General features: G+C 36.9%; 1 protein-coding gene across 1 annotated transcript; it reads left to right on the top strand.

Annotated features, from left to right (window-relative positions):
• The first annotated feature begins 9315 nt into the window (after positions 1-9315).
• On the top strand, positions 9316-49752 carry hs3st3b1b (heparan sulfate (glucosamine) 3-O-sulfotransferase 3B1b). Its single transcript, XM_030122354.1, has 2 exons — positions 9316-10194; positions 46502-49752. Exons 1-2 carry the CDS (start codon positions 9590-9592, stop codon positions 47118-47120), a joined length of 1224 nt encoding a protein of 407 aa, XP_029978214.1. The 5' UTR covers positions 9316-9589; the 3' UTR covers positions 47121-49752.
• Positions 49753-66387: the final 16635 nt, after the last annotated feature.

Here is a 66387-nt window from a genome sequence, read left to right as displayed (position 1 = left end):
CAGGGTTAAAGGGAATGTAGCCTTGTATTTAACAAAATTAAAGACTATTTTAATACTTTTTTTTGTCATTTCCAGGTTAAAATTCTTGTGGAGTTTGGTTATTTATACACTGAGGGCATGATAAAAGTGAATCAATACATCTATAAAAAGTTGTGTAAAATTCAAAGTAGTGTTTTTAAGTCTAAATGATGAAGACTTAAATATATAAATCAATCAATTTTATTACAAAATTATTGCAAACAGTTTAGATCAACAATTCATTTACAAGATACATTTTGTAACAGAAGCAGTCCTCAGCTTATAAATGGGGCTCCTTAAGCATGTGATTAGAGACCCAATTTACATTATAATCTTTATATATAATCTTATATAATCTAAATAACTACAAACATGTTTTAAAATATTTGCCTATCTACCTAAAGATGATTCATTTCCTTTTCCTGAGTCCTGTTGTAGTCAGCATATTCCAGTATTCTCAGATAATTTAATAGTCAAACATGAGGCTGTATCCCATCAACCCATTTGTTATAACTATGGCTTTTAGAGACCAAATATGGGTTCTTCTATGAAACTGGTCCCTAAAAACCGGACATGGGGACTAAAAATTCAAAACCAGATGTAGACTAATGTTATGAAGCAAGTTTGGAAGCACTTTGGGTCTGTTTTAAAAATAAATATTTCCTGAGATAAAAGAGAAACTATTTTTCAGATAAAACATTATATTTAATACAAAAATCTGCATGTAACGGTAAAAAGGACACGAAAATTATGCAATACTAATTTTTTTTAATATCTCTTTATTCTCTCACAGGTACGTTTGGGGAATTTAACTAATTATGCAAGGGAGAGTTTCACAAAAATTACCGCTGTTGCAAAAGTATTCGCGATTTATATGCATTTAAATGGGCAGGTTCTGTATGTAACGCAAGTGGACACGATGGGTTACACACAAAACCTGGTATGAGACAGAGATTCATGAAAAACCCGCATGTCTGGATTAGAAAAACCACAAGGATCATCAAATTTAACACAGTGTCTTTATTTACAGCTCTATTTAAGACCATTTACAGCCATGTTTTCTAGATCAAATGCACTGACACTTAGGTTGATTTTTCATGTCCCAATTTTAGTCCCAATATTTGATTAAAAATTCATTAATTATGGGATGGCTCAGAGCAAGAGTATAATTTTTTTTGCATTTATCTGATGTCATCATTAGGTACATCCTGGGGGGAAATATGTCTACATTTCTCTTTTATTATTGGGTCTAAATTTCCAGGTACCAAAATTAACCCAGTTCCATAGAAGTACCCATATCCTCTGAGACTCAGTAATGAATTTTTGTTCTCTGTCGGGGACACGAGTTTCACAGCTTTAATGAAAAAAAAAAAAAAAAACCCTATCCACTGCAAAGGACATTCCATAAAAATGTTTAAAATGCATCTGAAAAAACTGTTGCATTGTGCTGTTTCTAATAAAAGCAATTATTTAATGTTAAAAAAAAAAAAAAAAAAGCCAAAACTTGTACATACCTACTTTGGATATATAAGAATAAGAACAACCTTAGTTATAAATGGTCCATGGGTGACTGTATACTTAATGTAGCCTCACTTTGACCAAACTACACCTCATTAGACGACAGAAACGTTATATGCAGTGAAATTTCAATTACAGTCTTGGAGGTTCTGTTCACTTTTAGTCCAAACCAGCGTGCGTCCAATAAGCTCTATTTAGCGGCCCACCTCTGCACCTGTCAGTCAACATGTGTTCCCTTTCCGCCCTTTCCTCCTAGTTTTGGTATTTGGTTACATTTCCATCACCACACTCATAGAAACAAGCGGCCCTTCCCCACACAAGCCATAAAAGGGGCTGTGGGATTTGTCCCAAGGCCGGCAGACCTGAGGCGGCTCGACCACGTCCTCGTAAAGTGTCTGACCGGATAGAGAGTTTCATATCAGAGGACAGGCGTGGGGGGGGGGGAAGCCAGCTGTTACAGGAAAAGAAGGGAGAAAACACACACATACATGCTGAGCTGACCTGTGTGTGTGTGTGTGTATTAAATGTCTTCTCCAGCCTCAAAGCCTTGAACCTGATGGTCCGTCCTGGTGACAGTAGTGTTTGTCGTGTCCCGTCAGCCGTGGAAACAGACCCACAGGGCACAAATCCACCTCCTTTTTTTTTTAAATTATTTTTATTTTTAGGTATATTTCCACTTCTCGTTCTGACAGTTTCAGAGCGTATTCCAGTGTTTGTCAACCTTGGGGTCGGGATCCCATGTGGGGTCACCTGAAATTTCTAGTAATTGATAAAAATAAAAACTTATTGATAAAAAATATATGGTGAGTTGAGAGACAATCCCAATCCATATAAGACATGACAAAGTCTGAAGCTGAAACTGAAGCACTGTGGTACTGTTTCTCTTTCAAATGTTCATTGTGGTCGGTTTCAGATGCTGCAGCTCTTTCATAATTCATAGTTTGAGTTATTGTTTGTTCAGTATTAACCCTTTCATGCGTAGGTCACTCCAGTGGACAGTTCTTCTGCAGCTGTTCTCTTGTATATTCATGGGTTTTGATGTTTTAGTTCCATATCATTCAACACAGTGAACACTTACGCACCATCCCATACACTGACATTCAGACCGTTACTGTAACTTTGCTGTTCTTGATAAACCTGGTCTGCACTGACATGTTTAAGTGTAAAATCAATTGTTATTTGTTAGACAAGAAGGTTTTTTTTGCATATTATCCCCATGAAGTGAGTAATTACTGGCATTAGAATATGTTAAAATGTGAGAAGACGTCAGATTAGCAGCATTAAAAATGTTATTTCATTGTTTTCATATCACTTTCTGATATTGGGTTTTGAACACATTTCTTTACTTCAAAAATTAAATGTATGGATATTTTTGTAACTCTATAGAAAAAAAAAAAAAATCAATTACATTGTTTTTTTCATGCCTAAGGAGGAATAAAAACACTGGAGAAAAAAATCTTGACTAAGGTTCTCACAATTCATGCATGAAAGGGTTAATTGTCAGCCTTGTAAATCCAAGCTGGACTGACTGTACATATCCTGACCAAGGAAAATAAAATTCTCACTTTGTGCAGTAATCTACACCAAGGTTGTAATAGTTTGGGATTTTTCATTATAGTTTAGTTTTATTTAGTTTTGACTTTTTTTTTCTCCAATTCAGTTAGTTTTAATTCGTTTTAAGAGCAGGTTTGCTAGTTTTTATTAATTTTTGTTATTTTCTAAAAGCTTAGTTTTAGGTTTTTTTATATATATATATTTTCTCTTCTTCTCTGTCGTATTCAAATAAACCCCAGACAGGACTCTGCTGCTTTCTCCCAACTTTAGTCTCCATGTTTCCAGGTAGAGTGGGGACCAGAAGACGACTGGAAACCACAAGTGACCACAAGTGATGGACCGTTAAATATGATATGGTGCCAGCAGATAAAATTGTTTGAGGGAAATAAATCGATTTCATATCAATCTGACATTGACAAAGACAAAAACGAAGGGAATTTTATCCGTAATTTTTATCGGTTTTAGTTAGTTTTGTAAGCACACAATACAGTTTCAGTTAGTTATCGTTTTTTTCTTTTAATTATAGTTTTTATTTATTTCAGTTAACGAAAATGCTCTTTCAATTCTAGTTTTAGTCATTTAGTTTGTTTTCGTTAATGATAATAACCTTGATCTACACCTGGCTTTTCTGTTTCTGTCCATACTTATATATATTATATAGACTAAATGTTGTCTAAAATTAATGTTTATTTGCAACATAGTATAGCAAACTATTACATGATCAAAAATAATTTAATTTTATACAAAAAAAAAGTCTCTGTTTGAATGTCTGTGATGTTAAAATGGGGTCATGAGCCAAAAAAGGTAGGGAACCACTGGCATATTTACTATATTAGAGCTTTGGAACTGAGCTGTCTCATGTCTGAAACCATGATGCACACGGTCTGTGAGATTAAGCAGCAAAGATGTTTCTGAGCTGATGTTAGAACCCTCAAAGAGCCAAACAGCCGACGATGACCAATAAGCATCCACTCATATAAAATGGATAACTTTTCAATCATTAATCCTATCAATGCAGTTAAATAATTCAGATAAAATGCCGTTTTCCAGCTTTTCACTAGTATCAAACTGTCCTTTTTGGACTTTGAGAGACTCCATAGTTAACCTCCAAACACCGTCATCTTCTCCAGCATTAATTAAACCCATGTAGTTTGATAAGTGGCAACAAGTTCATAATATTTTTTTGTAAAACTATATCTAAAATAATTAAAATACTCAAGATTAAATGCAGTTTCTTCACTTTTCTGTGTCTTTTTTGGATTTCCAGAAACTCCGTAGTTAACCTCCAGACACCATCATCACCTCCAACATTGATTCACCAGTGGCAGTAGTTATATCTACTTATTTTTATGCTCAGTTAATGACATATTTAGCTAAAATCAGTCTTAAATGAGTCTTTATGAACATCTTCATGATTAGTCAATTAGATATTGGAAAATACCAGATTTTCACTGAAAAAATGCAAAATGCAGGGAATAATATGATCATAAATGGTGATAAATTGCTTTGTAATGTTGTAAAATGGAGAGTAAAATTAATTAGCAGACTTAACCATGACATGAAGCTTTTTTCTTACGTTTTTTGCCACAGGTTGTATAAAAACTTACAAAAAAACAACAACACATGACTACTAAATCATAAGCTTCTAAACCATTAATCCTATCAATATAGTAAAATAAGTCTGATTAAATGCAGTTTCTTCACTTTTCTGAAGCATCACGTGTCTTTTTTTGAACATTTAGAAACCCCATAATTAACCTCGAAACACTGTCATCTTCTCCAACATTGATTCACCAGTAAAACCCATGGAGTTTAACATGTGGCAGCACGTATAAATACTTGTTTTTATGTTTAGTTAATGATATATTTTGCTAAAACGAGTCACTTTTGCTTATTTTTTCCTCTATTTTTACATGATATCCTTAGAATTTACTCTGAGTCTTTATGAACATCTACATGATCAGTAATTAAATATTGGAAAATACCAGATTTTCACAGAAAAAATCCAAAATGCAGAGAATAATAATATAATAAAAGGTGATAAATTGCTTTGTATATTGTAAAATGAGTAAAATTAATTTGCAGACTTAACCATGACAGGAGGGTTTTTTTCTTATGTTTTTTGCCACGAGTTGTATAAAAACTAAATTGTATAAGCTTCTAAACCACTAATCCTATCAATGTAGTAAAATAATTCTGATTAAATGCAGGTTCTTCACTTTTCTGCAGCATCACATGTCTTTTTCAGACTTCCAGAGACTCCGTAGCTAACCTCCAAACACCGTCACCTTCTCAAACATTGATTCACCAGTGAAACCCATGGAATTTGACAAGTGGCAGCAGTTATAGATAAGTCTGTTTATGCTCAGTTAATGATATATTTTGCTAAAACAAGTCACTTTTTCTTACTTTTTCTCTGTTCTTACATGATAACATTAGAATTTACTCTTAAAATTTATGAACATCTACATGATCAGTAAATTAAATATCAGAAAATACCAAATTTTCACTAAAAAAATGCAAAATGCAGAGGTAAATGGTGATAAATTGCTTAGTAATATTGTAAAATGAAGAGTAAAATTAATTTGCAGACTTAACCATGATATGAAGGTTTTTTTCTTACATTTTTTGCCGCAAGTTGTATAAAAACTAAATTGTATGAGCTTCTAAACCACTAATCCTGTCAATATCGTAAAATAATTCAGATTAAATGCAGTTTATTCCCTTTTCTGCAGCATCATATGTCTTTTTTGGACTTTCAGAGACTCCATAGTCAACCTCCAAACACCGTCATCTTCTCCTACATTGATTCACCAGTGAAACTCATCGAGTTTGACAAATGGCGGCAGTTATGTCTACGTCTTTTTTGTTCAGTTAATGATATATTTTGCTAAAACAAACCACTTTTGCTTACTTTTTCTCTGTTTTTACATGACAACATTAGAAATCACTCTTAAAATTTATGAACATCTACATGATCATTAAATTAAATATAGGAAAATACCAGATTTTCACTGAAAAAATGCAAAATGCAGTGATAAACAGTGATAAATTGCTTAGTAATATTGTAAAATGGAGTTAAAATTAATTTGCAGACTTAACCATGACATGCAAGCTTTGTTTTACATTTTTTGCTATGAGTTGTATAAAAACTTAAAGAAAAAAACACACGACTCCTATATTATAAGCTTCTAAACCACTAATCCTGTCAATATAGTAAAATAATTCAGATTAAATGCAGTTTCTTCCCTTTTCTGCAGTATCACATGTCTTTTTCAGACTTTCAGAGACTCCATAGTTAACCTCCAAACACCATCATCTTCTCCAACATTGATTCACCAGTGAAACCCATGGAGTTTGACAAGTGGCAGCTCTAATAAATACTTGTTTTTATATTCAGTTAATGATATATTTTGCTAAAACAAGCCACTTTAGGTTATTTTTTCTTTCTTTTTACATGATAACATTCGAATTTACTCTGAGACTTTATGAACATCTACACGATGAGTTAATCAAATATTGGAAAATACCAGATTTTCACTGAAAAAATGCAAAATGCAGTGATAAACGGTGATAAATTGCTTAGTAATATTGTAAAATGGAGAGTAAAATAAATTTGCAGACTTAACCTTGACATGCAAGTTTTCTCTTACATTTTTTGCCAGGAGTTGTATAAAAACTTAAAAAAAACCCAACGTGACTCCTAAATTATAACCTTCTAAACCACTAAAACTGTCAATATAGTAAAATAATTCTGATTAAATGCAGTTTCTTCACTTTTCCGCAGCATCACGTGTCTTTTTCAGACTTCCAAAGACTCCGTAGTTAACCTCCAAACACCATCATCTTCTCCTACATTGATTCACCAGTGAAACCCATGTGGTTTGACAAGTGGCAGCACTTATAAATAACTGTTTTTGTTTTCAGTTAATGATATATTTTGCTAAAACGAGTCACTTTTGCTTATTTTTTCTTAGTTTTTACATGATGACATTAGAATTTACTCTGAGCTTTTATGAACATCAATATGGTTAGTAAATTAAATGTAATAAAATGTGAAATTTTCTCTAAAAAAAAATGCCAAATGCAGAAAATAATATAATTATAAATGGTGATAAATTGCTTAATAGTGTAAAATGTAGACGGAAATTAATTTGAAATTGTAAGGTCATACTTAACCATGACATACAAGTTTTTTCTTACATTTTTTTTGCAATGACTTGTATAAAAACTTCAAATAAGACCGTCTGACTCCTAAATTATAAGCTATTTCCCATGTATGATTTCTCCCATTTAGTTTTATGTAGAAATAATAAAAAACCCACACAGCCTTTGACTTATTATTTCATAAACTAACAATATTTATGAGCACTTCTTCCTCATTTTTCACTCCTTTTCATGCATAAAAATGGGTCTTTTCTCCCTTTTTTTCCCCTCCCCACTGCTGATATCAGACATTAAATCATTCACATTATTTGCGTCTTCAGTGTGAGTCTCAGCTCCAACGCCAGAACCAACAAAGTGAAGAGTAAAACTATGCATCTGTACACACCAGAGGGTCCCCAAACAGGCGCTGCTGCCTTGGGTTTTTATTCATAACAGCTCAGGTTCCAGTTCAGTCAAATCTCAGAATGACACATGACCTTTGGCCTTTTGCTTTAGAGTGGTCGTTGTTGCAAAAATACTGTATCCAAAAGAGTTTTAGTAATCCTAAGGCAATATTTAGACTGAAACAATACTGTAAAACTATCCCTTTAATGCCTTTTTAATGCAAAAAAAAGTAAGAAAATCCTGCAAGATTACTCACATTGGGTCACACAAATAACACCCAAATAAAGTCTGCACGTCTATTTCCAGTTAAGACATAAGTATCTCATATAATATATTACATCTATAATATATAATGTGCACATTAAACCCACTTTATCCACTCTCCGTTGGTGCATTCGCTCCAAAAACATGAAAAATGTTCTGTCAGCCTGTTTTATTCGACTCTCAGATCCACGAGGTTTAGATTACGGATCTGTTTTGAGTCATCTCCAGTCACAGATGAGAAATATTCACTGTGACTTTTCTTCTTTTTCTTCCTCCGTTTCTCACACACAATGGAAATAGAGAACATGCTACTCCAAACTTGAGCTTAAATATTTAATTCAGATATGAAATCAAGTCAGTTTATGTAAAAGTAAGAAGCCTGTGAAGGTGTTTGGATTCATTTTACACGTGATGTTGGTTAAAGGCACCGAAGATATGATTAAGAAAACTATGAGAATAAAAGGGATGAGTTCTTATTGGAGTTTTAAAAGAAAAGGCGTAAAGAGGTTGTATGTTTTCTATGGCGCATTTAACCCCGTTGAAGTGGTTTCTAATTAATTTTCATTACAAAACAGGCTTAAAGTGCGTAAAAGTTACAAAGATAAGTTACTTTTTATCATCAAAACAAAGACAAAAAATATTATAATATTACTATTATTGTTATTATTATTATTGAACTTTTACGCGTCTTATTGTGATTACGCACTTGTTTATGTTCATTCCATTATCGGTAATTGATTGCACTCCCATAAATATAATGAATTACTCCAAAAAAAATCAGGTGAATTTTTAACTTACTATTCATTATACTTTTATTTTACACTTTAAATTGTATTAAAAGTTATGACAGAGTGACAAGAACCGACATTATAACATTTTCCTTCGATGCTCAGTCACATAAAAGCAACTCCATAAAACAAAGTCCGTCCTGTTTTACGCACGGATTCCACCAGGACGCAAGTTTGTCTTAGTGGGAAATAATTTTGCGTGATCTTATATAAATGTTTAGAGCTTTAAAAGAAGTTTAAATATACATTTCTATTTAAAAAAAGTTGTTTATTTTTGAGAAATCTGATGCGTAAAACCATGCCAGGATCGCACTTTTGGTTTATCCTTAAAACTGAGTATATTTCCACGTCGCGAGAAATAACATTTAATTGGCTTCTATGCCCAATAAGAAAGTTTTCCAAACTCTCAGCAGTGTCCCGCACACACGCTTCAATCTCCATACCCAGGATCCCACGCTTGGCACCGCCCGCGCGTCTCTTCTCATTGGTTCCTTCTCGTCAACAAACGGCTGCATATTTAAGGTTCCGCGTCCCCATTGGCTACCACCGGTGCCAATCACCCGCCTGCGTCTGTATAAGGTCTGGTGCTCGAGCAGCCGCTGGAACAAACCTGAGATGAGCGTGGATCGGGACCGCGGTGCGTCTGAAACAGCAGCTGACACTTTCCACAGCCACAAGAACTATGCGTAAAAATTCCCCCAATGCCTTTTCATTCCTGGATACTTAATTCTATCAAGGTTAGAGTTTAGTTTTTATTATTTTTTTTGAGTTTTATTTATTTATTTTTTTTTAGTTTTTAGGGTAGCATGTGCGTAATTTTGCGCGGATTGCCGAGGTGCCACCGGGAGTGAGAGGCAATATGCGCCGCTGGGATAAGATTTTTAATCGAAAGGCTTATGGAATATAGCCTGGTTTGTCCCAACCTGTATGCCTTCTGGTCTAGCCCCGTGAAGAAGAAACTAATACTGCTCAGCATCATGTTTTTAATCTGGGTATACATGCTGTACTCCTGCGTGGGCTACTGCTCCACCATGCCAAGTTTGGTGGTGGACAGTTACCGGGGCAAGGAGACCGGTTCGGCGGTGGTGGGTAAGAGGACGGAGACCAGCAGCAGTAGGTCGGACCTGGTGTCCAGATTATTATCCAAACCGCAACCGTGGGAGGATATAGAAAGCGACTACGAAGAGCCATCCATCAGAACCGCCGCGTCCAGAGACCTGCTCAATAACGAGCTGGAAACGGACCGAACCGACGACTGGGACGAGATGAGGGCGCACCAGCAGCAGCAGCAGCAGCAAAGACCCCCGGAGCCAAGCGCCATGTCCAGCTTCTCCAACGGATCCGGGAGTAAGAAGTTACCCCAGGCGATCATCATCGGGGTGAAGAAAGGAGGAACCCGGGCTCTGCTGGAGTTTCTGCGGGTTCATCCGGACATCAGAGCCGTTGGAGCGGAGCCGCACTTCTTCGACCGCAACTACGACAACGGACTAGAGTGGTACAGGTAAGCGCACAAAACAAAACAAAAAAAAAAGAGTTCAGAAAATAAAAACCAGAATGCAGTTTAGATTTTAATTTAACATTTTTACCATCAATGAGAGATTTTGAGAAAGTAATAACTATAATAAATGACTTTTACGCGTTATATTTGAACTAAAAACCCATCCGGCCTTAATTCGTTTTTGTAATGAAATGTATTAAATCATAATAGAAAATGTTTAATTTATAGAATCAATTGAGTCAGTTGTAAATTAACATATAAAACTAATTAAATCCCATGACAATAGATAAATTCACTGTGACGGTTTGGATACTCCTCTGGCTCCATCACTCATTCAACATATTTATTATTTATTTTTCTGACTTTTAAAGACTGATATGGGGATTATTTTTTTGAACATTTGCATTTTTTATATATATATATATATATACACACACACACACACACATATATATATATATATATATCTATCCAAGTGTTGGCTGGTTTCACATTATGGCTGTGGTTCCACTATGACTGTTGCGCTGTTTCTGCGATGTGCAGTGATCTCTATTGGACACAGAGGAACATTGCACCTCTATGATGAAGTATCTGTGGCGCTGTTTTTTCTAGTTTCAGCTCCAGAAAAAAAAAAAAAAAAAAAAAAAAAGAATCGTGATGTTTTGGTTTTGGTTTATTTAGCTTTTGTTGGAAATTGATGTGTAGTCTGTAAATGCATGAATCTGTGCGCAGCCATGCACCACTTTACCAAGATAATGCGCAATTTGCAGTATGCGCAAAAAAAAAAAAAAAAAAGAAGATCTATATATGCTGTTTTGAAAATGCATTTGCAGTCTGTTGGATAATCTGATCTGAGTCCTGCTGGTCATTCTTATGTGCATGAACTCTGAGGCCTAATAGCCTAAAGACGTTAGAAAGAAATAACATCTGCAAGACAAAGTGTGGGTCCATCTGAGAACAAAACCCTCTACAGAACCATTTCACATCTTTAGAGCTGGTCGAGCTAACACGATCCTCCACATTTCCATCACAAAGTGTTAATTTAATGAACAAAACAGTTGGTTACTGTTAACAAAGATCCAACCTGTTACTGTTAAGGAGACAATCACTTTAAAGCAGAGTTTTGCAAGAGAATTAAAAGAAATCACATTGTTTTCTTCCATTTATAAACTACAGTGTATGCAGTTGTTTCATTTTGAACATTTATTTCCATCAGAATAAACAGGACTTCATAATTATTTTTAATTATATCATCAATAGGACAGATTGATTATCAGATTTTTAGATCTGCATTAAAATGTGTCCATTTAAAGTGTCGTTTTTTTTTTACTTTTTATTTTTTAAAACAATAACATAGCACAAAACAACAAGGTGGTGGTGGTGGTGGTGGTGTTCCATATGCACTCATCTGCTTTTCATCAGATCTGGTGACAAGAATATAGTCCTTGAATATGGTCCATTTCTCCCATCTTCAATTAAAAGTTCCCACCTTAATCCTCAGTTGAAACGTTAATTTTTCCATTGTATACATTTAAGGTCACTAAAGTGTCTTTTTTAGGTTAAATTACAAAAAAATATCCATTAAAGAACTCCTAAATATGTCTTTGTATTGCGTGGCCCCCAGGATGAACAGATTTTGGCTCTTAATTGTTGAATGAAAGGGGCCTCAACAATGTTAGACATAATGAAAAAAACAAAAAAACAAAAAAAAAAAGAGTGAATGTGGAGCCAAGAGTAAAGACACTGTTCCGTGATGTATGCAAAGTTTCAATCTGGGCGTGCTTTGGTTCCAACAGATTTACTGCAGGTCTTTTTGGTTTAGTCTCAGCAGGAAGGCTTCCACCAATTCAAACCTGTTTCTAGAGCAGGATTACTGTGGAAAAACCGTCGTCCACTGCTGCATTTAAACCTAATGTGTTTGAATGTAAAGATGAGTCATGACTTTGTGTTGGTCCAGATAAAGCCGATCGTATGTGCTGTAAGAAGTCTGGAGCTGAGATTCAGTTTCGTCATATTTTTTCTTTCTGTTTCGAGTCCAGAAAAATAAGCTCATATTTGCGGGGCAGCCACAGTCTGCCTGTCTGCTCCTCTTACCCACTCCCACTCACAAACACATGTCCACACACACACACACACACACACACACACACACACACACTGAAAAGCAGGAAAAAAAAAAAGTTGATTTATGGGGGGGCTTTTCTGCACTATTGTAAACTCAATTATCTGCTTGTAATAGTGTCGACGTGATAACATTTTGTCTTTACTTTAGCAGAGTTGAAGCTTTTAATTGTGGTTACCAGGGCGCTTGAAAGTCTTACACTGCAAAAATCAAGTGCACTTTTCTCATTTCTAGTCCAAATATCTCATCACACTTAAAATAAGACATAATCACCTTAAGAGTAACTTTTCAGCGAGATATAAGAACTTATTTTTAGAGAATAGATCTTGAAAATCTTACTTCAAGAAATCTTACCAAAATAATTTTCATTTGTTCCATTGGAAGATTTTTTTTTTTTTTTGCTTGAAATAACCAAAAAAATCTTGAATTAAGCAAAAAAAAAAATCTGCCAATGGAACAAGTGAAAATTATCTTGGTAAGATTTCTTGTAATAAGATCTATTGTCTGAAAATAAGTTCTTATATCTCATTGAAAAGTTACTCTTTAGGTGATTATGTCTTATTTTAAGTGTGATGAGATATTTTGACTAAAAATGAGAAAAATACACTTGGTAAGATTTTGATTTTTTGCAGTGTAAAGTATGGAATTTTGAAACACTATTTTCCAGATCTTTAAAAGTTGGGAATTTTGTGTGAAAGTCTTAATAAAGTATGGAATATTGAATTTTAGAGTCTGCTCAAAGGCGCATCATCTTGTAAGATAATAAATACATGAGAAAAACATAAAAAACTGAATATGATTTCATTAACAGGTCAGTAGAGAATGATTTTAGTGAGACTTGTTTCTGTGACGTTCATGCACTTTTGTCATTTTCATATGTTTTGAAAACGTTTCTGTCTGTAAAACATAATTTATTGCAAATTATGCATTCATTCATTCATACATTTATTAAATAGACACACAACAGGTTAAGTGTCAACCAAAAAAGTAAGCACACAACTATAAAAGTGCATAAAATCAAAGCCTGGGGTAAAAAAATAGCCGTTTTGAAAATAAAGTGCAAACACCAAGGCTTACAGGATCATTTCATGTTCATTTGAGTGGAAGAAACAGCTGGTATGGAGAAAAAATCTTATTTTTTTGAGTTGATGTTGTACATTTCTGATCCTTAACACTGTCCCATTAAGACCAGATGACTTGGGAACAGTCACCTGAATGCACCGTTTCCAGAACAGAACAGAAATAGACTAAACTGTGTGGTACTGGGAAAAATATATATTCAGTGGGAACGTGATCGGCTCATTTTTGGGGTCATTTCCGAAGGCTGTTGTGTGTGTGCTTGCAGTTGAGCAATTTACCTCTCCTTGTTTGTCCATTTGCACAATCTCTTTGCCATGCACTATTGTGAGTACTTACACCATCTTTTGCGCACCCCCCCCGCCCCCCTTCCCAAATGGAGACACATTTAGATTTGGAATTCCAGCTTGAAAATGCAGCCATAGAGGGCGTAGAAAAGACTCGTGGGGGCAAAAAAAAAAAAAAAAAAAAAAAGAGAGAATGTATGAGAATGAATGGAAGTGCTGATAACAAGTCTTATTGTTGATTTCTGATGTACTTTGACAGTTTTTATTTGTGCCAAAGACAAACACATGATTCATGCTTTTGACCGAGGGGTCCTTATATCAGGAGGTACACATTTTCGCGGTGAGGTCATGCATGAACCGGCCCCAAGGAACACACACACACACACACACACACACACACACACACACACACACACACACACACAAAGAAACACAGAGGGAGAGGGAGCTCATCAGGCCACGGCTTCAGTGTGTGTTAATTTATGACATTATTTTCTATAAGGGGGTGTTATCTAATAGAAATGAATGATCTTCAGTTCATACCTTACGGAATTATTTGGTTAATTTCAACTTTTAGCTCAGAGGTGAACATTTGACCAAGTATTTACCAAGTATTTAGAACAGCAGAGATTAACCGATTATCTCTAAACTAGTAGATCAATTAGAAACTTTTTGAAAAATCGATTAATCTGCAAAAAAAATAACCAAATTCTCTGATTCAAAGCTCTCAAATGTAAATACTTTCTAGTTTCTCTGCTTCATTTTTACAATAAACTCAGTCCTTTTATGTTATGGACTGAACAGGACTTTTACTGACTTCATATTTGGACCAAACAATGTAGAAACTAATCAACCAGTAATTATATAATGAAAATAATCAGCTAACAAAATATATCCTCTATTTAAATGAGCAAATGTTTAGTTTTTACTTATATAAATTATGCAAATACTGAATTTAGGACTGTTTTAATAGCTGAAACAAAGTAAACAGAAAAAGAAATGAGAAATTGTAGAAAATGTGGGAAAATATTAACACTTCACGAGTTACTTTTGTAGTTTGTGTGACTTTTTCTACATTTAACCTGTCTGAAGTGATTTATCAGCATTTATTCTAATATTACCCGCTGCATTTTTTTAGTAAAAATCAGGTATTTTCCTAGATTGAAAGCACTGACCGTGTAGAAGTTCCTAAAAAGTCAAAGTGAACTATATCAGAACAGAGAAAACGAATGAAAAAGTGACTGTTTTCAGCTAAATGTGTCATCAACTGAACAGAAAAATAAGCGTCTAGAACCACTATCATTTGTCAAACTACATGGGTGTTAGTGGTGAATCAGTGCTGCCGAAAATGACTATGTTTCTGTGTTAATCGTGTGTCTTTTGAATGTCTAAAAGGCTCTTATTGACGGTGGAAAGCTGAGATACTGCGTTTTACTTGAATTATTCGAATATATTGATAGGATTAGTGCTTCAGACGTTATTAAACATTTTAGATCAGTAGTTGTTTTGGGTTATGAACACAACTAAACTTTATTTTTAGTAGTTTTCATGCGTAATAGCTGCTGAAACACAGTCAGATATGATCCTAAAAACAGGTGGGATTGGAAATGGTGCGTTTACTGGTTAGTTCTTGTGATATATGTTTCCTCCCTCTGTCCAACTTTTCTGCTCCTGCCTCCATAAACAGGAGGTATTTTATTTACTCCTAACTCTTGTTGACTGCAGCCCTCATCTGTGCAGCCCTGTCAGTTTGTGGTCCATGTCGCTCTCTTCATATTCCATTTAGTCCTATTGGCTATGAAGGGGCTTTGATATATAATTACTGTACTGTGGTTTTGCTGTCGTGTCGCGGGCTCCGCTCTTAGCTCCCTGTCAGGGCCCAGCGCTGTTGACGCTGTTGCTCCTCCTCCTCCCCCCTCGTCCTCCGGGTGGCTTTAGCATTAAACATGGACCTCGGAACATGTTGGAGGGAGCTTAGCTTTACCGTTTACGACCAGACGGGTGGGATCGGCAAGCAAAGTACAAATATTTCATTACCGTGCTGAAGTCAAGGTTTTAGGCATCTGTGCTTTAGCTTAATGACTATTCTTTTTTACTTTTATTTTAACATAATTATCTGTATGATCTTCAAATCAGGGTTTCGCTTTAATCAGGGTTCCTACAGGTTTCTATAAGTTAAATTTAAAGGAGTGATATTTTGCTTTTTTAAAATGGAATTATGCATTTTAAAACATTTCCCTGTGGTCTACATAAACTGTAAATGCTATGCTTGGGTCTAAATTCTTCATTAATTCAACTCCACAGGTCCATCTTCAACCCTATTTCTGAGTAATGACACCAGAAAGGTCGTTTTGAGCGCTGGCCCTTTAAATGCATATTAGCTACTTCATGCCCCGCCCCCTCCAGGTTGTTGGCTGTGCTGCTGTGTCCCGTTCAACCAACAACTGAACATTTTACATAAACCGTTTACGACCAGACGGGTGGGATCGGCAAGCAAAATACAAATATTTCATTACCGTGCTAAAGTAGAGCTTTCAGGCATCTGTGCTTTAGCTTAATGACTATTCTTTTTTACTTTTATTCCTTTTATTTTAACACAAATATCTGTATGTTCTTCAAATCAGGGTTTCGCTTTAATCAGGGTTCCTACAGGTTTCTTAGAGTTAAATTTAAAGGAGTGTTATTTTGCTTTTTTAAAATGGAATTATACATTTTAAAACATTTCCCTGTGGTCTACATAAACTGTAAATGCTATGCTTGGGTCTGAATTCTTCATTAATTCAACTCCACAGGTCCATCTTCAACCCTATTTCTGAGTAATGACACCAGAAAGGTCGTTTTGAGCGCTGGCCCTTTAAATGCATATTAGCTACTTCATGCCCCGCCCCCTCCAGGTTGTTGGCTGTGCTGCTCCGTCCCATTCAACCAACAACTGAACATTTTACATAATTGGCTCAAAGTTTGGACATATTTTCAGTGTGGACCACAACTGCTGCTGCTGATAAACAATTATGGCGTACTCGGAGAACTGTTCGTCAGAAGTCTTGATCTTATATGTACAAATGTCGTGACGTAACTCGTTATAAAATGTAACAAATTACGCAGGAATTAAAACAGGTTGTAGAAATCCACTCCATTTTTGCCAAAATGAATGTAAAGATAGCTTTGCAGCACCTGGAGGGTTCAAATTCAAACTTTATGAACTATTAGGGTCCCCAAATTAAAAATACATTAACCTCCTCAGACCCAGCTATGGGTTTTCTGTCCACATTTGTGCACAAGAGTTTCACAACTTTACACAAAAAGAAAAGAAAACTGTCCACCACAAAGGACATTCCATAAAAATTTGAAAAACTGCATCTGAAAAAACTGTTGCATCATGATGTTTCCAATATAGGCACTTATTTAATAAAACACAAAAGAAGCTTGTACTTTGCTGACATTTCCTGGGTCTTAGGAGGTTAAGATTCATGTGGGATTTGCCACAAAACCAGTACTGGGTCTTTATGGGTTAAAAATGCAGAACATGCCCCCCCCACACACACACACACACTTTTACTGCAGTACTTTTTTACTTAACCCATAAAGACCCAGCGTTGCTTTTATGTCAGCTCCCAAATGAAATTTTCTCAATATCTAACCTTTAAGTGATTTATCACCATTTATTTATAATATTCTGTGTTTTGTATTTTATCAGTATAAATTGGATATTTTCCTCTATTTAATTCACTGATCATGAAGATGTTCATAAAAGCTCAGATAAAGTTACTAGTTATTATATTAAAAACAAAGAAAACTGCAGAAAAAGTGACTTTTACAGTAAAATATATCATTAACTGAACATAAACCAAGCATTTTCATCCACTGTCATTGATCCAACTCTATGGGTTTTACTGGTGAATCAATGTTGTAGAAGATGACGGTGTTTCCACGGTAACTACAGAGCAAATGGGTCATATCTGATGACCATGAAAAGATGATAAAGTGCATTTTACACCGATTATTTACATGGATTGATAGGATTAGTGGATCAACAAGTATTAAACAGTTTATATCAGTAGATGGTTTTGGTCAGTGATGGATGTTTGGGTCTTTATGGGCTAATTTACTATTTTTGCCAGAATCTGTGGATGGATAATGACTGTGTGTATCTTTTACAACTTTAGATCTTGTTGTTTCTTGGATCTTTTATGGGTCTCGTTCGTGTATTTGCTTCTTCACTGCAAAAAATCTAAATCTCACCAAGTGTATTTTTCTCATTTCTAGTCCAAATATCTCATCACACTTAAAATAAGACATAATCACCTAAAGAGGAACTTTTCAGTGAGATATAAGAAATTAATGTTAGACAATAGATCTTGAAAACCTTATTTCAAGAAATCTTACCAAGATAATCTTCACCTTTTCCATTGGCAGATTTTTTTGCTTAATTCAACGTTTTTTTTGCTTAATTCACGATTTTTTTTTTGCTTAATTCAAGCAAAAAAATCTACCAATGGAACAAGTGAAAAGTAAGATTTTCCAGATCTGTTGTCTAAAAATAAGTTCTTATATCTCACTGAAAAGTTACTCTTTAGCTGATTATGTCTTATTTTAAGTGTGATGAGATATTTTGACTAGAAATGAGAAAAGTACACTTGGTAAGATTTAGATTTTTTGCAGAGTAAAGTATGGAATTTTGAAACGCTGTTTTCCAGATCTTTAAAAGTCTGGAATTTTGGGTGAAAGTCTTAATAAAGTATGGAATATTGAATTTTAGAGTCTGCTCAAAGGCGCATCATCTTGTAAGTTAATAAATAAATGAGGAAAACATATAAAAAACTGAATATGATTTCATCAACAGGTTAGTAGAAAATGATTTTAGTGAAACTTGTTTCTGTGATGTTCATGCACGTTTGTCACTTTCATGTTTTGAAAACGTTTCTGTCAGTAAAAAAAAATAATTTACTTGAATTATGCATTCATTCAATCATACACTTATTAAAGAGATGCACAACAGGTTCAATCTCAACCAAAAAAGTAGGCACACAAGTATAAAAGTACATAAAATCAAAGTCTGGGGTAAAAAAATAGCAGTTTTGAAAAAGCCTGAATTTTTTATTTGGATAAAGTGCAAACACCAAGGCTTACAGGATCATTTCATGTTCATTTGAGTGGAAGAAACAGCTGGTATGGAGAAAAAAATCTTGTTTTTTTGAGTTGATGTTGTACATTTCTGATCCTTAACACTGTCCCATTAAGACCAGATGACTTGGGAACCAGAGAAAAGTAAAGTAAGATTTTCAAGATCTATTGTCTAAAAATAAGTTCTTATATCTCACTGAAAAGTTACTCTTTAGGTGATTGTCTCATTTTAAGTGTGATGAGTTATTTTGACTAAAAATGAGAAGAATACACTTGGTAAAATTTAGATTTTTGCAGTGTAATAATATGATACAGAACTTTCAGTCGTGCATAGGTTGGTCGTCATTCACTGTCACAGACTGGTAGCACTAAAGCGGCGTCATCCCCAAACAGGATGTCTCTGTGGTCAACCTTTGTATCTAGTCTGTTATAAAACACAGTTGAAGTAAACAGACTACTTATAGTGTGGTGCAACAAAAGGACAAGTGAAGCATTGTTGGAAAAAAAAAAAAAAAAAAAAAGGGGAGGGGGGGCACCGGTGAAAATCACGTTCCGCTATCACACTCGGGACGCTTGCTTTGCGGAAGTCTGTGCTGTTTGAAAGGCGTTATCTAAAGGCTACTACACCCCCACTGGTAGCTCTTCACGCCAGAGTCAAACGGCTGTTCCTGGCCATGTCGGGGCCAGTTCTGGATGGGTGCATCTTCTTTTATCTGCTCGCCACAGGGGTGCTCCTATTTCCATGTAGGTGACCCGTCCGCTCTCTGCTGCCACTGACCTCGCCCTCCTTCCTTTCCTTCAATGGCCAAAAAGAGGCCACCTGGTTCCAAAAGAGCGCAAATAAAAAGAATCCGACTAAAAAAAAAACGTCCTGTGGTGATGTTTGTGTACACAGACTGCACATAATTGGGGAAAACTTGCGAAAAGTGTTATCTGGGATATATACGTAAGCATGGCGGGCTCAGCTGCGACGCCACAATTCATCTTTATCTGTAATCACAAAAGAATCAAACGCACAGACAGCCGACACAAATGTTGCCATGGTCTGGCTCCTTTGGGATAACCGGTATTGATTGGTGGAGCCCGATAGGAGGTAATGAGTAGGAATGGGTTAAGGGCCTTTGACTGAGGTCGACCCACGTCTGCTGTTTGACAGGCTCTGTGTGTGGACCATCTGCAGACCTAAAGAAACCTGCTGGAACCTACAAGCCCCAGTGGGGTGTTTACAGCGGTACCTTCTAAAAAATATACCTCTGACAGGATTTATGAGCCTGTTGAGGTAAATATACAGTAGAGCACGGGTGTCAAACATGCGGCCTGGGGGCCAAAACCAGCCCGCCAAAGGATCCAATCCGGCCCCTGGGATGAATTTGTGAAATGTAAAAATTACACTGAAGATATTAACAATCAAGGATGTTCAATCTAAAGTGGGTCAGACCAGTAAAATACTATCATAATAACCTATAAATAATGAAAAAAAGCTAATTTTTTCTTTTTGTTTTAGTGTCAAAAAAGTAAAAATACACAAATGTTTACGTGTACAAACTGGCTTTTCACAAAAAATATGAACAGCCTGAAATGTCTTAAGAAAAGTATGTAGTATTTTAACAATATTCTGCCTCTTACTAAATGTTTTGTGTCTTTGTAGATTGACTGTGATCTGTAAGTTGTGATGCACATGTATAAATGATAATCTGAGGTGTAATATTGTTAAAATTACACTTATTTTTCTTGTTTTGTTTTTTTTTAGGTTATTTACATCTTTTTTGTTAGGATAGTTTGTAAATGTGAATATGTTAAGAATTTAATGTTTTTTTTATTGCAATAAAACAGAAAAACTTGGAGTTATCATCATTTACAGGTTATTATGTATAAATGTTAAACTAAGGTGTAATATTATTAAAATTACACTTACCTTTCTTAAGAATTTTCAGGTTGTTCACATTTGTTCATGTTACGTTCAAGTACAGTTCGTAGATGTAAACATTTTACTTATGGAATTGTACTTTTTTCACTCAAAAACATAGAGAAAACTTTGGAGTTGATATTATTTCTAAGTTCTTATCCTATTATTTATATTATTTTACTGTTCCGGCCCACTTTATTTCATAGTAGGCTGTATGTGGCCCCTGAACTAAAATGAGTTTGACATCCCTGCAGTAGAGGAATGTAATATATCAACTCTGCCACATCTCAGGGGCTAATATTGACATCTTCCTAAAATAATTGTGTGACTTTTTTTTTGCCTAAATCAGGGGTGTCGAACTCATTTTAGTTCAGGGGCCACATTCAGCTAAATTTGATCTGCAGCGTGCCGAACCAGTAAAATAATAACATAATAATATAGAAATAAAGTCAACTCCAAACTTTTCTCTATGTTTTAGAGCGAAAAAAGTAAATTTACATGATGAAAAGGTTTACATCTACAAACTACCCTTTAAAAAGATGTGAATAACATGAACAAACTGAAAAAATAAGTGTAATTTTAACACTATTCTGCCTCAGTTTATCATTTACACATGTACATTATAACTTACAGATCACAGTGCATCTACAAATACACAAAACATTTAATAACAGGTGGAATATTGTTAAAATTGTACTAACTTCTCTTAAGACATTTCAGGTTGTTCACATTTTTTGTGAAATTATACTTTGTTTTAGTGTAAATACATGAAAATATTTACATTTACAAACAGAAAAAATTGGAGTTGTCATTATTTATATGTTCTTATGATAGTATTTGACTGGTCCTGCCCACTTGACATTGAATTGGTCTGAATGTGGAACCTGAACTAAAAGGATAGTTAGTATCTTAGTGTAATTTTTGCATTTCACAAATTCATCCCAAGGCTGGACTGGACCCTTTGGCGGGCCAGATTTAGCCCCCGGGCCGCATGTTTGACATCTGTGGCCTATATCATCAAATACTCAGTTTCTGGGTACGTTTTTTTGTGTTTCCTGAAAAGAAAAAATACTTCGGGAATTATTTTAGGAAGGTGATGATATTGTACCTTCTTTTGTCAAAAGTTTAAAAAATCTCTGTCGTCCTGAGCTAAATATATTCTTTAATATTACTAGCTGGAAAATGCATTGTCATAAATTCCAAAAGAGGCCTGTTTTCTGTGCTCAGGACTTTTTTTGATGGTTTTAATAGTTCTCACCGGGTAGCGACGCTACAAAAATATAAAAACTGTGCAGAATATGGCGCATTATTTTAGATTGAACTACCTAACAAACTGTAAAATAGTGCAAATGGTGTAAAAATTACACATGTACAACAGTAACACACACATTATTGCAGCAGTTACACAATAATACTGACAGGGAGGGTTTTACTACACAGTGACTACTTAGACCTTTCAAACTTAGATACAGAGTATGTTCTTAAAAGTAGTAAAATGTCCTAAATTTAATTCAATCTATTCAGGTCGATCTATAAATATTAGGCTTTAGAGGTCAGTGGTGAAGTTGTCTTTATTTTTAACCTTTCTTAAGTGATTTATCACCTTTTACTCTAATATTCTCCTCTGTATTTTGCATTTATCAGTGACAATCTGGTATTTTTTTTATATTTACTGTACTGATTATGTAGATGTTCATTAAAGGTCAGAGAAACCTGAAGAAAAAGATTATTTTTTCTGCAAAATCTATCATTAACTGAACATAAAATAAGTGTCTCCATCCACCCAACTCCGTGGGTTTTGTTGGTAAATTAATGTTGTAGAAGATGACAGTGTTTCCACGTTCACTACAGAGTCTCTGAATGTCTGAATGGGTCATATCTAATTACCATGAAAAGATGACAAACTATTTTACACCAATTATTGACATGTATTGATAGAATTACCCCATAAAGACCCAGTGCTACTTTTGTGACAGTTCCTAAATAATTTTTTCTCTGTATTTAATCTTTCTTAAGTGATTTATTCACCATTTATTATAATATTAAACTCTGTATTTTGCATTTTTTCAGTGAAAATCAGGTATTTTCCAATATTTAATTTACTGATCATGTAAATAGTCATAAAAGTTCAGATTAAAGTTGAAGGTTATTATATCAGAAACAGAGAAAAATGAATAAAAGTGACTTTTTCAGTAAAGATATTGCTAATTACATGTAAAAACAAGTGTGTCCATCCACTGTCATTGATCCAACTCCATGGGTTTTACTGGTGAATCAATGTTGTAGAAGATGACGGTGTTTCCATGGTAACTACGGAGCCTCTGAACGTCCAAATGGGTCATATCTGATGACCGTGAAAAGATGACAAACTGCATTTTACACCAATTATTTACATGTATTGAAAGGATTAGTGAATCAACAGGTGTTAAACAGTTTAGATCAGTAGATGGTTTGTGTCACCGGTGGCTCTATGGGTGTCCATGGGTTAATGGATCAACAGGTATTAAACATTTTATATAAGTGAATAATTTTGGTTGCTGGATGTTTGGTTCTTCAGGGTTAAACCTCCCACTAAACCTAATACTGCATTTTTACTTTATACTTGCTGTGTTTGATGGTAAAATAGAGATAAACCCGACTCCCTCTTCTATTGTAGATACTACCTTGGAAAAATCTAAATCTTTCAAAGTGTATTTTTCTTATTTCTAGTCAAAATATCTCATCACACTTCAAATAAGACATAATCACCTAAAGAGTAACTTTTCAGTGAGATATAAGAACTTATTTTTAGACAACTGATCTTAAAAATCTCATTTCAAGAAATCTTACCAAGATAATTTTCACTTCTTCCATTGGCAGATTTTTTTTTTTTGCTTAATTCAAGGAAAAATATCTTGTATTAATTTTTTTAAACCTGTTTTTACAGCAGCATTTTTTCCAGTGTACTTTTGTGCTTTGTACTATTATATTTTGCTGCAATGGTTGAATAAGAAAAAGAGAGTGTGCCCAAAAATCTGTCTTACCTTGAACAGTTTGTTATAAATACAAGGGGCGACTGAAAAGTTTTGAGCCTAACATGGAAAGGATTAAGATATGAAGACCAAATTTGGTCCATGAAATCTTTCACATATCTTAATCCGATCCACTAAATTTTTTGGTCATAGCAGTCTTTTTCCCTGTTTTACAGGTCCCTGAACTTTCTGTATCAAGTGTTTCCTGAAAAATGGACAAACTTGAGTATGGGGCTGTCATCAAGTACGCGTACGACCTTTGCCTTGTTTGGGGTTGGTGACATCTGATGTTTCCATTGTTTTGACTGCTCCTTGGTCTCAGGCTGATAGTGATGGACCCAAGTCTCATCCATAGTCACTAATCAGCCCCATACTCAAGTTTGTCCATTGTAAAACAGGGAAAAAGATTGCTATGACCAAAAAATTAGTGGATAGGATTAAGATATGTGAAAGATTTCATGGACCAAATTTGGTCTTCATATTTTAATCCTTTCCATGTTAGGCTCAAAACTTTTCATTCGCCCCCTTGTATCATTGACTTTACTTTGCATGCATAGAAACTTTGACTCAGTTTGTGAATGCACAGCTTTTATTAGTGTTGGACTATTTTCCCTGATGTACACTAAGTGTTATGATTTGTGATTTTCTATGCAGCTGCAGTTCAGTTGTATTCAACGCAGTGCTGAAAGATAAAGAGGATAAAACTCACTTCCAGTTTAAGGACAGTGTTGAATTTAGATGATTAGATACTTTGGCGCTCTGATTGTTTCCTGATTCCTGGAACTCCACTCCTCCTCGGGGACCCACCGGCTTGGCCAGCCAACCGTACAGCTGACAGCAGGTTCACATCCTCTGCTCAAATCCTTCCCTGTAGTGGCCAAAATAAAAACCATGCCTCTGTGTTGGCTAAATGTCCATTTAGAGCTCCCAAATGAGTGGATAATTTCTTAATGGTGCGGCCCTACCCTGTTCCCCCCTCAGTACCTCCCCCTTAGAAACATCTTTCTCAAATGCCTTCCTCATGAACCACTTTCCTCCGTTCTCCAGCTGCGTACTTGTGCTGCTGGTGTGTAGGAATAGTGTCACATGTCACGCTTTGGTTCGTCCAGTCGTGGGCGGGGCTCACTGCAGGCCTCGCTGACCACGAGCGTCTCCTATCCTGGAGAATCCTTCGTACCGAGGCGGCCTACTGCCTAAAGCGCCGCGGCCCATCTGAGAATAGAGAGTGCCAGGGGGTGGGGAAACAGAGAAAAGGCGGCTTTCATCAGCAAATTACGACTGGTTAATTGAGAAAGCGGAGACCTGTGGAGAGGGGAGTGGCGGCGCTGCACTGTGGTGGCCTTGCCCACCTCCTCCTCTTCTTCCTGGTGTCCCCATGAACACCACTTGCACCAGTGAAGACTATATGGCCGCCACAGACAGGAACCTCCTGCTGGAGCTGAGGATAAAAGCCACAGAGCCTGCCAGGATCTTGCTGTCAAACTTTCACACACTCCTTTTGTAGATGCCAGGGTGGACGACAAAAGGAGGGGGAAACGGACAGAAATAGTGAAGTTGTGACTCTGCTGCTTTGTGTGTGATTTGCATTTCCATTCTCCTTTATTCCCAATAATGAAAATGACTTATAAAGACATTTAATGAAGTAAGTCTGGAAGCACTGGAGGAGCGCAGTACAAAACCTCCTTGTGTGCTTCGTGTGAATTACCTCCTTCTTTTAACAAGGTGATAATTTGGATGTAGTAACACATGTCAGAACAAAACCAGACGTTCTTCCTCTGGAGTTAATGGTCATTCACTGCGGCTTTATAAACACACCTTAGCAGGGTGAAATGGTACCCCAGAGGCTGGTAATATGATTTAGTTAATCATTCCCTATTACGCTCAATAAAGACAGGTTGGACAAAAACTCATAGCGAAGAACCGTAAAAAGACAGTTGAAGGGAAGGTGGGAGAAGAGGTGAAAGTGATGACAGTAAACCTGTAAAGCTTCACTTGTCCCAGGTATTAAATCCCAGAGGTAGCCATTAGGGCGCTGAAGAGTGAGGCTGCCTCTGGGAGAGAGGACGCCACACACACACATGCACAGGCAGTCAGAGCGAGAGCGACCCGGGTCTCCTGAGGTTTCCATTAGCCTGGCAGTAAAAGAGCAGAGCTCATTAGAAGCCCTGAGTTGTCTCTGTGCACCATGGCTGCATGGCACTGTTCACTCTCTCCATTTAGATGTACTCCCAGAGCTGTTGGGATCTCTCTCATAAGAACACTTCAGCTCGACTCGAAAACCTGGCCAGACTCCACTCCGTTCCAATTATTTTCCATCGTCTGTAGTATTTCTCAGCCCTGAATGACTGATCAGAATCGCACAGCGCTGCAACCTGCACCCAACTGTTAGAATTCCACTTTATTTTTGCTCAGATTTTGTTGTAGATTGTAGATAGGAGCTTGTACTTCTGGACCTGTTCGGCCAAAGGAACGTTCACTAGTCCTGCAAAGGGCCTTCCTTTTACCACTTGACTGTGTCAGCACCAGTGTTGTGGAAGTTACTTCCAAACTGTAATATATTACAGATTACTTGTGACTACTTGTCATTTAAAAGTAATTTCTTACCTTATAATATTACTGTGTCAGAATTATAATGTGTTACATGCCTCCTGTATTACTTTTGAGTTAAATACACATGATATGTATGTGTAAATTTCCCTCTGGGATAAATGAAGTATCTATCTATCTATCTATCTATCTATCTATCTATCTATCTATCTATCTATCTATCTATCTATCTATCTATCTATCTATCTATCTATCTGTCTGTCTGTCTGTCTGTCTGTCTGTCTGTCTGTCTGTCTGTCTGTCTGTCTGTCTGTCTGTCTGTCTGTCTGTCTGTCTGTCTGTCTGTCTGTCTATCTAGAGTCTTTTCTTTTTGTTCATTCTGCTAATTGTTTCTTTATTTTGTCTATTTTCTGCCTATTTTGTTCATTTTTCTTCAATTTTGCTGCTTATTTTTTCTTTACTCATTTTAATGCTTGTGTTCATCCATTTTTTTTCCCTTGTTCTGGTAATTTTTTTGACTAATTTTTATTCAGTTGTGGTAATTATCCATCTTTCTTTCTTTCTTTCTTTCTTTCTTTCTTTCTTTCTTTCTTTCTTTCTATTTTGTTCATTTTCTTGTCGATTTTGTTCAGTTTTTATAAATTTTCTCTCATTTTTCATCAATTTTGCTGCTTATTTTTTTCTTTACTCATTTGATGCTTATGTTTGTCCATTTTTTCCCTTGTTTTGTACATTATTTGACTCATTTTTATTCTATTTTGGTAATTATCTATCTATCTGTCTGTCTGTCTGTCTGTCTGTCATTTCTTTTTGTTCATTCTGCTACTTGTTTCTTTATTTTAATTTTTTTTTTCTTTTTTTTTCATTTGAGTGATGAAATTATGGGCCAGAGGTGTCAAGTAACAAAGTACAAATACTTCATTACCTTACTTACGTAGAAATGTTGGTTATCTATATTTTACTGGACTAGTTATTCAGCCGACTGCTTACATTTTCATGCAATTATCTGTACTTTCTACTCCTTGTATTTATAAAAAAAAAAGCCTTGTTACTCCTATTTCATTTCGGCTTGTTTTCATTCCGCTTGTCATCGTTCAAAAAAAAAAAAAAAAACAACTATCCAGATAAATGGCACCATCCAGATCGGGTGAATTTGATTATGTTTAAATGAGAAGTATAAACATATACCATTCTGACACCTTATTGGTTTGTACATGATTCATCACACCTAACTTTTTGCACCATTCCAATACTTATATTCAACTAGTCATCATATCTTCAGCCCCATGAAACACATGTTAATGCTCAGTAGTACACATATATGGTTCTTTAATACATTTGCATTGTTCTAAAATGCGTTCATTTTCAATGGACATATATGAAACAGGTAGACTAGTGCATCCCAAATGCTTCAACATTAACATTTTAATATAACATTATAGTCATTATGGCCTTTAGAAAAATGTTTCTGGGGAGGTGGGGTAGTGCACTATAGGCCCCTGTGGTGCCGCCTAAGCTTTTGTCCTAATGGCGTTTTTTTTCCCCCTTACATTTACTTTTATACTTTAAGTAGTTTTGAAACCAGTACTTTTACACTTTTACTTAAAAAGCTTGAGTTGATACTTCAAATTCTACAGAAGTCTTTTTAAATCCTAGTATCTATACTTGTACCTGAGTAATGTATGTGATATTTTTGACACCTCTGTTAGGGGCAAAAAGTGCGTTGTAATGAACATGCACCAAGTAAAATATTACTGAAAATTGATTAATAATGCCTTACACTACAGTGTTACAGCAAAAAGTAATCTGTTACTGTAATGCATTACTTTTGTAACACATTACTCCCAATGCTGGTCAGCACTGGAAAAAAATAGCTAAATTCCTTATCAGTCTGGAATGAGTAAAAAATGTCCAAATGGGCCAAATGCGTCCCTCCAAAGGTTCCAATCCGGCCCGCGGGATGAATTTGCAAAGTGCAAGTTAGGGCATTGAACTCAAAAATTATATCATAATAACCTATAAATAATGACAACACCAATATTTCTCTTTGATTTAGTGTAAAAAAACATTAAATTCTGAAAATGTTTACATTGACAAACTATCCTTTAACAATAAAATGTGAATAACCTGAAATGCCTAATCTAAATTAAGTGCAATTTTAACACTATTCTGCCTGTTACTGAATGTTTTGTGTCTTTGTAGATCAAATCCATAATGCACATGTATAAATGATAAGTCAAGGCATAATTTTGATAAAATTGTAATCATGTTTCTTAACAAATTTCATTTTTTTCAGGTTATTTACATCCTTTTTGTTTGGATAGTTTGTAAATGTAAATATTGGCATAATTAAATGTTATTTTTTGCGCTAAAACAATTTGCAGTTGTCATTATTTATTGGCTGTCAGACTATTATTGTACTGTTCCAGCCCACTTCAGATTAAATTGGGCTGAATGTGGCCCCCGGAAGAAAATGAGTTTGACACCCCTGTGTTAGGAGGACATGTTTCCACAAATCCATGTAAATAAAATGACCCAAAGGACTATGCAGATCTCCCATAATGCAAATATTCATCAACGTGCATTTACCAGCACATAGTTATTAACTCGGAGGTTGTTGTTGTTTCACATAGCTGAGGGAATGTCTAGTGAGTCAGACTAATGTTGGCATCAGTGGTTAACAGACTCGGAATTGTTGCTGATTAAGGATTATTACTATACTTTCTTTCTTTCTTTTCTTTTTTTTTTTTTTTAGATTTATGTGTTGCTGGATTGTTGAAACATGCTATGCTTGGCACTAATTTCTCATCTCATAAACTCACAAATGGCATTTGGCACATGTATCTATAGTTATTATCTATGTTTATACATTTTATGGTGATTTAATAGCGGTTCTCTAACTCTAGACGTGAAACACAAAGGAAAATAAACAGCAGGATATTCAGTGAAAATATGAAATGACTTTATTTAGCTGTCCAAAATTGAAAACAAACAACCTCTGCGCTCGCCAAAGCCTGACATGCAGCACTTATTTGGCATTTCTCACATATCTTTTCTTGCTTTTCTGTCATATAATAGTGTCTTTTGGCACTGAGTCAAGAGCAGATCCTGTTTTTGCTCCAGACCTAGAAGTTTTACTGATAGAGATGTCATTGCGTTCCCTGACTGTTAAAAAGAATTTAATGAAGCCTTGAAACTGAACCTGGAGCTGTGCTGCTCAGCGCTTTGGCAGTGATTCACAGCAGAAACGGTTAACATGGTGCCTGTTGTTCTTAAGAGTAATTATCTTGTCTTCGGGGTGCTCGAAGATATCGTAGGAGACAACATCTAGGCTTGAATCCAAAGAAATCTGTCGGATTGCCTGTGGATTGCCGCTGCCACTCTTCCCACCTCTTATTTGTCACAACCCGTGGTGTCGTTACTCAATTTAGCTAATTCTGTGTACACTCGAAAAGGCTTTGTAAACCATTAACCTGCAAAACAGCTGCGCCATGAGTCGTAGATGCTAAATAACAGTCTCAAACACACAGGAAGATACTTTTTTTTTTTTAATGCTTATTGAGTGACATACAGTAGAAAGGAAATCCCCTCTTTCTTGCACATACACACTGTAGTTCACCTGTCTTCAAAAAGGTGTGCAGGCAGTTATGGATGACAGCCAATTCAAAGAGGATGCAAAGTAGCTCGCTGGATCCCTCTCGCCCCTTTTGTGTGTGTGTGTGTGTGTGACGGTGCGTCGAGGGAGTGGGGGTGGTGGCATGTATGTTCTTCTTGAGTCTGTTTCATCTTTTATTCATCTTTTGCTGTAGCTAGATCAAGGAGTCATGTGCCTCTTGGTGCATGTCAGGTGTCAGGAAATCAGTAGGAATGGCTGATTCTGCTTGCTGCACATGCACACACACACACACACACACACACACATATACACACACTCGTATAAGACACTAGGAACACACTCATGTATCCAAACACACACACATATACACTGAAGAGCTTCACCTCCACTGCTTCATTGTTTATTCTGTTGTTTTTTTTTTTTTTATTATTATTATTCTTTGGTGGTTCATTGGTCTATTGCGTCCGAGCTGTCAGCCAGTCGCACCCTGATACTGATGGAGTAGAGGAATGTGAGGATACGAGGTCACACACTGCCGGTTAACACCTTCGGCAAACACCCAGAGCAAACACACTGATTAGTGAGGATTACTAGCATTAAACAAATTCTGGGTAATATCAGCAAGTGGCGGAGTGTGTATGTGTGTGTGTGTGTGAGTTTGTGTGTGCCTAGGGCTGACACGATAATGGAATATTTAGTTGGCAACTAATTGTGTTACAAATAATCACGATTAATGTTTTATTTATTCTTTTTCCTTTCTGTGCTATAGAATAAGCATAGTTTATTTATACAGTGCATAATGAAGGGGTCATTTGTTGGTATTGGATAATTTAGTTTAGTTTTGTGTAGTTTATTTGCACATCACAAACACCAACATGACAATTTCCTTTTTTTTTTTTTTTTTTTTTTTTTTTTTACAGTTAGCACATTGTGTAGCAAATACCTAAATCCAAACACAGCCATCAATATAACATAAGAGGAAAAAAATGCAACTTGCATAGATAGTAAGTTGCGTTTTAGAATACCACAACACATAAAAACTGCACTTTTGTTTGTCTTTCCAGCTTTGGAAATAAAACCTCAACGATGCACATACAAGTAGCAAAGCCTATTATAAGGTAGCTCCTATCCTGAAGTGCTGGTCCCAAACAGATCCAGATGTTAGCTTGTTTTAACCCTTTATAGAGCACTCATTGAAATACCTTAGTGTGTTATAGGACATTATCCTCTACCAGCTCTTGCCTTTAAACATCTGAGCAGCACTTGCTAAAAAAGTAAACACATGCAATAAAACAACTGTTATAAGATCATAAACTGACAAAAATCACTCATATTTACTATTTACAGCTTCAAAATATCCATAAAATCTCTCTGAATCACTGTATAATGTTATAAAACCTCAATGAGGCAAAGGATTGGCCCCAAATTTAATGTTTAAGGAAATTACCAAAAATAGTCACTTGCCCGATAAAGGGTTAATGGTGTTTTGTCACTAACAGCTAACCCGTTACCATTAGCTCACTAAATGCTAGGATGACAAAATGTATCCTCGTAAGATGAAGGAGGTACACCAAGGTGATGTCATGAAGCGCATCTCCATTCGATCTGAAAACACACACACAAAAAAAAAAAAGATGTACAAGACGGTGACAGAAATAAGACATTTTTGTTATTTTCACCCAGGTGAATAGGGAAGATTAGCACGATTATGTAAATTAGCCGCAGTTAGCTCAAATAAGTGCGATAAGGCGATTAAGGAATAAATGTGACGGGTCTATTTGTGGCATGTTTGGTTGCGCCGTGCACAATACGCAGCCTGATGACTGTGGCGGTGTCAGGTAAACTCATCGCGGATCACATGTCAGACAAAGCGGTGTGATGTTGAGTTAAGTGTTACCAAAGCGATGGCATCTTTTTACCTCCTTGGCCTGAAAAAGAAGCTTTTAGGCATCGTCTTAAGAGGCTTGAATACAAGAAAGAAAAGAAGAAAAAAAAAGAATTCTGTGGGCATGCTTTTGCACATTCATGAGAATAAAGGAGGGAGGATTTCTACTTTCAACCCTCCACCATCCCTTTCACCATCTCTCCTGTTTTATTTATACCACATGGTGGGCTCCCTCGCTTCACTGCAGGGTTATTAACACTCGGTAATTCCAGTCAGCCGCCCATGGCCACAGGCTGATGTGGTTCCCGGCCTGAAAACTTTTGGCTACATGCATTCCTGCGTTGTTTCTCAAAGGTGCCAAATACCAACAAATATACTTAAAACGGATGATGATTTCAATGATTTGAGGGAGCCTTCGTGAATTCAACCACCGTGGTAGAAGTGAAGAGTATCTCAGGCTCGTTTAAGTATTTCTGGACGTGACAGAGGGCTGGTATCGAGGGCTATAATACTCAGTTGGGGTGTCTTTAGCGCTGCAGTCCTGATAATATAGTCCAAGACATTATATGTTGCGGTTAGTTCTCTGTTTATTTATTCTGCTTTCCTACTGTCTGATGTTGTCTCCAAAGCCAGGCTGGATATGAGCCCGAAACCATTCTGGATGGTCTGTAACCACAAGGCCCCCTCTCATTCTCCCTCTGTCATTCACTCTACACACCCTCAGACAAACACTCAAACTGTCAGAAAGGCTATGTAAAAAATGGCTCCTCTCTGGCCGTGCACGACTCCCTGATTTCCAGCGAAACATGATGGATGGATGGGTTGCGTCGGTCGGGGTTTTTTTTGCATGAAGGGTCAGTACATTCCCAGGCCAGTCTGACACTGTGCAACTTCTTGATGTAGTTCAGGGTCTGGGACGTTCATCTATCAACCAGACCAGATCTTCTGAACAGACTGTGGATGTCAAACTCGGGTCTGTGTACTCTGTGTACGTTGAATTTTAGTAATTTAACGGGGTTGTATGCAGAACTGACATTCCAGTCTGAGCAGCAGGGGGAAGTCGTGTGCCAGAACATACTTACAACTACCCAAACCACCAATAGACTGTATCACTCATAAAGTATAAAACTCAATGTTTGGTATAAATGACACTATCTTATCATTTTCAACATGGTTGTTCCATCCCAAATCAAAATATGGTCTTTTCAGGGGGATTTCACCCCAGACAGTAAGTTTCAGCAGTGTGGCTTGAATACCTAAGGAGATATAGCTCCTCAAAGTTGGCCGAAAAGCAAATTTGCAAAACAAAAAAACAAACAAAAAAAAACCCATTAATTTTCAAAGGGCTGTATCTCCTAAACTATTACAGATATGACATTAAAATTTTGGATGTGTGTGTTTATCTGGTAGGTGAACAAGTGGGATTTTTTTTCAGAATTTTCTGAGGGGGTCATGTGAGGACCATTGGTTGAATTGCCATGGAATGACCCAACAAAGATACAGTGAAAGCTAATATTTAACACAGTGTTTCTCAATGGAAAACCCAGGAGCATGGAGACACCGTCGGGGGGCGTTTGGAACGACAAAGCTGAGTAGGGGGCGCTAAGACCGAAATGGGGCAATGCAATTACTGGGGTGCCACTACCAATTTTGGGCTCCCTGAAACATAATCATGTTGGGCCTTTGCTACAAGAAAGTGACTGGAAACAATCTGTCGGAGCTGGGGATGGGGGGGGGGGTTGGGGTAGTGGTCCGTGATTGTCGGAGCCCCCCTTAACGTGCTAACGTGCTTAACGTGCACTGTCCGCTTACAATTATTTTTTTCAGGGGGGCATTAGGAGGGTCATGATAGTGTAAAGTGCAAGGTTATTATCGTTAACGAAAAATAACGAAATGATGAAAACTAGAATTGTAAAAACATTTTCGTTAACTGAAATAAATAAAAACTATAATTAAAAGAAAAAAAACAATAACTAACTGAAACTGTATTGTGTGCTTACAAAACTGACTAAAACGGATAAAAATTATGGATAAAATTCCCTTCGTTTTCGTCTTTGTCAATGCCAGATTGATATGAAATTGATTTATTTCCCTCAATCAATTTTAGCTGCTGGCACCATATCATATTTAACGGCCCGTCACTCATGGTCACTTGTGGTTTACAGTCGTCTTCTGGTCCCCACTCTACCTGGAAACATGAAGACTAAAGTTGGGAGAAAGCAGCAGAGTCTTGTCTGGGATTTATTTGAATACGACGGAGAAGAAGAGAAAAGCTATAAAAAAAACTAAAACTAAGCATTTAGAAAATAACGAAAACTAATAAAAACTGGCAAACGTGCTTTAAAAACGAATTAAAACTAACTGAATTAGAGAAAGAAAAAGTCAAAACTAATAAAACTAAACTATAATGAAAAATCCAAAACTATTAGAACCTTGGTAAAGTGACTCAAAAAAGGTTGAGAAAGACTGATGTAACATTCTAGCTCTGTTTTTAGACAAAAAAACTGCCACAGTAAAAGCACAAATCACCTCTCTTATCAATAGCTGCACTAAACATCTGTTTGGAATCATCCAAACAAGGAACCGCCACAGTTTAGTCTGAACCACGGATCAACAAATGGCAACTTATCAAAGATAACAGCATCACATAATAACTTTATACCTTTATAAGTCACCTGTAGTAGAAACATTACAGTTTCAGGATTAAACTCTTGCTTTTAGCTTTTATCATGTTGTCACTTTCTTTGGCTCTAAAAGTTGTTTCTTTGTGGTTCTCACCCCATGTGATTGCTTTTTTTATGCGTTCATCAAAGGCATGAGTGACTCACTACTCCCTCTAGTGGCCACATAAATCCATCGGACCATGGGTATTAATTAATTCACTTCATATCTCTACAATCCAATACACTGGCATCTTTGGCAGACCTTCAGGACTCTTTATTCTACACACGCTAATGATACTTTTTAAGTCATACTTGAATATTTTAACGTCAAAATACTAAATATAGCTCCTTTCGACTAATATAGGAACTTTTCACACCTGAATATCTGAAGAAATTCTTGCTTTTTTATCTGATCTAGTTATTTTTGGTCTCGCATAGCAAATGTACGAGACCACTAAAGAGCTGTACATGACATAACAACATGTATTGTGTTTCCTTGTACTTGACATTGATTAGTTTGTAGTCGTGTGCATCTGACCTCGGAACAGAACAGTCACTTCATTATTCATACTATTATTACATCAACGGTAACATGTGCTTTCATCTTGTTTTCTGATCTTTATGTTCAGCTCTTTGCTCTGGATGATCACTGGTGCAAAGTAAGTTTCACACTAATTTGGTTCAGATTAAACTGAAGAGTCTGGACCAGAAGAGTTATTAGTTTTCAGTTTAACCCATGAAGACCTAGTTCTACTTTTGTGGCCGTTCCTGAATGAATTTTTTGCTCTATTTAACCTTTCTTAAGTGATTTATCACCATTTATTACAATATTATCTTCTGTTTTTTGCATTCTCAGTGTAAATCAGGTATTTTCTTATATTCAATTTACTGATTATGTAGATCAGGGGTCACCAATCCTGGTCCTTGAGGGCTGGTATCCGCCATGTTTTAGATGTTGGAAGAGGGATACATCTAAAACAAGCAGGATACTGGCCCTCAAGAACCAGGATTGGTGACCCCTGATGTAGATGTTCATAAAAGTGTAGATTATAATTAGGGTTTTTATATCAGAACCAGAGAAAACTGAAGAAAAGTGACTTTTTCAGCAAAAACTATCATTAACTAACATAAACCAAGTGTGTCCATCCACAGTCATTGATCCAACTCCATGGATTTTACTGGTGAATCAATGCTGTAGAAGATGACGGTGTTTCAGCATTCACTACGGAGCCTCTGAACATCCAAATGGGCCATATCTGATGACCATGAAACTGCATTTTACACCAATTATTTACATGTATTGATAGGATTAGTGGATCAACAGATTAAAGAGTTTACATTACATTTACATTTACATTTATGCATTTGGCAGACACTTTTTTCCAAAGCGACTTACTGGGGAAAAAACAAAAATGAAATAAAATGCAACAATAGATTAAAAACATAAAACAGCTGTACAATTAAAACAGTCGTACAGAAGAATAAACAGCAAAATAATAGACTAAAATACTAGAATAGATTAAAAAGACATAAAAGCAGCTGTACACTTAAAAACAATGAAATGAAAATACGAAGTAAAAACAACAGAATAAAACTGCATTGTTCTGGAGGGAAATCAGGGAAATAATTGAAACAATTATTTCTTAACAAGTCATATTAGACCCAAAGTTATTTCTGTTTGACATATATCCAGAAAAACATAAACATACAACAAATGAACAGATTTTTATAGACTTCAATCTATTTATTGATAAAAAATGCATTTCCTTGTTTTGGAAAAGAACTCATAAACCAACTGTTAGTCAGTGGATACGGCAGATGCTTTCTACCCTTCCACTAGAAAAAAATTCCTACATTCTTAAGGGCAAACAGGAGTCATTTGAACATGTTTGGAATCCTTTCATTGTGTATGCTAAGAATCTAAATTTACTGGAGAACAATGGAAACATTTGAAAAAGTTACCACTGTGGTTTCTAAAGGTGGATGCTCAGATTTCTGTATCTTGTATAATTTTTTTTTCTTTTTTTTTTTTTTTTGGAAACATAATAATGTTTGTGTTTGTAGTCAACAGGTTGCATGGATCTGATATATGAACTGTTTGTTGTTTGTTTGTTAAAATAATAAAAATTTAAATAAAAACATTTTGGCAAAAAACAAAACAAAACAACAGAATAGACATGATAATACATTTAAAATGTAATGTTTGAAGGATGACATTAGATGGATGTTTGGGTCTTTATGGGTTAAGAGACATTTGGCAACAGTATTACCACTTATCTGGAGGACAACAGTGTCATGCAGCTTCCAGAACTTCCTCATGTCATGGTTTGATATGCACCATTATTCGCATCACCCAGCCATACAGGTCTAAGTGTGCGATACTAGACCGCTGTGCATTATTAATCCGAGCAGACAGATGATTCCAAGGGGCTTCCACCCAGCCACCTTTCAGAGTTTCCAGTGACACCATTATTCAGTGAAGCCTGTTAATTTGAAACCACAGCCATGGGAGGAACGCTGACAGGCCGACAGATGACTCTGATCAGGTTAATGAAGTTGTATCATCACTTAGAGTTCATCACGCAGAGAGAATCAGGTGTTCAGTTACCATGAAGTGTCAAAGATAATAGAGATATTAATGTTTACTCAACAGTTCACTCAATGTATGCTCACTTTTTGGCACCGATACCATACCAAGACGTATAATTTCATACGAGCCTCTTCGGCGTACTCTCCCTGGAAGATCTGAGCTTTACGCCGGAAACCCTGGGACTTCTCACTCAGGAAATGAACTGTCAAAAAGCTCTAAGTGGCCACATACTAACACCTGGACTCCACTCCAAGTTCTTGAAAGAGATACCAGATGAAGATTCTGCAGCGTAGCGACTACTTTTCCCCCTTTGCATCAAAGTAGCTCGGCTGAAAAGGCCATAAACCATCTTCTTTATTCTTTTTAATTTACAGCCAAAGCCATGCTCTGTGGTTAAACATAATGTCAGACTCCAGGCCCAGCGGAGTATATTTCAAAATGTCTGGCTTCTGTACGGTGCTTAAATGCTACTTTGAAAATATTCAGTGAGCCAGTAGAGGCATGCATGCCCGAATCAGTCGGTAGTAGCTGTAGTGTATGTGTGTATGTGTGTGTGTCGGTATGTGTGTTACATAAACATGTTGCTCACTTCAGTTCAATTTCATAGTACGTCAGCTGCCACTACTGTGAGACGAAAGCTTTAAAAGGGAACGCTGGGAATGAACGCTGCTTTTAGTGACTCATTCATACTGTCTTTTAAAACCTCAGCCATCGATCATGTTTTTCAGTGTCTCTAAAAATAAAACAAGTGATTTTTACATTTTTACACATGTATTATATTCAGAATTAAAACTATTGTTATTGTAGTTGAGGGGACTAATATCCTTAATATCCTGTCCTCACTCATGCAGATATTTTTCTGTACATTTGGGATTGTTGTCCATGTGTAAATGCAGTTTTAGATAAAAAAAAAAAAAAAGAGATATTTAAAAACTTCAGTATGTGTGTATTTGTGTGGAGGTTAGAATGTGTGTGTTAGTACTTTGTGTGATGTACCTGCTCCAGATTAAAACCTCTGCTTCTGCTAAAACCATTATTATCCACAGTTCTGTTCACAGTTTGAAGTCCAACACAAATCATGTTTTTTTTCAAGCGTTTGTAGACATTTTTATGTTGTTGTGGGGAAAGAAATATTTTCTAAAATGACAGTCCAGACTGGATTTTTTTTTTTTTTAATAAAAAAATGTGTTTATGAGTTTAGAACTAGTAAGTAATTTTATTAATGATTCAGTACAGTATGTATGCATGCACGCATGTGTATTTACATGATGTTTGTGTTGATGTGAGCTCCATTCACTCCATTTCTGAGTTAATAACGCTGATCACAGCCTGTACACTGATTTGTCCATGGAAGACTAATTTATTTCTGTGAAAATCCTCAAGCACACTCCAGGTTCCTTATTCTTTATCTCTACAATAGAAACATGTAACACAAGTTAAAGGTAACTTAAATATTATCAGCATCACAACAATGTCCTAACACCACGCAGACTCCACTATAAAGATGTTAGCACATGCATGTTGAACCTTTAACTAATACAACATAGAGCTGTGGCCAAAATCAGGAATAGTTGTTTTTAATGTCTTAATTTGCATTGTGGTTAATGGTTTTAAATAATAGAGAGCTTTATAAACAGTGGCTTTGCATCATATGTTATATTTGATGACATGCATACTTTTACTTTAAGTCTTTCCTCATAAAAAAATTTAAACTTGTCAATTTCTCAATGTGAAGTTAAAATCTGAACACTGATAAAAACTAGAAAAGCACTGGGAGAGCACAGACCTCCATTCAAATGAAAATCTAAAACCCTGTACAGAGAGGAAACCCAACAAACCCTGCAGGAACCAGCCCAAGGTGGCAGTAGGGAGGAAAAACGTCCATCTGCCATCGACCTGCTATGGTTACTGGACAGAGGAGAGAAAAAAGATAGTGTAGTGAAAGAACACCAAACAACACAGGGAAAGACTGGGCAAGTTGGGAGTCCAGAACCGGACCCAGAGATGCCTGGAGAAAGGAATAACCAGGAAACCAGGAAAATTAAAACATAACAGTCTCTAAATAATTCAAATTCCAAAGTATTTTTCTTTGTTTTGGTGCAGAAAGAGAAATTAAATGATGACTAGAAAAGCATAAAAAGAGTTCAGATCTCTGCCAATCCCCAAAATCCTTCCATAACTTTTTGAGTTCTCTTGCTAACAGACAGACAAACAAACAAACCCAGATGAAAACATAACCTCCTTGGATGGAGGTAAAAATGTTTACACTTACAAACTATCTTTTCACAAAAGATGTGAAAAACCTAAAATTTCTTAAGAATGTAAGTGCAATTTTCACAATATTATGCCTCAGCTTCTTCTTTTTAGAAGTGCATTACAAGTTGTGGATCGACAAATGCCTAAAACATGTAGTAATCTGCATAATATTGTTAAAATGTTGGAGTTTGGAATTAAAACAAAAAGTGAAATTAAATGATGACTACAAAAACAAAAAGAGTGAAGATCTCTGCCAATCCCCCCCCCCCCCCGGTCACCACCAAAATTTAATCATTTGTTCCTTGTGCCAGTGTCAACATTTGCTGAAATTTTCATCTAAATCCGTCCATAACTTTTTGAGTTATCTTGCACACAGACAGACAGACAGACAGACAGACAGACAGACAGACAGACAGACAGACAGACAGACAGACAGACAGACAGACAGACAAACAAACCAACGCCGGCAAAAACATAACCTCCTTGGCGGAGGTAATAACTAAACTGAATTAAAACCAAAAAATAAGCTGCAACTTTAAGTAAAAGTAAAAAAAAAAAACCAAAACAACAAAAAAACAAAAATCAAAACTGAAAATAGACTTAAATCCTTGTCGTCTTGTTGAAAAGATCAAATCCAGAACATCTGAACGAACAAGTGGTGCTCCAGCCCCTTATCTAGCCATGAAATAAAGCTGTTTCTTTGTATTTCCTGAAAACGCTTTACCACAGTGGTTCATGTGAAGGGCTCTGCTAAGAGGCCCTCAGAAAAGAAAGGCAGCCTTTCAGTGCTTCTTCCCTAATTTCCTCCTTGTCCTCCTTCCCACTTGTGAAGTGTCACTTCGCTATCAGACCTCGAGGGTTGAATGCGAAAGGTCGTAAGAACTGAGGGGATCAATGGAAGAAGGAGGGAGGGGTGAAAGTATTTTTACTGGAGACTGGAAAGCCAGTACTTGTACATAAGAGTGATTATTGATAATAGTTCTCTGCAGGAGTGGCTGAATTGTTTGACTTTCTCTCTTTAAACAGGTTAATGCAGTCTGTACTCGGAGCCGCACTGAGCCCTATTTACAGTACGTTATTGTGTTTGGCGGCGTTGCCTCCCACAGGGCGATAACTGTTGCTCGGGGGGTCTTCAAACCATAGAAACCTGACAGCTTTAGCTTTAAATGCCCATAAGAGCCATAGTCACACCCTTCCATCAGCGGTGGATACAAACTGCCCTCGGATTTGTCTGTATTCAAATAAACAAACCATAATTTGAGATTCAAATGCTTTCAGCGTCCGGACATGTGAGACAATTGAAAGCCTTTTGTATCAAATAGAAAATCGACAGGTCCGGGACCAAATAGCTTTCTCCTTTTGTCTATGAGCAAACTAGTCATTTTACTGGGGATGCTGTGTCATGGAGGGCTCGGTGGCAGCCCGTTATCATCAAATCAAATGTGACAGGAGGGGAGGCAGAAGCATCAGACAGAAATAACCCTTTTCCTGTCTGTGTGTTTATCTCCGCTGGGATGAGGGCTCTTTAAAACAGAGGCCAAAGGGCCACTTCGCTGGCCCCTGTTTGATGCTGTCATGTGACAAGGGCTTCTGCTTTGTGTCTTATCGCTGTTTTTGGCATGTCTTTTAACTTGGGAGTATTCTCAGAGGACAAAAGTGCAGGGCGACAAAAGAACCAGTGCGTGTATGTACGATGATATATTTTTTGTACTCAATGAGGTCAAAACTGTTATTAATGATAGTGTGATTAAACGTTGTGCGTCTTCTATATTTACTCTAACGGGACTGAACCAGTGTGAGGAGTCCATGGTCTACAGGGCAATTTCGGCACACGTTCCACTTAAGAGCTCTCCAAACAGTTCCTCTCACTCGAGGCTGAGAAGGACCAAGAAGTGCTCCACTCAGCCTCAGATAAGCACTCTCTCACCCTTCGCTCCCCCACCCTCCCCCGTTCCCTGCCCCCCATTTACCGCCCCTCTGCCCTGACCACTGCCCCGCTCACCCCTCAGCCCAGGGACAATGGCTCACTTTCAAAGAAAAGCAGGAAAAAAAGAAGAGCGCGGTGTCACAGAATTGCCTGTTTGCTGACGGAATCTTTAAAAGCAGCACCTCATAAATCAAAAAAAGAGCATAATAGGCATTGTTTCTCCAAGAGCTACTTGTCTCCTCCTAAAAAGTCTTCTTTTTTCTCCTTTCCTGCCTCTTTACCTCTTTGGCAGTCCTTTACAGAGAGACTAGGCGAAGTCAGAGGTGGGGATTTTTTATTATGGGGTGGCCTCTTCTTGCAGATTTGGCGCCTTTTTTAGAGTTTCCTCACCAATTTCTCTTTCTCCCGAGCTGTCCAACCATCCCCTTGTTTTATGCCCCTGCAACCCCCAACACTTGATTTTTAAAAAGGATTCCCTGAGCTTGGATCAGCATAATCTATCACTATGCACATTGTAACTCAGGCCCTCCTCCCTATCTGCGTGTTGCATTGTGGAGTTGAAATCGGATTAGATGGGAAGCCATTTGCCTCTTCTGTGTTGGCTCTGGACTCTTTTTGTATGTTAGCATAAGGAGCGACAAAAAAAAAAAAGCTTGCAGGCAGAGTCACCATTGTGCATCGGGGGTAATGACAAATGGCGTGCAGTTGAAGTTGAACGTGTTTGGTTTATATTCCTTGAAGACATTGAAGAGCACTGCATAAACAGTTTAAGTTGCGGTACAGAATATTAAATGTGCGTGTGCTTACTATGTGTTGGTTGCCGTTACGTCTCCAGAAACAGTTTTGCTGGCAGGAAGATCTGTCATGCTCTTGCATAAAACCACATGCTGTATCTGTTTTGATTTCAATAGGCTATTAATGATCTTTTGGAAACAGCTTTGCTTTCCCGCATCCACTCCACTCAACCCTCTGATGTGTCAGCAATCAAGAAGATATTATCATAATTAGATCACTGGCACCGCATTAGGATTACACAAATCTGCCAACACCATTCCTACAAACCATTTTATTAGTTACCTGAAGTTACCCTGGGTGTTTTCTTTTTTTTTTTTTTTTTTCCTCATCATTCCCTGATGCAGAAAGGGAGCCTTCTTGCACACAGATATGAGCGTTGATGGAGAGCTGGTGTTACATGAATTAGCCATGAGCTAGATGGACATGAACTAGATTTCAGCTTTTAGAATATATTTCTGAGGAACAGCTGTGAGGCACTATAGAGGAAAGGACGCCCGCAAGGACTACAGACGTTTGAGCGTTCAGAAAATGTGTCCAACATGGCAGTTTTGAACTCTTTTACCTGCGTCACATGTAAATATTCTCCAGTGGATTACTAAGTGTTTGAGTGGGACAATAGTACAGTCTACACAATGGTGTATTAGTGTCATTGTGCTCACAACAAAAGCAAGACTCGAGGTATATCGGGCTAACAGGAGTCTTATCAGTGAGAGTGTGTTCACCCTGATAGACCACTGACCTGGGTTATCGCTCAGTTCCTTTGTTTATCTGCTTTGAATGCATTAAGTACAAGAGGCAATAAATGTAGCTGCAATAGAGGCCATCGCACCCGCTGAAGCGTAAACTCAAGAACCAGTTAGTGACGTTGGTGCATCTGCTTTTTTTGTGTTATATGCTTTATTTCATGGTTTTGGTTGTCAGAGCATACCTTGAGTTCTTCCTACTCCATATACAGCAGGGGTGTCGAACTCATTTTAGTTCAGGGGCCACATTCAGCCCAATTTGATCTCAAGTGGGCCAGACCAGTAAAATAATAACAGTGAAAAAAGTAAAATTACTTAATGATAAGGTTTACATCGACAAAGTTTCCTTAAAAGTCTGAATAACATGAACAACTTGAATTGTCTTAAGAAAAACAAACTGCAATTTTAACAATATTCTGCCTCGGTTTTTCAGTTTATTATTTACACATGTGCGTTACAATCACACAAAACATTTAATAACAGGCAGAATATTGGTGAAATTGCATTTACTTTTCTTAAGACATTTCCACTTGTTCATATTTGTTCAGGTTATTCACATTTTTTGTAAAAGTATTGTTTGGTAATGTAAACATTTTCATGTAATTTTACTTCTTTACACCAAAAAAATAAAGAGAAAATTTGGGGTTGTCATTATTTCTAGGTTATTATGATAATATTTTACTGGTCTGACCCACTAGAAATCTAATTGGACTGTATGTGTCTGTATGTGTAACCTGAATTAAAATGATTTTGACACCACTGATTGTTAATATCTTCAGTGTAATTTTTGCATTTCAAAAATTCATCCCGCGAGCCGGATTGGACCCTTTGGCGGGCCGGGTATGGCCCCCGGGCCACATGTTTGACACCTGTGATATACAGGGTTATTCAAAAAGCATGAACTGATTTCATTATGCAATATTTTAATAAGGAAAAGCAGTAGAAAACTCCAGCCAAGTCACAAGTATTCTACTCATAATCAACTTTTATTTCCTGTCTTACAACTGTTCAATGTGGCCACCACCTGCAGCATGGGCAACATCAATGCGTTAAGAGAATTCCTCCCAGATGCGGATCAGCATATCACGATCCACTGAGTTGATCGCTTTTGTTATTTGATATTTAAGGTCATTGAGATTAGTGGGTAGCGGTGGAACATAAACGCAATCTTTTATGTATCCCCACAAGAAAAAATCACACATTGAGGTCTGGGGATCTCGCAGGCCAAGCACAAAGAGCAAGGTCTTGGGCCCCCTTCCGACCAATCCATCGCCCCTGTTGCAGCCATTCAAAACTTATGCCGCGTTTCCACTACATGGAACCAGCTCGGCTTGGCTCGACTCGGTTTTCCTGGAGACTGTTTCCATTACAAGATACTACCAACTTTACAGTACCTGGACATCACAGCGATGTGGCACGTTACTTCCGTGTCGTCTGTTCAGAGAGTTGCTGAAAACTCGCTCGTTGCGTGTTGTCTCATCTGAATTTTTACGTTGGCCACCAAAGACTGAATCTCCTCGACCGACCATGGTGTAGTTTTGGGCTGTTATCATGTGGATTAATGTACCGCTATATTTACTGTCCACTTCCACATCTGTTTTTCGTAAAATGGCAGGTCACAGAGAAAACTGTCTGACCAATCACGTTTTAGTATCTGGTCCCCAGTCCTGGAACCTCAGCGGAGGTGATACTAAAAAAGTAGTACCGGGTACCAGATTTCAGGTCCTTTTTCATAATGGAAACGCAAAAAGGCCAAGTCGAGTTGAGTTGAGCCGGTACCACGCAGTGGAAATGAGGCATTAGAAAACTCCTTTTTCGAGTGGTCACTGACTCATTCCATGACGATGCTAGAAAATTTAAGCAATGCGTCATGAAATCGGCTCATTCTTTTTGAATAACCCTGTAATTTAAACCCTTCCAATCTAACTAGAACCAGAAACATATTAAGATTATTTATTTGTCAGTATGGGTGACACAGTGGTGCAGTGGATACCATTTTTGCCTCACAGCAAGAAGGTCCTGGGTTCGATTCCAACACTAGTCGACGGGGGTGGGACCTTTCTGTGTGGAGTTTGCATGTTCTCCCCGTGATTGCGTAGGTTCTCTCCGGGAACTCCGGCTTCCTCCCACCATCCAAAGACATGCACTGATAGGTTAATTGGTTAATCTAAACTGCCCATAGGTGTAAATGTCAGAGTGATTGTTTGTCTCTATACTGTATGTCAGCCCTGCGATGAACTGGCAAAATGTCCAGGGTGTACCCCGCCTTCGCCCGTAAGTAGCTGGGGTAGGGTCCAAGTGACCCCCGTGACCCTAGTGAGGATAAAGCAGGTTCAGAAAATGAATGAATGAAAATTTGTCTGTATATGTGTAGACATGCACCACATACTGAAATTAACCTTCTGCTTTTAAACCATCACTAGAACATGCATGAACACACCGCCCACACACTGCAGACTAGGAGTACTGGGCTTGCCATATCGAGCAAATCAGCTAACAATTTTTGTGCTAGTCCAGGGAATCGAACCGGCGATCCTACAATCCCAAGCTGACTCTCCAGCCTTCTAGGCCACGGTCCCCCCCCATATCTGAAGCTACATACCTAGTAGAGTATACATAACACTTTTTCCCTACGGTCGTGGCCAAAAAGAGAAAGGTGATCCATTTCCCCAATGTCAATCAAACCGCTCTTATCGCCTGAGCCATAATGTAGACTCTGCGGTTGGCCACCAATTCTGAAACCTAATGCTGAGGGAGCAGAGTACATTCGCTTTTCCTACAAAACTAGCTGTTCTCAAGTACTTCATGATTATAAGTCTGCATGTAACATATCTGTGTGAAGCCCATTAGCCAGCCCTCACCCAAAACCAAACCCACTCTTGTCAAAAAACAGATTGCCTTTCTGAAACAAGCCTCATCATCTTTCAGCGCTCCAGCATTTTTTGTGGTTCATATAGGAGGCGGGGCACTATGTCTGAGTCAGCAAGGCATAGTGGGCATGGATTGTTGTTTTTTTTACTTCTTCTTCTCTGTGATGGTATAAAAATGAGAGTGGATTTTGATTAAGTCGGACCACTTTGGAACATTACATACAGCTGTGAGGTAGATTCAGAAAGATGATCTCCGGGAAGACATAACAGATAAAGACATTCTGTCCTTTTCTTGGCACATTTTATGTATTTTTATTTTAACTTGACTTGTTAATGATATTTTTTATACTTAAAGTCTATTTTGTTTGTATTTATTCTTTCATCTGCCGTTACAGGGATTGATGTCAAACAAAATGTCACTGTATAATCATGTGCAATGACAATAAAGAATCTATCTATTTATAATAGAATCCACACATGCCATGATGTCATTTATAAAAACTGAGCTGTGAAGTTGAAAATAATTAGCAAAGTAGTTAGATCTACTGACAAAAGAGACTTCAGGAATCTAAAATGACATGCATTTTAAAATTCCTCTAAATGCTTCCCTATGATTATGCGTAAATAAAGAAGGAAAATAACTCTGCTTTATGCGGGTCGTCTGTTTTTTGTCAGAAGTGAGATATTGTATGAGTGAGTGAGCATGTTGATATTGGAAAGCTGCCTGCACTAATAGGTTTTTGAGCCCTATAATAAGGCTAAACAGGCTCAGTGACTCATTGATTACAGAACACAGTACACTCCATCAACTTGATTACATTATGCAAGGCCCTGCTCCATCTTACCCTTCTCTTAACCTTCTTTTTGTGTCCTCTTTCATTTTTTTTCCAGGGAGCTGATGCCTAAGACACTGGAGGGCCAGATCACCATGGAGAAAACTCCCAGTTACTTCGTGACCAGAGAGGCTCCAGCCAGGATTTCAGCCATGTCCCGGGACACCAAGCTGATCGTGGTAGTGAGGGACCCGGTCACCAGAGCTATCTCAGACTACACACAGACGCTGTCTAAGAAGCCTGACATTCCCTCTTTTGAGAGCCTCACCTTCAAAAACAGGACTACGGGGCTCATCGACACCTCATGGAGCGCCATCCAGATCGGCATCTATGCCAAACACCTGGACAACTGGCTGCAGTACTTCCCCATGGACCAGATCCTGTTTGTGAGCGGCGAGCGTCTAATCAGCGACCCGGCCGGAGAGCTGGGCCGAGTGCAGGACTTTCTGGGACTCAAGAGGATCATCACAGACAAACACTTTTACTTTAACCAGACCAAGGGATTCCCATGCCTCAAGAAGGCAGAGGGGAGCAGCAAGCCCCACTGCCTGGGCAAAACCAAAGGGCGGACCCATCCCAACATTGACCCTGAGGTGGTGCAGAGGCTACGGGACTTCTACAGGCCTTTCAACATGAAGTTCTACCAGATGACAGGACATAACTTTGGTTGGGATTGATGTGAAAATCACAGACATTTTTTTGTTGTTTTTTTTTTCCTCTGTAATTCAATGGCAAGATGTTGAGATATTGCTATATATATGTAAAATGTACAGAAATCTATTTTATAATAATTTATTTTTATTTCTAAGCAATTAATTCACTAAGATGCCTAACCATATTTGTACATAACATCTGGCCCTCATGTTGTTTTTAACATTCCTCATTTTAGTTTTGAATTCTCTTGCTCCTCCCTTGTGGTCCTGTAAACTCAGTGGATCTAATGGTGCATCGCAACGCAGATAATCAGCGATGACTGGAGTTGGTTTAAGGTGAAAAATGTTGAAGCACCATATTACGGGTACAGAGTGCTCACAGAGAAGTGGAGAACACCTATCGATGTACATTTACAGAGTACAGAGCCACCTGAGGGTCAAGGGAGACAGTTTTTAAAGCTATTTTTGCATTTGGCAAGTTTCCACGCAATATATTTTTCTTTCTCTTACATTACTTTTGCATCACCTAGCAAACACTGACATTTTTGATAGCTTTGTGCAGTATGTTCCCTACCATCACCAATCATTACCAAACCAGTTCTTTACCACTATGTTTTTAAAAATACTGACCTGAGTCATGGCGTTGCAAGTTAAAAGTGCTAAACAATGCAAGAGTAGTGGACTGCAAAGGGATTGTGAAGAAAGGTAAAACAAAATGTATTGCAAAGGAATGCAAAAGTTCCTAAAAACACTCACCATGACACTTATGTGGCTCCATAAACCTTCATTTATATCATTTTAACTTTCTTCTTTTCAAACCTGTCATTCTGAAAGTGGATCTTCTAAACAACATTTCACTAAAACATACACATTGTACATTTCATTTCTTTCTGCACTGGCATCGGTCTATGCAGCGTCTCATGTCCCTTTCCACTCAATAATAGGTAGATCAATAGGCCTAATTGATCGTCATTGTGTCACTCATGCTTAAAGTATACAGCTGCCCTTTCATTCACAGTGCTCCTGCTGCCTGCTCTAATGAATGACCCATCCATCAAACATTAAATCCTATCCCAGGCCACATAAGGACCCATGTTAACATTATGCTAATCGGGTAAAGGTAACTGGCAGATCGATTGAGCCTCCTCTCTCTAACTCCCCATTAGAAGCAGCGCTGGCTCACAGCCAGGCTCCTGCCCTTTCTCCTCAGTTCAAAGGTCACACAAAGTCTGAATCAAATTTCCTTGATGGGCATTTGATTTGTTGCAGAGCGTAGCTGGAGCGCTGTGGGTTAGCGGGCCTGTGTGCCTTCTTTGTAAAATCTCTTGCGTGAGGTAGCACAGGCATATCACGGTTTTAGATATGACAAAAAAAAAAAGCAAAACAAAAAAAAACAAGCGCGCCTCGCCTCACTGAAATACAGCTTCTTCAAACAGAAGTCCGCCGAGCAGCATCTCAGATCTCAGACAAACGCGATCAAAGGAAGAGGGAAGGTTTTTGTGAAGCACTCTTAGTGTAGCAAGAATTGCCTCAGGCAGGAGTTGAATCTAACCTCTCCGGTGTCATCAGAAACCTCATGTGCCATCGTCCATGGCCTATATACTTAATGCCTTATCCACTCTTGTCATCCTCGCACATCTCATCTCAAAGTCAGATCTCAAACCTTTACTTGTTGCCAAAAAAAACTTTGGGTTGATATCATATTTCACATAGCATGAGTTGCTATCTCTGCTTTTTTTTCTCCCCCTGCATTGCTTCTTTGTTTGTGTCTTTCTACTTGAATTCTTGATATGCAAGAAGGAGAAAATGCGTAGTTATCATTCTTTGATGTGCTTGCCCCATCTCTCTGCAGCTGGTGGCATGCTATTATAAGGGCACAGGGAGGCGGCGATTCTATGCCACATTACGCTGTGCTACGCTATGCTATGCATGCTCCGAGTGGTGGCCATTATAAAAACGCTGGGATAATGAAAAGGGATTATTAGCGTCCAGAGGGGGTCTTTGGGATTTTTAAGCAAGGCCCAGACTGAATGTACACCATCACTACACTCAAAATCAGTTCTAAAGTCAGTTTTTCATTCTGTTTTCAGTGAAACTAAATTTGATTGTCTATTCCTGTTTTATGTTGGGAAATGTTGTGCCTCTTTAACCATTCAGCCGGACACTGTTTGTCTGTTTTCTGTCATTAAAAACCTGAAGGTATCCCACTTTTCTTGTTTTCCAGTTGAAACCAGCTGCCTGGTTTAGCCTCAAACCAATGTTTGTCAGCAGGGGAGATGGAGGCTTTCGACACTGTAAACTTTTTTTTTTTTTTTGCAGGTCTGTTCTTTACCTTTATTCTGCCTGAGTGATGAAACGTCTAGTGCAAATTTATCTGGAGAAAGCCTTCATCTCCCCTTCTCTTCTTAGTGCAATGTTTAATTAAAAGTAAGCATTTATTATGGTCTCTCTCAGCAGGTTTCACCCTGTGTACACATGCTGTCACATTCTGGAAGGAAAGTTGAACACCTCACATTTTCCCCGTAAACCGATGGAGTTTTGCGTTTGAATTCTGAGGGAATATCTCGAAAAATGAAAACTTGCACTCGTGGGTTTATTCCATGTTGCTGCATGAGTTATGGTTGAGTTTTATTCAACCTGTTTTGAGATCTAAAAATGTTAAAAATGTTTGTCTTACCCACATATAATATGTATTTAGTCTAGCAGATCTGTATGTACAAAAATGAAAAAGACATGTAAATCAAGTATTTTGTGGTATGTACATCAAAGGAATTAATTTTACACAATGCAAGAGCAAAATGGAACAGATGTTTCTAGATGATTAAATACTGAACATTCATAATATTTCTTTGTATGAAGAAATTAAATAAAAGTATATATTTTACCAAAACCTCATGTGTCTGATCGTTTTCTTGTTGGGTTCGTATGATTTAAAGGAAAGATTACACACTGTATAAACATAAAACTTCAAAGTGTATGACTCAGGTGTGAGTTCATATTAGAAATATTTCAAATAAAATCCATCACATAAAAGTCTGGCCATAAGAGTGAGTATTAAGTGGACTTTTGTAGGCTAAGGAGAAAAACATTGAAGTCATTTTTCAAGTTTTACAACAGGGCACTGTTCTGAGACATGTACATCACATTCCTTTGACATATTTGTATCTGGGTTGCATTGGTCCATTTTAGTACCAATATGACCGCAACAAAAGAAGACAGACTCAGTTCAGGATGTAACTTGAAACACCTGCAATGATAGGGGAAGTGAAATCAATTGCAGCCATTGTGTTCTCGAAAAAATTACGCTCATGCCCCTTTCCACTTTTCCTTAACCTTAAGGAAAATGTCATGAGGTTTACGTGCAGATGTGATAGGGATGAAAAGGAGTTCACAAAAGATGACTGCAGTCTGAGAGAATCTGACTTTACAGATGTAACATGGGTCCTCTGTGGTGGTGGTGGTGGACTACAAAATATATGTTCTGGATATTTCGTCCCATGTGTTCATTGTAAATTGCGGGCGGTCATGGCTTAGGACAGTGTTTGTCAACCTTGGGGTTGGGACCCCACGTGGGGTCGCATGGAATTCAAATGGAGTCATCTGAAATTTCTAGTAACTGATAAAAATAAAAAACTTACGAATAAAAAATACATGTTGAGTTGAAAGAGACAGTCCCAATACATAGACATGTCAAACTGTGAAGCTGAAACTGAAGCACTGTGGTACTGTTTATTTTTCAAATGTTCATTGTGGTTGGTTTCAGATGCTGCAGCTCTTTCATAATTCATAGTTTGAGTTATTGTTTGTTCAGTATTAATTGTCAGCCTTGTAAATCCAAGCTGGACTGACTGTACATATCCTGATGAGGGAAAATAAAATTCTCACTTTGTGCAGTAATCTACACCTGGCTTTTCTGCCTTCACCCAAATTATATATTATATAAAGGGTGTCCCATAAGTCTCCATACATAGGAGACATAATACATTCCATACATATATGGTTCTAACATGTATTTCTTTATATTTCTTCTTTATAGTTCTTTAGCAGTGGAGGACACGCATTGAAATGTGTTCCCGACAAAATAGCAGTCATATAGAGCATATTATATAAATAAAAATGGTTTATGTCAAGAAACATTTATTTTTCCTATGTATGGAGACTTATGGGACACCCTGTAGACTAAATGTCATCTAAAATGAACGTTTATTTGCAACATAGTATAGCAAACTATTACATGATCAAAACCAAATTAATTTTAGCAAAAAAAAAAAAAAAAGTTTTGAAATTTGTGACATTAAAATGGAGTCACAAGCCAAAAAAGGTTGGGAACCACTGGCGTAGGAGGTAGAGCGGGTCATCCAATAACTGAAGGGTTGGTGGTTCGAATCCCACTCTGTCCAAGTCATGTGCCGTTGTGTCCTTGGGCAAGACACTTTACCCTCCTCGCCTCCAGTCTCGCTCACACTGGTGTATGAATGCATATGAATGTTTGGCGGTGGTCGGAGGGGCTGTTTGGCGTGCATTGGCAGCCATGCTTCTGTCACTGCTAGTCTGTAAAGGTAGTTTACCACCACCAGAGTGTGAATGTGAGAGCAAATGAAGAATGGATCAAGAATGTAAAGCCCTTTGGGTGCCTTGAAAAGCACTACAGAAATCTAATCCATTATTATTAATAAATTGTTTCATGCAGGTTATGAACACAGACTGATTTATGCCGCATGTATACACGTAGTTCATATAAGGAAAAACAGGCATTTTCCCATGACTTTTTGCCTTTGAGCCACATAAAAACTCCGGTTTAGGTCATTGAAAGTGATTATTTGTGAAAACTTCAGCCATAGTGACGATTCTGGAAAACTCCTAGCTCTATAATAGCACTCCGAGGTGTATTTATGCAGGTTTGTGTGGATGAAAAATTCAGAAAATGATCTAGTGTAGACAATGTCCAAATATCTATTTCTATAAATACCCAGCTAAGTGTAAACGTGGCCTTATAATAACTTGTAGACAATAAAAATAACAATTGCAATAAACATTTTTGGACATGTAGCTTGTTTGCATCTCACATCGGCTGCCATTTTAGTATGTTCATTTATTTTTTTTATTTATTATGTTGATATTTTTGTATATTCATATTTTGTATTGTCTTACTGTGTGTTTTATTTTGCACAGATGGGAGTTTGCAATCTCATATATTTAAGTACAATGAAAATGTTCTATCCTATTTCTATTTCTGTTTAAATATATAAATTGATAAAATGTATCTAAAAAAACTTGATATTATTAGAATAAAGCACTTCTGTGTCCTCTAATTCCTGTCCATATTAGTTGATGTTGTTTTTAGCTGTATTTAGAACATTTCTGTGTGTCTGTGGTTCCTAAAACACTTACAGAGCATGTGACCTGAGGATGTGTTCTCATTGGTGGATTAAAGTTTACCTGAAGTTGCAATTTTTGTCACCCGTAGCCAATCAGAACACTTTTAATAATCTCATCCTTATGTGATTGGATGATTTTAAGTGGGACTCTGCACACACACAATTACATACACTCCTGTCCATTCATATTAGCTGATATAAATCCCATTTTGTATATAAGTAAATGTATGCAAGACGGGCACATCATGTTAAATCTACAGTCTACTACAGTTAAAGTTTACATCAGGGGTGTCAAACTCATTTTAGTTCAGGGGTCACATACAGCCTAATATGATCTGAAGTGGGCTGGACCAGTAAAATAATATAAATAGAAGGATAAGAACTGATAAATAATGTCAACTCCAGTGTTTTCTCTTTGTTTTTGAGTGAAAAAAGCAAAATTCCTTAATGAAAATGTTTACATGTACGAACTACACTTGAACATAACATGAACAAATATGAACAACCTGAAAGTTCTTAAGAAAAATAATTGGAATTTTAACAATATTACGCCTTAGTTTATCATTTATACATGTGCATCACAACTTACAGATCACAGTGGACCTACAAATACACACAATATTGAATAGCAGGCAGAATATTGTTAAAATTCCACATGCTTAAGACATTTTTGTTCAGGTTATTCACACTTTTTGTAAGAGGCTAGTCTGTAAATGTAAACATTTGTGTAATTTTACTGTTTTTAAACTAAAACAAAGGTAAAAAAAAAAAAAAAAAAAAGGTTTTCATTATTTATAGGCTATTATGATAGTATTTTACTGGTCTGACCCACTGTAGATTGAATTGGCCTAAAAGGATTTTCACATCCTTAATTGTTAATATTTTCAGTATAATTTTTGCATTTCACAGATTCATCCCAAAGGCCGGACCGGACACTTTGGTGGGCCGGTTTTGGCCCCCGGGCCGCATGTTTGACACCTGTGGTTTACACGTTCAGTTAAAACATATGATTACATTTATGATGACACTTCAGTCGATACGTCCTCACAGTTTAATTTGGTTGAATTTCTCCTATCTGAGCAGATGATTCAGTTTAATAACCTTTTTCTTTATGAAAACATCTCTAGCTGAGGTCAAATCATCACTGACGACTAAAAAGCAGATAGTATTTATAGAATTATCATGACTGCCACTTAGATACTTCATTTCACCCTCTTAGAATTCTTCCTAATTTGGCTTTTATATCTGACACATTGAACCAATCCAGAACACAGTCTCCTTGAGCCACACAAGCTCCGCCCACTGCTTCTCTCATCCATTTAGTGTCACCTGGCTCACCTGAAACCTCAGCTGAAAGAGTTTGATCAATTGCTTTCCAAACGTTGATGGAAATGGTTCTGTTTGTGCCGTCCACTGTGATGCTGCTGGGTTTAATGAACCTAAGGAAGGTTTTCCAGCTGGTGGTGTGGGATAAGAACACCACCTGAAGAAGTGGATTTTCTGCTGAGTTACCAGGGATCAGGCTCCACATCAGCACAGTAAGATAAATGCTATTCATTTACTGTTAGCATGCATACTGGCTGCTGCTTCTGTGGGGTTATGTCACAGGTGTCAAACTGCGGCCCAAGTGCCAAATTCAGCTTGCCGAAGGGTCCAGTTTGGCCCCTCGGATGAATTTGTGAAATGCAAAAATTACGCTGAAGATATTAATCATTTTAGTTCAGGTTCCACATACAGACCAATTTAATCTCCAGTGGGTCTGATCAGTTAAATACAATCACAATAACCTATAAAAACTCACAACTCTAAATTTTTCCCTTTGTAAATGTAACAATTTTCATGTCATTTTACTGTATTTACACTAAAACAAACTAATATTTCACAAAAATAACCTCAACAAATATGAACATTTTGAAATGTCTGAAGTTTAATTTTAACAATATTCTAACTGTTATTAAATGTTTTGTGTATTTGTAGATCCACTGTAATCTGCACTGTAATTTACATGTGTAAATGATAAACTGAGACATAATATTGTTAAAATTGTACTTAGTTTTCTTAAGAAACTTCAGTTTGTTCATGTTATTCACATTGTTTTAAAGGATAGTTAGTAAATGTAAACATTTTCATTGCATAATTTAAATTTTTTTTTTTGCTCTAAAACATAGAGGAAAGTTTGGCGTTGACATTATTTATATATTATTATATTATTATTTCACTGGTCCAGCCCACCGCAGATCAAATTTGGCATAATGTGGACCCTACACTAAAATGAGTCTGACACCCCTGGGTTTTGTGAATGTCCATTTATGGTGCTCTCTGTTTGATTTGATTTCATGTTGTTGATTTAACTGATTATTTATTTGGAGTGTCATGTTTTTCTAGTTTGCTGTTCTATTCTCTTTTACTGTGATGTGGTGTTCTAGTTTTTAGTGTCTTTGCTTGCATTTTGTTGTACTTTAAATTTCAGCTTAATTCTGTCCTGTGTTGTTATTTTGACTCCTGGGTATTCTGCAGTTGTGCCCTTCTGCTCTGTCTGTCAAAGCACTTTGTAAACTCAGTTTTTAACCCTTTCATACATGAATTATGAGAACCTTAGTCAATATTTTTTTTCTTGAGTGTCTTTATTCCTCTTTAGGCATGAAAAAAACAATGCAATTAAATTTTTTTTTATGAATCTATTTTTCGTGGAGTTACAAAAATGTCCACTCAGCTGGACACCATGCGTTTAATTTTTGAAGCAAAGAAACATATATTTAAAACTCATCATCAGAAAGTGATATACTGTGTGAAAACTAATAAATACAAACATTTTAATGCTGCTATTTGCTAAATTGCTAATGTTTCCTCACATTTTATCATATTCTAATATTAGTTATTTCTCATTTCATGAAGATAATATCGTCCTGAGACCCAGGAAATTGAGAGTTTTAGCTTTTTTACACAAAAAAATTGTCTTGATTGGAATCTGCATAATGCATGTTTTTTCAGATACATTTTAAAAATTATTTTAATTTATTTATTGATTTTTTTTTTTTTTTTTTTTTTTTTTTTTTTTTTAATGGAATGTTCTTTGCAATGGACAGCATTTAAGTTAAACTGTGAAACTTTTGTCCCCTATAGAGGACAAAATGCATTGCTGGGTCTCAGGAGGATATGCAAAAAAACCCAAAAAAACCAAAAAAAACCTTTTTGTTAATTACAGTCTAATAACAATTAGCAATTGATATGCCCTAAAACACGTTACTGCAGATCAGGTTTATCAAGAGCTGCAAAGTTACAGTAATTGTATGAATTGCAGTGTTTGGAATGATGCATAAGAGTCCACTGTGTTGGCTGATATGAAACTAAAACAACAAAACCCATGAATAAACAAGAGAACAGCTGTAGAATAACTGTCCACTGTAGTGACCACTATGCATGAAAGGGTTAAAGGTGCTACATAAATAAAAGTTACTATTGTTATTAATAACTACAAGCTCAAATCTGAGAAACTGAGACAGAATAGAAAATGCACATTAATTTGGACTTCATTTCATTGTCAGATCAACTTAAACTGGTTTGTAAATGCACAATGCCCCACTAAAAAAATAGCTGCCATCTGGATTTAACTAAACACAAAGATAAGATCCTTCCATTGGATAATAACTGCAATGATTAATATGTTTCAGCTGCAAGTTCTTTAACTCTAACTGATGCAGGGAGTAGGCTCTCAATTGTTAGATAAGCATGAAATTGACTAGAGAGCATAAACATTTGACTGGTGCGGTAGAAAAAAAGAAACATTGTCATTTTGCCACTGCAGATGCATCCCTTAATTCAAACTAAAGGTGGTCCAATGAAATATACTTTTTTTTTTTTTCTGCCATTCAGCCATGCAACACACACCAATAATGTAATTTGATGTTAGTACAGGGTGTCCCATAAGTCTCCATACATAGGAGACATAATACATCCCATACATATATGGTTCTACCATATATTTCTTCTTTCTAGTTCTTCAGCAGTGGAGGACATGCATTGAAATGTGTTCCCGACAAAATGGCAGTCATATAGAGCATATTATATAAATAAAAATGGTTTATGTCAAGAAACGTTTATTTTTCCTATGTATGGAGACTTATGGGACACCCTGTAGTTGATTTTTCAATGCAATGTAGTTTTATTTATGCCATAATGTCATGTAAAGGCACTTAACACATTCAAATGAAAGTCTAAAACCCTGTACAGAGAGGACACCCAACAAACCCAGCAGGAACCAGCCCAAGGTGGCAGTAGGGAGGAAAAATGTCCATCTGCCATCGACCTGCTGTGGTTACTGGACAGAGGAGAGAAAAAAGATTGTGTAGTGAAAGAACACCAAACAACACAGGAAAAGACTGGGCAAGTTGGAGTCCAGAACTGGACCCAGAGATGCCTGGAGAAAGGAATAACCAGGAAAATTATAAGAACAGTCTAAATAAGTCAAACTTGAAACTATTTTTCTGGTGCAAAAACTGAAATTAAATGATGACTAGAAAAGCACGAAAAGAGTTAAGATCTCTGCCAATCCCCCCCCCCCCCCCCCCCCCCCCCCCCCCCCCCGATCACCACCAAAATTTAATCATTTGTTCCTTGTGCCAGTATCAACATTTCCTGAAAATTTCATCAAAATCCTTCCAAAATCCTTATCTTGCTAACAGACAAACAAACGGACAAACCCTGATGAAAACATAACCTCCTTGGTGGAGGTAAAAATGTTTACACTTACAAACTATCTTTTCACAAAAGATGTGAAAAACCTAAAAGTTCTTAAGAATGTAAGTACATTTTTCACAATATTATGCCTCAACTTCTTGTTTTTCGAAGTGCATTACAACTTGTGGATCTACAAATGCCTAGAACATGTAGTAATCTGCATAATATTGTTAAAATGTTGGAGTTTGGAATTAAAACACCCTTCACTGTTAATATTTTCAGTGTATTTCTTGCAGATTCATCTTGCATATATTTGACCCTTTATAACAGGGGTGTCAAACTCATTTTAGTTCAGGGGCCACATTCAGCCTAATATGATCTAAAGTGGGCCGGACCAGTAAAATAATATAAATAATAGGATAAGAACTGATAAATAATGTCAACTCCAAAGTTTTCTCTGTTTTTGAGTGAAAAAAGTAAAAAATCTGTAATGAAAATGTTTACATCTATGAACTGTCCTTGAACATAACATGAACAAATATGAACAACCTGAAAATTCAGAAGAAAAATAAGTGCAATTTTAACATTTTTACACCTTAGTTTATCATTTATACATGTGCATCACAACTTGCAGATCACAGTGGATTTACAAATACACAAAATATTTGGTAACAGGCAGAATATTGGTAAAATTCTGCAAACATCTCTTAAGTCATTTCATAATGTTCATATTTGTTCAGGGTATTGACATTTTTTATAAAAGGATAGTCGGTAAATATAAACATTTTTGCATAATTTTACTTTTTTTTTCTCCCACCAAAACAGACAAAAATTAGCATTTTTAATTATTTACAGGTTATGATTGTATTTTACTGGTCTGACCCACTTTAGATTGAATTGACCTAAAATGATTTTCACATCCTTGATTGTTAATATCTTCATTATAATATTTGCATTTCACAAATTCATCCGAGGGGCCAGATTGGACCCTTTGGCGGGCCAGTTTTGGCCCCCGGGTCGCATGTTTGACACCTATGCCTTACAGGGTCATCATAGAAATACAATGAGATTCAAAATTTCAATCTGAGTGTGTTATTTGAGGACATAACAAAACTATTTACTTTTGTGAAATTTTTCAAAAATTTTTGTTATGTAGAAAATGACAGTTAATGAAGTTGCCAGATTTGGTTCTTTTAGCAGTAAGTGGCAAAAAAAAAAAAAAAAAATACAAGAAAGGAACACATATTTTATTTATCAGTTTATTTATCCCTTCGAACATCATTCTTTACATTAGTACCATTACAAAACAGGTACACTCACTGGTCATGCAGAGGTGGACCTTACCGACCCTGTAGACCACATTGGACCTCAGACTGTTGCTGTCATTGTCTTGTAATGCATGCAGAAATGACCAAAAACAGTCACTTGCTGATTAAAGGGTAAAGTGCTTAAACAGTGCAAACATAAGCTAAACTCTTATGATTTCTGCTCCTATAACAATGATAAAACCACATCAGTAGGCCCACAGATACTTTCCAAACCTTTACAATACTCATATAAATAAATCCACAGTCCTAGAAATCACAGTTTTTTGCTTCATGTGCATTTTCTATACCACCTCAGCCTTTTCTGATTTAGGACCTATTCAATATTAATGTTTGAGAAGAAATGATGGCAGTTTTGGTTGTGCATTTCCCCAAAGTTGTTGCTGTTGTTTCAGTGGTTTCCTTTCGACTCTCTGCACACCATGCTGCTTGTAGAACTCCAGGCTAATATTTGATTTATTGGCTTTAGGGAGGTAAACATAAATTTTGGTTTTGCACACAGTATTTCACTGTTATACAGAGTTCTGGTTGAAAATTGAACGTGAGATGAAATTGATTCTGAAGCATCGCATCCAAACTGCACACAGAACCACGCATTTGTGTTAAGGCTGGTGTTTTTTTTTTTTTTTTTTTTTTATGCCTCTTGTTCACACTTAGGTGAGATTAGTTTGTTTAAGACGCTGACAGCTCAATATTTGAAGCATGCGAAAATAAACTAGACTTTTTTTTGCTTCCATGGAGTTGTTTAGACATGCTGTGTGTGATGTGTTGGCTTCTATGGAGTGGTTGCAAAAAAAAAAAAAAAAAAAAAAAAAGGCCTTGGTGAATTTTTTTCAGTTTCTGTTTTGCCTGTTTCCTGCTCAGCCTGGCACTGTGGTTATTAAAGTGGGGGGTCTGTGTGGTTTCAGATGACCCATAACTGTGTGGGAGGTTTGGTTGGCTGGTAGCGGTGGGTCTGCCAGCTTATCGGAAGTGCCCCCCCACCCCTCCCCCTCCTCGTTCACCCACACCTTCACTCCCTGTAAAAGCAGCCAATGTTTCCTCACGGCTCATAATGAGATACACCTCCAGGGCTGTTTATTTACAAGGCTCTGAAACACCTCTGTGTATTAACAGGGCATCCATTCACAAAATTGGGAGCGAAGTATTTACAAAATTGTCTACAGAGATGTTGACATCCGCTGAAAATTCGGGATGAAGTTTTGTGTGGTCTTTCTGGTGATTCATATGCAGCTATGTGCCTTTTTTTTTCCAACACATATCTTTATTAAGGTTTTGACACATTACATATATTTTCTGACATGAATTGACAACATCCCCCCCCCCCCCCGACCACCTCTGAATGTTTAAATGGCTATAAAACTAAATAACATAACATAATAATTGACAGACAACATAAGTAATAGTGACCTGAATACTACTCAACATCCATTTTTGTAGATCTGATATATAATCAAACATCATTTAACAAAAAAAGGGATGTGGTCTCACTTTGTAAGTTATGATGATGATGATGATGATGAGATGTCAGGTCTTGATTCAAAAAATTTTAGAAATAAATTCCATATCTTGTGGAAGATATGAGTCTTCCGTTTAACCCTCCGGTATCCGGATGTGCCTTTTAGGCACACTTTGCACTTCATTTTAAAAAACTTCATATTATTTTTCACAATTTAAATAAGGTTAGAATTCAAAAATTGTTCATTTTTGCATGATCTTTAAAATTCTGGCCACTAAGTAAAATTTGCACATTGTAAACAAAAGAAAATTACAAGACTAGCATCCGTCTCCCAAGTGTGCCTAAAACGCATTATTTCTTCCATTTGATCTGTATGATTAGGGCTGACCTTGATTTACAAAAATAAAATCAAATTAGAGGAGGAAAATAAATCAATATATAATATTTAACAGTTTGATTTATAGGTGTGCATTTTACGCACACTTGGTGACAGATGCTAGTATTTTTTAACATTTGACCTTGCGCCAAAAATAATAATGCAAATTAACCAATGTTGCTGTTAATCATTGACTTATGCCAGGCTGCAAAAATCAAATATGTGATCCACTTTTTATGTAGCATATTGAAAAAAAAAATTTGTTTTGTTTTTTGCATTAAAAAAATGTTTTACAATATCAACATGGCATTTCAGGGGCTAAAAAATGTGACAATTATTGAGTATTTGGTATTTTTATTCATGGCTCAAGTTGATGAAACAGAAAAAAGTGTAAAAGAATTAAAAACAAACTGTATGAAAATTTTTTGGACATTATTCCACAACTGTGCGAAAAAGGCACACTTGGTGCTTAGTAAGGGCCTTGCTGGATGGGATACCGGAGGGTTGTGTATGTGAGCCTTTTAATAGCTATGCAGGATGAGAATTCAGCAATCCATGAATTCAACAATGGACAATCAACACTTTTCCAGTGTCTGGCTATAAGACTCTTTGCATGTATTAGACAGAGGTTCACCAGCCGACTTTCATGAGTTCGAAGTGCTAAAGTTTCTGGAATAAGACCTTGAATACAGATCTCCGGGGATATTACAATTTCTTTGTCTATAATATTGGAAATTAGGGGTGAAACGATTCTTCGAGTTATTCAAGTACCTCGATTACAAAAAATAGTTGAGGAATTTTCTCTGGGAGGGCTAGGTTTCTGTTCATTATGGCTACTGTCAAATGTGTGGCTAGTTTATTAAGATTTTGACGAGCATAGATTTAGGCAGCGAGCTGTGATTTGCACAGATAACTTCCCAAAAGCACGGCCAAAATGGTGCACGGCTTGCTGAAAGTGTTCTCTTATCTTGTCACAGCCCGATTTTGGCAGAATCCAAGACTGGGTGGGTGGGGGGAGGGGTCATTGCCTTGATTCTCCTGAATATAGCAGAAATGTGTAAAACTGTTCATGCATGGACTTGTTCCAAGTTCCTATTCAAATGTTCTTGCCTCTTCTATGCCACAACGCATTCCTGTTAAGTCTAAATTGTAAATTCTGAAACTTACAGCTGCCACAGTTAAGCTGCACAACAAAAAGGCAATGTTTATGCCTTTTTTTTAAAATTTAATGCCTTATATTTTTGATACTTACAAGAAATACTAAGTTGAAAGTAATTAAATTTTATTTATTTTTATTTGTTTTTATTTTTATTTGTGTTTGCAATTGCCTCTCTGGAAATGGTTCTAGTCAAGAAAATACAGGGTGTCCCCTAAGTCTCCATACGTAGGAAAAATAAACGTTTCTTGACTTAAACCATTTTTATTTATATAATATGCTCTATATGACTGCCATTTTGTTGGGAACACATTTCAGTGAGTGTCCTCCACTGCTGAAGAACTATAAAGAAGAAATATAAAGAAATACATGTTAGAACCATATGTATTATGTCTCCTATGTATGGAGACTTATGGGACACCCTGTACATTTTGTTGCGTATGCACAATATGAATGTAACAAATAAAACTGTTAATTATAAAAAAAAGGAAACCAATTGGTCCTTCATTATTATGTGAAATACCTTATTTCCTCTTGCATATTTATAATTGCTCTTTAACCTTGCAAAAATAAGTTTTCTCAGATTACGTGATTAATCGAAGGAATTTTCAGTAAAATACTCGAATACTAAAATATTCGATAGCTGCAGCTCTAATGGAAATTGTGTAAATGACCCTTCTCCAAAATTCTTGCATATGTTCACATTTCCAAATACAGTGATACAGTGCCTTTTTAAGTCCAAATGCACACTGAGTTTGAGATTACAGTCCTTCCTAAAAGAAATCGGGCTTCTATCTCCAATCGTTCATTGCGTCTTTGCCGTCATGCAGCATTTTTGGTGTGATTTTAGAAAATATTAGCATGCGTTTCACTATTTTGCAACCAGAATCAAATTAATCCAACCTTTTTCCGCTTTGAAAATAACATATTTCGCCACATCCGGGACATTTTTACTGTATTTTCACTCCTCAAAGTTAAGTGTTGGGTAGTTGCACTGATCCAGATTTCCAAAGTTAAAATTAGCCCAGAAACATTGTTTTCTCTTTGCGTTCTCAGGGGTATAGATGCTCTACATCTGACTGACACATCCTGCTGGTTTCTTGTGTATCACTGTGATGCTGCACAAACAAAACCGACAAAGATCCCCGCATCAACGTGCAGCTCAATATGGGGCTTCTTCACATATGTTTATTTTAAAACTAAATATGCAGTGGTGAAGTTTGAAATATTTCATTTTACTGTGGCAAAGTTGGATGGAATAAAACATTTTTTGTAGCAATTAAACTTGCGATCTCAATTTTCTAATAGCTACACTTAAGGAATAGTCCTATTCATGGTTTCCAACCCCCAGGGATTGTAATGACTGGAAAAAAAAAGGCAGAACCCCCCCATCCACCCACTTTAAGTTGCATGCAGAGAAGTAGTGGCTAATAAGAAGGTGGGTGAAATATTTCCTTCCTGTCAGTCACAGGCGTCACTGTAAATCCATAACAAATGTTGAAACCAACTATTTAAGGGGTGCAGTTTTTCTCAACCCATGAAAGGACATTTGATCCTTCAGTTTATTTCATGCATAACCAAGAAAGACACAATTGTATATGTAATATGTAATGGACAGGATGGTATGGATATTAGAAGCAAAAAGCTGCATAAAATGGAAACATTTAATAAAAGAGCCAGTGCCTTCAGTTTGTACTTATGAATGGTATTTGACTTATAGAGGTCATATTTTATTAAAACCCACTTTTATTAGCCTTTGGTACATTTATTTGTGTATTTGGACCCTAATAGTTCCAAAAGTTTGAATTTGAACCCTCCAGGTGCTGCAAAACTATCTTTATATTCAATTTGGCAAAAATCGAGTGGATTTCTACAACCTGTTTCAATTCCGTCTTAATTTGTTACATGTTATAACTAGTTACATGACGACATTTGCACATATAAGGTCAAGACTTCCGACGAACATTTCTCCGAGTACGCCATAATTGTTTGTCAGCAGCAGCGGTTGTAGTCCATACTGAAAATATGTCCAAACTTTGAGCCGATTACCTAAAATGTTCAGTTGTTGGTTGAATGGGACATAGCAGCACAGTCAACAACCTGGAGGGGGCGGGGCATGAAGTGGCTCATGTGCATTTAAAGGGCCAGCGCTCAAAACGACCTTCGTGGTGTCAGAAATAGGGTTGAAGATGGACCTGTGGAGTTGAATTAATGAAAAATTCAGACCCAAGCATAGCATTTACAGTTTATGTAGACCACAGGGAAATGTCTGAAAAAGCATAATTCCATTTAAAAAAGGCAAAATATCACTCCTTTTAAAATTTGTTTAGTGAGCTATTGTCTGATAATTGTTAAATTATCATTGGTTTACATTTTTAGTAAGTTATTTATGTTGGTTTTAGTTTTCAGGATGTAATGAGGAAAACCTATATTTATATTAAGGATGTGCACAAACACTCCATTAGTTTCTGTTCAAAATGACAGGAATACTCAACATCTTTTCTTCGCGTGCCATGTCAGCTGATAGTTTTCATTGTAGCTCTGTTAGCTTTGTTTTTAGATTGAAAACAGCCACAGTTAAACCACAAATCACCTGTTTTCTGTGGTTTGTGTTGTCAGTGGCTGAACTAAAGACCGGTTTGGAATTGTCTAAACTAGGTCAGAACTGTCACAGTTTAGACTGAACCACAAACAGCCAAATTAGTATAACTTACTTAGCTTATACCTTCATAAGCTTCATTCTGATGGTTTTGTCAAAGGTCCCATGGTGTTAGTTTTCCTGACAATGGGAGACCAGCAAAGTAACTCACTACTCCTTCTAGTGGTCGCATTACTCCACTGGACCATCTGTGCAAAGAAATTCAGTTCATATCTTTACAATCCGATACATTTAGCATCTTTCGTAGAACTTCAGGACTCTATTCTAAACACTATATAATGTTAGTTTTTTTTTAGTTGTATCATTATAGTGATTAGAATAAAGCAGAGATATTACATGTAGCCCCATTTTCAGTCACCTAGTTTTTATTTGCGGTGGACACAGGAGATGATTTATGTTTTTCGTCATGCAGTCTATTCTGTTTGTCCTTGTGATACTGCTCATTGTGATTGTTATTTATGTTCATTGTCATTACTAGCTTTAATTACCCCGCCCCTCAAAGGGGAGGCAAGGGGTATTGTTTTTGGTTCAGTTTGTTTTTCTTTAGCACTCTAGCAGCAAAACTATTGGTTGAATTCATACCAAATTGGGTTTATAGACTGCCAATTATGCAGAATTCAACTGATTATATTTTGGGAAAAGTAGGTTAAACTTCCAATTTTTTATGAATTTTTTAAATCTTTTTTTTTTCTCCATTTACTTACAATGAGTGAAATTTCAAATGTCTACAAAAACATCAATTTTATTTCAATTTACTTCAAACTTGGCACATATATAGAGGCAGTTGATATGCTGACATCAGCACAAGCATAGACATGATGACATCAGCAGGACTGATGCCAAAATAAGATACAATATGTGCAAGGGGCGGAGTTTTATTGTGCCTTGCACCACTTGTTTGTTTCTGTGTTTAACACTGTAACAGCAAAACTATTGTTGAATTCATACCAAACTGGGTTTATAGATTGCCAGTGACCAAGAATAGATGTGGTTACATTTTGGGATTTTTAATCAATTTTAAAAATCCTTTTTTTCCCATTTACTTATAATGGGTGAAATTTCTAATACACTCGCAGTCAATGAAGACTTTGAGACCATATTTTTCAACATAATTTTTATTGAAACCCTAAACTCGAATTTTTTCATATGAATCATTTGTTTAGGATATTGGCATACAGAAACAAAAATCTAAAGTTTCAAGAATAACTTCAAAACAAAAAACTTAACAAAAGAAAATGGCACCTGCCAAACACAAAGTCACAACAGTAGCGGTCCTGGTCGGGAGTAGTCGCTCTCTCTCGTCCTGGACGCGGTCTATGGTCAACAGAGCCTGTGGTGTTGTGGTGTTCAACCAGGTTTCTGATTGTGGGTTGGGAACAGCCCATACATAGACCTGACTATATCTCTGTAGCTCAAACCGGCCTCCACCATACTCAGTGCCCAGAGATGTTGTTCACGTGATAGACGTGGCATGATGCCGTTCACTGGACTAACAATGGTGGCCTTTTTTAGGCCTTTATATAGGCCTTCAAAACCAATCCTCAAACTGTGCAGATACCCACTGTGTATTGCTCAATGTGTATTTGGTCCGCTTTTGCAAAGAGACCAACCCATGTGCAATGAACCGTGACAACAGGACAACTCATCATTATCTCAACTACCCGAGCACTAAGTCATCAATAAATCCACAATGAATAATTACAACCCCCCTACAAGTAGAAATATGCATACATTTCTACCTCAAAGTTTCTATTGACTGTCAGTATATCTATAAAAACATCCATTTTGTTTCAATGTACCTCAGACCTGGCACATATATAGAGGCAATTGATATGCTGACATCCACATGCATAGACATGATGACATCAGCTGGATCGATGCCAAAATAAGCTACAATATGTGTGAGGGGCGGGGTTTGTTTTGACTGGCACCATTTGTTTTAGTCTTCGTTTTCATTAATCATAATAAACCTGAGTAGTACTGAGATTAACATTATGTGTTTATGCCAACTTGCCAACGGTGTTTCCACTGGGAGAGCAGTTTGAAGCCTCTCGCAGACAATACCGATGTCCAAACAAGGACACAGATGTGGTTGAGGCGCTGCACTGCCAGTTGGAAATACTGGCTAATACAGTCATGGGGGGAGGGTGTACGCTTGTCCTTCTCTGCGGAGCCACTTGACCACAATGGAAAATGCATTGCACAAACTAAACACTGGTCCATATTACAGCAGGATCCGATACTGTGTAAACGGAGCTATC

The sequence above is a fragment of the Sphaeramia orbicularis genome, chromosome 19 (genome assembly GCF_902148855.1).
Source record: "Sphaeramia orbicularis chromosome 19, fSphaOr1.1, whole genome shotgun sequence".
Taxonomy (NCBI): Eukaryota; Metazoa; Chordata; class Actinopteri; order Kurtiformes; family Apogonidae; genus Sphaeramia; species Sphaeramia orbicularis.
The sequence above is the reverse complement of the archived record's forward strand: the minus strand, read 5'-3'. Positions and strand labels throughout refer to the sequence as shown.

Bases quoted from the DNA above. Each gene is read 5' to 3' on its own strand.
- hs3st3b1b (XM_030122354.1), top strand. From the start codon at position 9,590: ATGGAATATAGCCTGGTTTGTCCCAACCTGTATGCCTTCTGGTCTAGC. The intron at 10,195-46,501 runs GTAAGCGCACAA...TTTTTTTTCCAG, and splicing joins AACGGACTAGAGTGGTACAG to GGAGCTGATGCCTAAGACAC.